This window comes from Euprymna scolopes, chromosome 16 (genome assembly GCF_053919585.1).
Source record: "Euprymna scolopes isolate OS-2025 chromosome 16, ASM5391958v1, whole genome shotgun sequence".
Classification (NCBI taxonomy): domain Eukaryota; kingdom Metazoa; phylum Mollusca; class Cephalopoda; order Sepiida; family Sepiolidae; genus Euprymna; species Euprymna scolopes.
In genome coordinates, this window is record NC_136497.1 from 53,032,786 (window position 1) to 53,104,004 (window position 71,219).

The following is a 71,219-nucleotide window of genomic DNA, read 5'->3' on the forward strand; positions in this document are numbered from 1 at the left end:
TTTGCGGAGAGTGGCAACAAGAAATTCTCACAATCTGTTGCTTATAAGCAAACTAAGCACTTACATAATAAAGCGCTCCATTAATAAATCAATGGAAAATATTTTTATGTAAGTATTTTTAAGTTTATCTTCTTATCGTCTTTGGTTGAAAAAAACGAAAGTAGTTTGGATTAGCAAAAAAGAAAAAAAAAAGCTGATTCCGAATACTGGTAATAATCAATTGCAGGAAACGTCTTAAATGAATCGTATAATTCCTCAAGTCTCAAGAACAAGTTCCGTTGTAAATATATGTGCGATTCATATTTCATACTGAAAATACCTTTTGGTGAACAAAGCTTATTAGTTGGTATTTTCTTTATTTTCTCTTAAGACTATTGTTATATTATACTTACCTCCCTTTGCGCTCCAATTTTTTATGTAACAGTCCCGCACTAAATATCAATTTCTGTAATTATTGTTCAAATTTAAATTTATTTATTATTGAATAAAAATTATGTTATTAATTAATTAATTAAGTAATTAATGTATTATTTTTTTATCATTTTAGAATTATTTGGAGGGGGGTAGGGGTTGATAGATAAATAAAACAAGTCAACCAAACCAAACATAATAGAAAAAAAAGACACGTTACAATTACGGTATATAATAATTAGAGTATAAAAAATAGTATAATAAAAAGAGGCAATACCTTGGAGGATGGTCTCGTAAGAATTGCTGCTAGCATATATAATAGTAGTATATAAAAAAAATTGTAAGGGTTTTAGTGAAACCGTAAACCTAAGTTCGAAAATAGTTGACAATCGAATTATAGTAAGCTTTTATTGTTATTGTTACCTTTTAAGGCTGTAATTCGCGACTGAGTCTTCCTAAAATTGGCAGCCATGATAGAAATCACGCTGGCTTGGCTAAGTAAAAGTAATGATAACAAATGCATAAATCTTAAATCTTACAACCAGTAAACATGCATAAAAATTATACAGGTAAGTAGAAAAGTAATTCTTGCATTTGGTAACAGTTATTTGTGGTATTTGCTTTATATTCTTATTTGTTATATTGACTATACAGCATAATCGCTGCAGTTTCATTATGAATGCAATTGTGACGTTCTTAACTAAACGTTTTTACTTTACTTTACTTTACTTAATGACATAACGAGTAACAATTGTCGCTAATAAACATCACGTGATCACTTGCGTGGTAAGCAGGAGGTGATGACGTGACAGGCGAGAAGTGATGATGTCACACGCATTACTTATATGATTCAGATTTCTTGATTTCGACCAGCTTCATGTCGGGTTGAACTTTGGTCTGAAGGCGATGTGAAACTTTTTTTTTTTTTCAAGCATCTACCAGTGAAGCCTATTTTTGAAAGAAAGGAAATGACTAAACATACCAGAAACCCACAACACCCCAACCTCAACGATCATATCTACAAAGCATTACCATATCAGCATCTAACCACAAACGTGTTTAAGATAGTCTTGGACAACTGTTTTAAAGATGTATATACTTGTACATAAACTTTTGTTTTCTCTATGCAACTCCTTTTTGCATAGCATTACCCATTTTATCCATATTTTTACTAATGAGATGAATCTGAAGGCCAAAAGCCACTGGAGGCCAAAAGCCACTGGTTAATGAGATGAACGGATTGTTGGCTTAATGATGAATAGTATTATGAGAAGATTGAAAATGATTGATAGAAGGAACTAAAAAATATTACTTTAAAATATTTTTTTAAAAAAAACTAGTCAAATATAAGCGTTATGTGGATAATTTTCAACCCAGAAAACAACGATTCTTCCCCCTTTGTCAGAAACATCGCTCATGGAATATGAGGACTAAAGGACAAAATAAGGAAAGCAAGAGTTACGAAGCTGACAAAAGTAAACTCGGGGTTCACTTTCTACTCTCTTTCTTATGGAGGCGATTTATGACAAGTATTCGTTAACGTTGGATTTGAAGACGACCATGTTGTATTCTGCAGGGAAATAGTTCGGTGTAAATGTGTTCGACAGAAGAGAAGTTCTTGGTAAGAAACAGTGTCAACAAATACTTGCCATAAACCATCCCGATAAGTAATAAAATGTTGTTCACCATTTTCAAACCTCTCATAATATTCTTTGTTATTTAGCCAACAACTCATCCATCTTATAAACCCTTATCCTTAAGTGGGTTTTCACCTTTATAAGTGATTACTTATTAGTAAGAACAAAAAGGTGATCTTACTAATTTTTATAGAACTGATCTGAGTACACTGCGTACTCTTCACTGACTGTGCCCCCCAATCACCTCTGATATCCTCATCCATACAACTTTGTGTCCTTAATCAACCGTTTATTAAAAGAAAACACTACGAGAGGAAGTTGGCGTTGTCCAAGAATAGAAAGGGTTCTTATACATTAGATGAAGCAATCAAAATCACAAATACAAAATATTAATCGGCTCCTTTTGAGGGGAGTAAAAAAAGGGTCTTTTTAACCAAGTAGGTCACACAGTGTCAACTAAGCTCCAACCTCTGTCACATCGCTGTAGTGTTGCGTCCATGCGATTGTTTTACAAATGTGTCCACGGAATGTGCTCCAATTAACTTCCTTCTCTTGTAGTCCCTCAACGTAAATACTCCAGAACCACATGACTAGCAGCAACATCACAGATTTTTTTCTTTCATCTGCCTTTGGAATCCCCTTCCCACTCCCTGTTTCTGTGGCGGTATCAACATGCAGAAATTTAAATGTAACGTGAACAAACATTTTTCTGCCTTATTTCTTACCCGGTCCCCCCCCCCTATAACTTTGGCCTTTTCCCCAGCAGCTACTTATGATTCAGTGGCAATATGCCTTGTTTGGAGAGAATAAAAGTTTTTAAAACGTACTTTTAGTTTTTTTTTTAAGTTGATCCTATTAACTTGGAAAGAACTGGTCAGAATACACTGCATGCTTTCCTCAGAGTGCATCCAGGTCACTGCTAACATCTTCACCAACATCATTTTATAGGGTGGAATAATAAAATCGTCGCCATAATGAAGCCGACATGATTCAATTTTTGTTTGTTGAAAACCGGTTTTCTTTTCCTTTTTGTTGTTGTTGTTCCTGCTGCTGCTGGGCAGCAGCAGCTGCAGACCATCTACTAATTGGTCAGAGCGATACGAGCCTTCTATCACGTCTAGAAGTGACAGAATATTCAATGAGAGAGACCGGAGATGCGCTGCTGTACAACTCATGCTCTCTACCAATCCAAATTATGACAACAGGACCATTGCCAGCATCCTCAAAATGCAAATCCGGACGGTCCAACACTTGAGGGCACAGCTCAACAATGTTTGTGGCCACAGTTATGGCCTTTGGTGTATTTTCAAGTGAGAACGAACATCATGCCACCTCACATCTTCAAAGTCGGCTTGAAAGTCAACACCAGAGTGTATGCTGAAGAGTGTGGTGATCCTTTGGCGCAATTAGGTGGCCACTGCGAGACCCTGGGTGTGGCAGCAGGATTCTGCGCTGGCTCACAAGTTCAAAGAGACTCAATCTTGGCTTCAGAAGGAGTTTACGATTTTGTATCCTTCTCTCACTGTCTCTCCTCCTCCCTCGACCTGAACCCGTTTGACTACTTTGTTTGGTCATACATCGAGAATATCACCAAAATGACCCCCCCCCAACACCAAAGCCAGCCTGATCGCCGCTATCTGCCGAGTATTCACCGAGCTCCCGCCAGCGCTTGTGGAAAAAGTATGCTCCCTATTTCCGGACCCGTATCGAAGCGAGGTTGTCAGCTCTACTACGTAATACCTGAATTGAATTTTTTTTTCAATAAAAGTTTTAAAATAAAATTGTAGTGTTGTTTTTTAGGGAGACAAATCTATCGTTCTATCCTGTGTATTCAAATGTAAGGAGATTTTTTTAAAAGCTGGATAGTAAATAGGAATAGTATAACAGCAATCTCAAGGATTGTCACTTCCGGTTAAGAATATGTTCAGAAAAAAGCGGTAAAGTTCGAATATCAGACCCTTGTGTATTTCAAACATATGGAAATCAAGGTCCATACATGAGAAATTGTGAAATGTGAAAATTTTGAGTTTTATTTTTAACACAAATGTATCTGTTATAATTAGAATGCTATCTTTTTCACAAATATTCAAAGGAAATATTTTAAGTCCAATCCTCATCTTAAGAATATATTTCAAAGTAATGATGTTATTATTTAGAAAACCATTCTTAACATGAAGAGGGGGCTTTGTTATATATTCTGTACTTTCACGTAAAATTTCAACAGCGAAAAAAAGAATGTTTTTGTCCAAAAATAGTTAACGAAGACCCTGACAAGAATAAAATATAGTGAGGATTGATTTTCGCACTTCGCCGTTTTCTGCTAAACACATTATTAACCGGAAGTGGCAATCCTCGGACGTTATTCCGTTATGGCATAGAAATTATAACCTCTATGGTAACGAGATATAAATCAAGAGTGTGGAGTAAACGTCGTGTTTGGAATTCGCCTGTGATTGCTGTGATAATTTCAAGGTTGACACAAAAATTAAAATATAGCCATTTCATTTTTAGTGGTTTGGGGTATGCTGCTTTGAGGAATTTGTCAAAACAATTTTCAGAGGTACGTGATCAATCTGGAGAAAATTGAAGGGGAAAAAACATAAAAAACAAGACCTCATATTATTTGGATTCATCGATCTACTGTTCTCATCTTTTGTGATTTTTCACAACGTGTCCGTCGATGTAACTCCGACATTCTTCAGGTGTATCTTGCCGAACTCGGGGATGTTTCTGTCGAAAGGGAGTTTGGACAGAATTTCGAGCGGGACCTTTTATTTACTTCATGAGAGTAGCATGTCCTTGTTCCGTCAGCCATGACTGGGCAGAGGTCCTAAGTAATTCGCAATTGTATTTTTCGGTTGCCTACACTGAGGATAGAACCTTCAACTTTCAGGAGAATGCCACTTTTAAAATTGCCTTTCGAAGTACTCTAAACACTGCACCGTGAGTCCTTGCGGACAATTCTAGTACGAATTTTAAGAGCCTTAAACCTATTTTTATTTCTAGTTGTAAATATCCCTACTTATTACTAACTAGCCTGAGTGCCTGGCGTTGCCCGGGTGTTTGGAGGTGTGTGTTGAGCAAAAATAAAAAGTTGTAGTAGACAGGCTTGAACCCATGACGCGAAGGCGGAAAAGAAAGTGGGGGGGGGTGAAAGAGTGTTGGTTGAGCAAAAACAAAAAGTGGTAGTAGGCAGGCAAGCTCGAACCCGTACCGCGAAAAAGAAAAAGAAAGTGAAATAAAAAAAATGTGACGCGTTAGTTGTTGCGTCCATCACATAACCGGAAGTGGCGTACGTTTAAATTAAGGCTAGACAATCGAAAAGAGGCAATGTCTTTCGAAAATATCGGCGTAAAAAGCGACCCGTCCCTGTAGAAAATCGCCCATTTGAAGGTGAAGAAATAATATTTTTGACTAATTTTTCGATATTTGTCGTCCGAAGGGAAGAGCTTCAAAATGATACCGATCTCATGAAAATCCGTCTTCTCTGTCGAAAGTTTTTGCGAGACATACACGCATACATGATGATTGCAACGTCTTGTCAGACGAGTGCCACTCCCTCAGACATTTAAAATAAAATCCATGAGCCCAAATGCCTGAGGGAGTATCTATACAAATATGATGTTACAGAGTCTTAGCTTTGTACGACAGCTAAGTCTCTCTCTCGGTTCAAGATGTTCAGATCCAGCAACAAGCAAGAGCAAGACAGCCAGCAACAAATTAAACTGCAGACCAGCTTAATGCGGGTAATGGTCTTCCGCTTTATGTTTTTTTTTTTAATCAGAGATGCATACATACATACATACATACATACATACATATATACATCCGGTCATACATAAACTGGCAAGTGAGATTTATATTATAGAAGATGGTGGACCCGGAGTCTTACATCATTAGCTCTAAGATTTTCTAATTTCTTTATTTAGCGAGATTTAACCTCCTTAAATTCTTTCTTATAGGATATGTTCAGGTATTCTTGGATGCGGGTTTTGTCGTCAGTCCGAGATATACTCTCCAGGAATGGGGCAAGGTCGTTTGAAATTTCAGTCTGCAATTGATGTTTCTTTCATCGACTGTTGTGGATTCTGCCTCATGCCCTACTCGCTTTGCGATCCTTTGTGTCTGCCTGGAGCTGACGTAGTTTCAACGTTAAATCTAGTGGCACTAGCTTAAGATCGCGGCATCGGCATAAGAATGTGAAGTGGTTAGTCATCCTTCCCAGTTTTTGGTAGAGTTTTTCGATATGTTTCCATTTTTGTATTATACCGAACTGATATGACGTTTCTGAATTTTTGAGATGAGGATCGGTTATTTGTATTATTTGGATTCATCAGACTACTGTTCTCATCTTAAGTGTGATTTTCACAATGTTTCAGTCGATGTAACCTCCGACCTTCTTCAGGTGTATCTTTTCGAACTCGGAAATGTTTCTGTCGAACTCATGAAATAAATAAAGGGTTCCGCTCGAAATTCCGTCCAAATTCCCGAATTTGACAGAAACATTCCTGAGTCCGACAAGGTACACTTGAAAAAGGTTGGAGGTTACATCGACCGAAACGTTGTGAAAATAACACTCAAGATGAGAACAGTAGTCTGATGAATCCAAATAATACGAATAACCAATCTTCGTCTCAAAAATTCAGAAACGTCAAAATGAGACTTATGATCACAGTGAGCGGACATTCTGCCTTTTGTCCATTATATTATGAGCAGATCAAAATCGAAAACACAAGATAAACACAATAGAGGACAAACATACACAAACAGACATACGAGGCGCCTTAAATAAGTTTCCAGATTTTTTTCGTATGGGCACTTGCAGTGATATTACATACATGAAACTCTAATCCCTTTCGAAGTAATCTCTTCCGGCTGCAATGCACTTGTTGTACTGTTCTAATAACTTCTGGAAGGCCCCATAGAATCCTCTTGTCTGAGCGTGTCAAAGACCCTCGTTACAGCCTCTTTCATCTCCTCAATTGTCTCATAACAACAGCCCTCTAAGGTTTTTCTTGAGCTTAAGGAATAACCAAAAGTCACAGTGAGCAAGGTCTGGACTATAAGGGGGGGGGGACTGTCTTCATGCCCATCTTGTGACAAGGATCGAAGTTTGTGCAAACCTTCCGCATCTTCAGTTCCTCGTGAATAATTTATGTACAGTTTCTATACTGACATCAAAATGTGAATTTATTGTCTCTATAGACATACGATGGTCCTTATCCATAAAATTCTTTATTTGGCTAATCAACTGGTATTCTGACTTCCTTCCTCGTATAATCCCTCACAGATCCTCTGCCCTCCTTGAATCTCCTATGTCACTCAAAAACTAATGTTGGGTTTGTGCAAGATGATCTAAAAGCAGTCTAAAGCATTCCATACGTTTCTGTGGCATTTTTTCCAAGTTTATAACAGAATTTTATTGCATATCGTTCTTCTAAAGTGTCCTTACGTCCAGATTGCAGTTTTGAAATTAACCAAATCAGGCTTTAGTAGGATGCATTCCAATTCCTGATCTAGTTGCTCATTTGAACCTGAAATAAAATTCAGTCAGTCATCCCATAAGATGTATACCAATAACATACTAAATTTTCAAGAGTCTACGACAATTTTAAATGCCTGTACAAAAAAGTCTGGAAACTTATTGAAGGCACCTCGTACATGTAAATTGTGTAACAGTTATTGGTGTGGACTATGGACTAAGAATTTACGTAGTCACTTTCGTTAATACCTTTGGAAAGGATGTACATTAATTACCATCATCCCAACTTTGGTTGAAATAGTAGGGTACACTCGACTCTCGGAAAACTCCAAAATTACATAATTATTCTCCGTAGATGCTAACTTTTCTTGCGGTGGTCTTGGATTTCTCCCTCCTGGCACTGAACTTAAGCAATGCCGGATTAAGAGAAACATGTTTGGTGATTTCACAACCCGTACTTCATCGTGAACTATGTTCAAAAGGTTTTCCCTGTCTCTCAAGACAGAAGTAAGCTACCACAGACAGACAGACGGACAAACAACAAACACTACATTATATATATACATATATATATATATATATATATATATATATATATATGTATATATATATATATATATATATATATATATCGTTGTTCAAAACATTTTATTATGAATGATAATGACATTTTCACTGTAATAAAAAGGCGATGTTAACAATTTTTTTTATTTCTTCAATCGTTTTCCTGTGTAGAACTAGGTTTTTCATATTGGCTTGATGAAGATTCAGGAATTCGAAATCGGGATAGAACTAGCAAAAGGTGGTGTGCCTCTATTTTAAATCATTTTTTCAATCTTTCTATAAATTTTTAAGTCAAATTTTTTTTTAAATCTAAACGTAAATTCCATGAACAAAGTTTTTTCTTATAACTGCCCGCCCGTGAAATTCCAGGTTATTTCAACATGGTCGCCTTTAAGTCCAGTATAAACAAATTCTTGTTGAACCCCACTCTTAAATAATCAAATTCTATCCAATTTGTACCACTAATGATCAATACGTTGTTGTCTCAGTGATCACCGTACTCTCATTAAGCCTTATCCTCGAGTGGCCTTCGGACCACGATAAGCGGTGACTACTTTGTAAAGAAATAAAACTTCCAATTAAAAAATGTGAATCAGAAATTGACAAGAAAGATGAAGTTTAATTCCTTTTAATTGCCTTCTTTCATTAAGTTTGATATTCCTTTAGTTCTTATTAAAGATAGATCAATCACAATCGTAAAGATGTAATCGTAAAAATGTTAAGTAGTAACAAACGAAGTTACAAAAAAGAAACTTCTTTCTAAATTGTTTTAAAAGCCGAATAACTTATTGGTTGGTCAAGCTGTTTTATTTTTGTTTGTTTGTTTTTTTTTGTTTTGTTTTTTCGTTTTTTAATCTGTTTGGAGAGAGGTAAGTTTAACCTTATGTTAATTCCATCCACAGGCGAATAGTTTTATAATTAGAAATTCTAATTTTATATTTGAAAATTTTTTTTTCTAATTAGAGATTAAGTTTTATTTGAAGTTCAGTTTTTTTTTTCTAATTCGTAATTTAAGTTCAAAAATGTTTAATTTTAAGTTAAACTTTTCTTTCAACTTAATTGATTTTTAAAATTCTTAAATTTCAAATTGAACCACTTTTCTAATATGTAGTTGATATTTAAAAGATTAAAATTTCAAGTTGAACATTTTTCTAATTAGAAATTGAGCTTTATTTAAAACTGATGGTAAAAAAGACGTTGATTGAGATGAACACTTCACCAAATCCTGCATTCTTCCATTTATTAATATGATTAATATGATTCTTATTTGAGCAAGTTTTGATCTTAAAACACAGAATAAGAAAGTGTATAAACATTAACCAAAAACTAATAACATATTCAATAAAAAAGTTAATTCTATGTAATATAAACGAACTATATCATTGATCCGGTTGAAACATACCTATTAAGTTAGGTTCACTTAAAAAAAACATTAGCAGTTTTCTAACTGTGGCATCTCATTTCTAATACGTTCATGCGGTCACGTACGAGTTCGAATACAACCAATTTCATAACTTCCCAATCTTAAAACCCATCATATTATGGTACATGTATTTTATTTACCTCCTCTCCTGGTGTGATTTTGAAAGGCTAGTGGACGAGGATCAACGCACTCTGACCTACAAAAACTCCCTGAGCAGCTCCGTTAGTATATTCCGGTAGGGGAACCCCGGGGGTTCATAATAATTTAACTTTTCAGAGAAAAATAAATTCTAAGAAGGTGGATCTTCTAGAACGAAACTGAACCATATTTTAGCCCAACAACAACAAAACCACTGTCAGACTGATTGGCAAGGACGTATTCCTAACTGGTACGAACCGGGAACTCCGCAACCTTATTTTTTTTCTCATGTTAAGAAATGTAAATAAATATAGAAAAAGCCTCTATTTGAAGTTATCAGTTTGCAGTCTGGTTTGACAACGTTTTTTTTTTTTTCAGGAAGGTGTCGTCTTTTTTCTACATACAGCACCTGATAATCCCAAATGGTCACCCATCTGGTATTAATCAGGATCAGCATCGCTTAACTTTGGTGATCTAATGAGAACTAGTGTGTCAACGTGATTATGCTGTGTAAATTTTATATTGCGTTTTCGTCTTTACGGCTGATCCTCCCTGTTTAATTTTCTCCCGATCGATATTTGCTAATATATATATATTTTTTTAATTTCTAATTCTGACTTAATGTCATCAAACATTTGTTTCATCAAACATTTGTTTCACCAAACAAAATCGACAATTTTTGCCTATTGATCTGTTTATTTAAATTTTCAACTTTTCTAATACGTCTCCATAATATCAAGTTTAAAATCATTAACGAAGAAACATACATTATTTATACGCTAATTACTTTCAATTATCTTTACGGTATTGAACTGATAAATCCCATATTCTATTATATAAATGGCAGTTGTATATCTGTATGTTCATATAAAAGTCAGAAACCACGCAAAACGCTCTCACAAGGCTGGTATATGCTTTTTTAGCATTGCCACGGATAGCATATGGTAATATTCATTCTTTTAAGGGGCAAAAGGGATTAAATTAGTCGAGGGGGGGGGCATATTTAGATCGATTTTTTTTTTTATCGACCTTTGGTGTTAAATGGAACCTGTGATATAGAGAGAGCAGAGGAGTGGAAAAGAGAGGACACGGATATAGGGAAGGGAGAGAGAGGGGAGACTACGAGAGGAGGAAAAAGTGAGAGGAGGAGAGGATGATAGAGAGAAACTGAGAGGATGATAGAGAGAAACTGAGAGGATGACGGAGAGAGTAAGAGCGAGAGTGAGAGAGAGAGAAAACTCTTAAAAGAAATATATTACACAGAAGTTTTAACTCTTCTAATGTTCTATCCATGCTACCCAAGCAACGCTGGATAGCCATTCTAGTATGTCATAGAATCAAAATTGTCGACTTGTTTAATTAAAATGATGCTGTCTGTACGTGTATCCACATGTATCCGTAATATAGTTTCCCCCTACAATATGTGTCCTCTTTTAGACGTTCCCATGTATGGATTACAGCAACGATATCATAACATTCGAGATGAATGCTTCCTTAGATAAGTTAATCTTGTCTTTATCATTAAAAAAATAGCAACAAAGGTAAAATATTAACGTACATGCATCCATAAGCGATAACATTATCAAGTATTTTGTTGAAAATCTCAGTAATAAGCCACGTTGATAAGCTGTCCGTAAATATTTCCATTATATATATATATATATATATATATATATATATATATATATATATATATTATTAGTTTTTTTAATCAATAATATATTTATATATATATATATATATTATTGATTAAAAAAAACTAATAATATACCTATTGGGCTTATCATATATCTACAGTATTATAAGCAATGTTCTTTTAAAAGTATTAATACATTTATTAATACATAAAAATAGACTCTGCTCTTTAGACTCCAGGCCCAATTCCCTGTATAATATATATATATATATATATATATATATATATATATATATATATATAGTTTTTTTTGGGGAAAAAGAATTCCAGCAGAGTGCTCAATTAAAAGGAAAATCCAAATTGTAAGAGCGTATTTATATTTTGTGTACAGAAAGTTGTTAGTTGAGACAGATCATTGGTACCGTCGGTTTCAAGCCCGATAATAAGGCCCGTTTAAGGTATCCTTATCAAGCTCTCTTCAGCCAATATTCGTCTCGAGACGAATATTGGCTGAAGAGAGCTTGATAAGTATACCTTAAACGGGCCTTATTATCGGGCTTGAAACCGACGGTACCAATGATCTGTCTCAACTAACAACTTTCTGTACACAATATATATATATATATATATATATATATATATATATATATATATATATATATATATATAAGGAAAGTCCTGACCATAACTTTTGACCTTGACTTTGAAAAATGTGCACCATCCCTAGGTCGGAGGCCATCATCATGTCAAGTTTGGTCATGATCGGTCCAGTGATGCGGGCTGTAAAGAGAATACATATATATATATATATATATATATATATATATATATATATATATATATATATATATATATATATATATATATATATAGGTTATGTATGACTGACCTTGATCTATACCTTGGAAAATGGTGTGCACCATCCCTACGTGGGGGACCATTATAATGCCAGGTTTGGGCATGATCCGTCCACTGGTGTGGGCGTGGGCTGTAAGAAAGTTGTACACTCGCACACACACGAACGCTACTACTTATATATATATATATCTATATATATATATATATATATATATATATATATATATATATATATATATTGCCTCTTAGGAGTAAGGTTTTAATATTATTATCATTTGCTTTTATAGGTATATATATATATATATATATATATATATATATATATATATATATATTAGTTGTACCCTGCCACGCGTTGCAGTGGCTCAATTTGGTGTAATGGAAAAATTTAATAAAAAGAGAAAATGCATGTTTCTTATATTAGTACTGCAATCCACTGCAAAAAGTGAAAAAGAAGGCGAAAATGAAAAAAAATGGTACTCTTGCAGAATTTGATCTGGATCCTCGGGAGTTTCTGTCAATCATTCATGGTTTGAACTTGACCAACAATCAGTGGATGAAGCCGAACGTAGCAAAAATGTTGAAACGCTAAATGTTTTTTTTTTTTTTTTTTTTTACAAAAATGTGAGTTAGTAATTAATATTTGGTTGATGGTGGGGGACGGGGGTTACTATACACAGATTCGAAAAAGTCGTCCAAAAACAAATAAATGAAAGCAAAGGTAAGGTAAGTTACGTTTCTATCTAATTGGATAATCATTTAGTGTTTTTATGTAATATAAAATGTTTAATCGGTTCAAAAAACAGAAATGGTCGCGGACTCTGTTGAATACGTTAAGTTTGGGAAAGTAAGTTGAAAACTAAAAACTATACAAAACAGTGTCTGAAACTCACCGAATATATGTTACCATGACATAGGCTGGCATAATCGGTGGGTTTCTGACAGTATTTTGTATAGTTTTTTAGTTTTAACTCACTTTCTCTAACTTAAAGTAATCAACAGTGTCCACCACCATTTGTAGCTTTCAAATACCCCGATAAACACTGTTTTTCGAGCCGACTAAACGTTACATTAAATGAAAAGGGTTTGTATTACTAAACACAGATACAAAGGAGTTGTCAAAAAATAAATATATAACAAATAAATGTTATCAAAGGCAAGAAAAGTAAATGTTCTACCTAACTGGATAAGATTTTAGTGTTTTTATGTAATGTATAATCGGTTCAAAAACATTCAATGTTTATCGGTATATCTGAAAAATACAAATGGCGGCAGACTGTATCGAACACGTTAAGTTTGGGGAAATTTTGGGAAAATGAGTTTAAACTAAAAAAACTATACAAAATACTGTTAGGAACTCACTCAATATATGTTACCATGACGTAGGCTGGCATATAATCGGTGGTTTTAAACTTTTGCTCAATACAGGTGACGACTTTTAAAAGTCCCTTTTAGCGATTACCTGGTTTGAGGATATTTGTACAACTAAACGGCAAATCTGCTCAAAAAAATCCGGTATTATTTTACTTTGAGGCCCGTTTCACGTTCATATATAACGAAATATTTTATTGTAGATTTTGGTGTGCTAAAAACGAATCTGCAAACCGTTTCCGTAGCAAAAACAAAGTTTTCATGATATTCATGAAATTACTTTTTCGAAAAGTGGGTGATCACTTTTCAATGTAAATTTAACTTAGAATGAGCACCCACTTTCTGGCCACCTGAGAGAGGGGCATTTTTCTGTGTTTCTTGGCTAAAAAGTTTTTTGTTTGATTTCTTTTGCATGGTAATAACCCCTGAACTCTGGGACTATTTTCCATTTCACAGCCGTAGCCTTCGTTTACGCTATGCGTGAGCATAAACGAAAGCTGTTTAGCCAATAAACATGGGAAAAAATCCCCCCTTTCTCAGGTGGCTAGAAAGTGGGTGCTCATTTTAAGTTAAATTTACATGGAAAAGTGATCGCCACTTTTCGAAAAAGTAATTTCTTCATATCATAAAAACTATTGTTTTGCCACGGAAACGGTTTGCAGATTCGTTTTTAGCACACCAAAATCTACAAAAAAAAATTTGTTATTTACGAATGTGAGACGCGCGGCCCTAAATGGAAAATTATATCAAAAAATCCGGGGGAAAATAGTTTTCAATAAAAACAGCAAATGAATTCGATAGAAAAAAAATGGATGCTATTTTTTTTTTCTTTTTTCTGTGTGTTTCTAGGCTAAAAAGTTTTTTGTTTGATTTCTTTTGCATGGTATTAACCCCTGAACTCTGGGACTATTTTCCATTTCACAGACGTAGTCTTTGTTTATGCTATGCGTGAGCATAAATGACAACTGTTAAATATGCATTCGCGTACCAAACTGCCTTGTCAAAAAACCTTTAAGCCAATAAACACGAAAATAAATGCCCCTTCCTCATGTGGCCAGAAAGTGGGTGCTCATTTTAAGTTAAATTTAGATGGAAAAGTGATCACCCACTTTTCGAAAAAAAAAAATTTCTTCAGATCATGAAAACTATTTTGGTACTCCTTGGGCGTTGAGTTCCATGGCGACCCGCAGAATTATTTAATGGTCGTTCCCTTAGTACCCCCCCTAGTCAAGGCTAACGCATGCGCACGTAACATTTTTTATTTATTTACTTACGTGGTGGAGTTTCTATACTGATAGGTTTTTTGACATTTTTTCACTGGATTATCATTGATTGAACACTAACCAGATTATGAAAAAAAATTGAAAAAAAAAAATCATTTCAACATTTGAAAGGGGTACTCACTTTTTAGTTACCACGTTCTGGTAAATCGGTCACTCATTTTTTTTTTTTTTTTCTAAATACGGAAGTGTTTTCGGGAGATATAAAATGGTCGCATGTTGACGAAGCAATGTATCGGGAGGCGTACGGGATGAAAAATTATTGGTAAATTTTTAGATTAGGTCCACCTCCTCAATTTTCTTTTAAATGACGACTTGAAATGGTTTTCGACTATGCTGAATACGAAAATCGCATTGAAATTTTGCAGAAATAAGTAGTTATCAAGATATAAAAAGTTGTATTATGAATTGTAATCTTTGGCGGCCATCTTTTTTACGTGCGTGTATTTGTTTATGGCGCGTGTGCACGTAAAAAGATGGCCGCCGAAGAATACAATGCATAATACAACTATTTATTTCCGCAAAATTTCAATGCGATTTGCGTGTTCAGCATACTCGGAAACCTACAAATGTCGTCATTGAAAGGAAAATTGTGGAGGTGGACCTAATCTAAAAAAAATACCAAATTATTAAATATTTCTCCAGCATGTTAGTGAAATTTATAATACTTTAAAAAAAAATTTTTTTAAAACAAAAGTTTTGAAAAAGAACCCAAAAAACTCACCTTTCATAAAAACAATTAAAAATAAACACTCACAAACTGACTTTTAACTAAATAAGTAAAAAAAAAAATTTTTTTAAACTCGAAACTTTATTTTAATAAAAACAATAAAAAAAAAGTCATGTTCAATCTATTTTTTTTTTCTTTGAGAAACAAATATATTTCTGACTTAAAAATGCGGTAGAGGCTCATATTATTTTTTACTTTCTATGGTTTTGATATACCGCGTTTTTATTGCTTACAAAATGGGTGACTGATTTATCAGAACGTTGTAATTAAAAAGTGAGCACCACTTTCAAATGTCGAAATAATGACTTCGTTTTAATTTTTTTTTTTAATAATCTGTTTAATTAATGTCCAATCAATAATAATCCAGTGAAAAAAAATTCCAAAAACCTATAAGTATAGAAATTAAGCATGGGAGTGATGGTTGTACAACGTCGCCTTTCGCACTTTTACAAACATTATTTACGTTAACTCTTTTCATAAATAATTTTTTAAAAAAAGTAACTAAACCATTTATTGATAATTTGTCACTGTACAAACATTTATTTATTTACGTAGGTTTAACTCTTTTCATGAATAAGAAAAGTTTTAATCTTTAAGAATAATAAAAGGGAAAAGTTACTGAACATTTATATAAGGAAAAAATAATTTCTCACATACTTCTTTTCATGAAGGCCAGAGGAATAGTTGGCCGAAAAGTCGTGAAACAACAACTAATAAAGATGAGAATAATAGTCCGCAATAAATAAAAATGGTGCTAATACAGAGAGCGATCCGCGCTATTTTTTAAATCATATTTCCACGTTTAATTAAAGTTTTACGATATGTTTTTTTTATTCAATTGTAAGGTTAAAGTACAGAATAGGTACAAAACATTCTCCCCTCCCCATATTAAGAATGACTTTTTAAATAATAACATTATTTCAGCACGGATCACTCTCTGCATGAGTATCATAAAAATTAATACAAATAATACTTATCTCAATAAGTGAAAGGCTAATTTCTACCGGAAATAAAATGGCGATAATCTCGCAGTTGCGAAAAATATTTTTTATTTAATTTAATATTTTTATAATTCGCAATGTTAAATTATTTTTATAACATGCAAACATTCGTTGACTTTAAAAATAGAATTTCTGAAAATTTCAATTAAATTGGTAACGTAGAAATATGGTTTTATTCGCTTATAACGAACCAAGAATTACATTTATATATATATATATATATATATATATATATATATATATATATATATATATATATATATATATATATATTACAATATATATATATATAAAATATAATATAAAGCTGAACGTCTGTGTGTGTGTGTGTGTGTGTGTGTGTGTGTGTGTGTGTGTGTGTGTGTGTGTGTGTGTGTGTGTGTGTGTGTGTGTGTGGTCACGAATAGGCTCCTATATGGTTGGCTATTTTAAAAAAACTGATTACATATAATGATAGATGTATCGAGGATTCCTGTACTCCATGGAATTCTGGCACAAACTTTAACAAAGACTTTTCATACCTATTTGCGTAAGTATACTTTGATAATTATGTTTCAGTTTGAAGAAATATGATATAATAAAATTATTGGGTGTTCGTTCGCGCATGACTTCCATAGAATGTAGATATGTCACAAAATTTAACAAGGTTTTTTAAAAGGGGTGAGTGTCCACAATAACACCTTAACTTTAATCTTAATTCACGTTAGCTTTTATTTATCTTTTTCAGTTGAATCATATTGTGTCGAATAAATTCACCTCATAAATTCACGTTCTTATTAAAGTGAAAGCAAAAAAAAAGTCAGAACTTTAGACAATTCTCGACACAAATTTTGCATAACTCTGTTTTTTTTCCTTCTCCACTTGCACGTGGCACTCTTTCAAACATAGATAAATAGATAAATAATAAAAAAAATAAGAACGTTACTTTTTATCGTGTCAAAAGAAGGAAAAATCCTGCTTACGTGATTACGTGTCTTTTTAAAAACTTTTACATAACCTTTTTATTTTTATTTATATATCTGTTTAAGCTTTTTTGTCAGTGTACTAGAAGGAATTCGGTTGATTACAGCCCTTTCTATGTGTTCTTTACATTACAATAGTAGAAGCCTGAATCCGACTGCGCAATACTACACCGTTCAATACTGTAAAATTGAAACGAAGCTATCAATTAATTTTATTTCGGATTACTAGTCTCATCTTTATTAGTTGCAGTTTTTCATCTTTTATTGGATTGTTTATTCACAACGTTTCGGCCAACTAATTCTTCTGGCCTTTGTCAGGTGGTAATCGCGACGGATAGGAACTTCGAATCTCCTAACTGCATTCTCAGCCATCACTGCCATCCATAGTTGTTGTCGTCTCACCACATTTTTGGCCAATTAACCTCTGGCACGCTTTGGGTGGGATTGAAACCGCTATCTTCAGACAATGTTCATCTGGAACTGTAGAGATTCAACGTCTCTATCAACTGCGCCACAGGCCCCGAAGGGCGATCAAGGTTGGATTCTTTGATCTTATAAATCCACGTTTATTTATTATCTGATCTTCCATAGTCGGGTCCGTACAGATTGGTATATATATACATATTATTCCTTAATTGGAATTCATTTTTGAGATAAGCATTATATATATCAACAACTAATAAAGATGAGACTAGTAGTCCGAAATAAAAATAAATTGATATATATAATGCTCATCTCAAAAAAAAAAAAATGAATTCCAATTAAGGAATAATATATATATATATATATATATATATATATATATATATATATATATATATATATATATATATATATATATATATATATATATATATATATATATATATATATATATATATATACCAATCGGTACGGACCCGACTATGGAAGATGATAATAAATAAACGTGGATTTATAAGATCAAAGAATCCAACCTTGATCGCCCTTCGGGGCCCGTAGCGCAGTTGATAGAGACGTTGAATCTCTACAGTTTCAGATGAACATTGTCTGAAGATAGCGGTTTCAATCCCACCCAAAGCGTGCCAGAGGTTAATTGGCCAAAAATGTGGTGAGACGACAACAACTATGGATGGCAGTGATGGCTGAGAATGCAGTTAGGAGTTTCGAAGTTCCTATCCATCGCGGTTACCACCTGACGAAGGCCAGAAGAATTAGTTGGCCGAAACGTTGTGAATAAACAATCCAATAAAAGATGAAAAACTACAACTAATAAAGATGAGACTAGTAGTCCGAAATAAAAATAAATTGATATATATAATGCTCATCTAAAAAAAAATGAATTCCAATTAAGGAATAGTATATATATGAAACGAAGCTGTTCTGTTGAAAAAGGCGTTATTTTCTTCTTATTCATATTTATATCGATTCTTTGCTTTAAAAAACTAAAGTAATTACGTGTTTACTTTTTTAATATCCCATTTTGCTGTTTTTAATTATTTTACTAAAGTAAGCAAAGCTTCATTATTTTTCAAAACTGTTTTTGTTTCTTAGTTTTTCGATATTTCGTCGATATTATTTAGTAAGAGTGTTTAGCAGAAAAGCCAACAAACGACTACCCGAAAAGATAAATATACAAGAAATAAATGTTACCATAGTCAATAAAAGTTCAGTTCATGTTTTTTTTTGTTTTGAAATAGTTTTTAATACTCTTTACTTGAAATAATTTCAGCGAACCGAAATTGAAAAGAAATTTGAGGCGATAACTACTTAAATGAATTTTTATATAAACTACACATGCCATAATCGAATATTCCTCAAGCACAAAATAATGGAAAACATTAAAATATATTTATAAATATTCCTTACGTTGACAGAACTCTCTTAAATTGTTAACTGAGAACGCTCAGGTGCCCCTCCTTCAAATTGAAAACAGGGTTCTCCATTTCAAAGTCGCTGCCATTTTGATTTTTTTTAAACCATTAAGTTTGTAAAAAATTTTTTACAAACTACTTAAAAATACAAACCAATGAACTTTTTTACCATAAAAGTTACTTTTATTGACTATGGTAACATTTATTTCTTGTATATATATATATATATATATATATATATATATATATATATATATATATATATATATATATATATATATATATATATATATATAACATTTTCTCTTTGTAAGGAAACATCATTTTATTGGTCACTCTTGGCTACGAAAGTTAATATAAAAAAGTATATTTTCGCGAAAATTATCTTTACTTTCATCATATTTTGCTTAGGGTAAAAATTTTGAATATCAAAACCTATCTCTTTACAACCCCCCTCCTTTTCATAAATTACAGTCCATTTTCTGCAGGCTGTTTTTGAGCCCAGTCAACGACGGGTACTTCTGCTAGTATTATAATAAATTAAAATACAAGTATAAATAAATAATGTTTGTTTGTTCACAGTAATTAATATGTATAAAAGCACACTGTTTCACAACTTAATTTTCATTTCAGTGTGATTTCTATATATACTATTTATTCAAAGGAAATCTACACTCAAGAAGTAAGCTCATTTGCATATTACGTTAATGAAAATTTATTTTAATAATTAACTCGATGTTATTAAATGTTTATTTTAAATGAATTTTGTAATTGTTTTATTTAGAAATATTATTTAAAGTTTATTTAATTTATTTTGAATATAATTCATATTTAATTTCATATATTTTAAATTACTATTAGCCGACAACAGTTGCCTTTAAAAACGGAAGTAAGTTTATCTATTTAAGACGTGGGGGTTACTTCCCCTTAAATCTATGAAAGTTATTTCCCATCTAATTTTTATAGGCGAAAATCGTAACAAGTTAAGATATTCGATGTATCTTCAATAGTATGTGACTAAACACTCCGCCCGCCAATATTTCAACTTATATTAGTGGAATAGTAACTGGATCATGTCTCTATTTTGTTACTGAAGATAATACTATTTTTCATGAATTGGGATGAATTTAAAAGCTGTCCTGTTTTTAAATCTCCGGAACAGGTACATGATAAACAGCTGATTATTCTCGATTTCTATTTGCCAATTTAAGTTAAGAACTCTTATTCTTGTTCTTTTTCCCCCACTATTATATAGTTGAATTCACTTTTGTAATCGTGAATTTTCCAGTCCGCTTATGCAATTCTGCAGTATGTTGAACTTAGTATTCCTAGGAATTTAAACTGCATTTTTATTTTATTATATGCATTTTTTTTCTAAAAAAACTTAAGAACTTCTTTATACTGAATGTGTATTTGCGCGCGTAATTAAATTTATTTCTGAGATGAAAATATTTTTCAAAATTCTAATTTAACTAAGAATACATACGCTGTGATAACCTTAGTATATAAAGAAGTAAGAAATGTGGAAAATAAGGCTTTGTTATATTGAAATCGAAGACTTACGTTTATAAAGAAATTAAAAATCGAAATTTAAAATAAGAGGTTTACGACCAACAGTAAATGTGTTTGTTTTATTTAATGGGAGGGGGGTAGGTAAAAACAACTAATAAAACCGGGTTGATTCATAATAAATTGTCTCTTAAGAACATCTTCTTTCAACTAAAATTTATTAGATGAGTAATGTTCAACTTAACAGTAAAATTATACATTCAATCAAATACAATTGCCGCAAAAGATTCGGAGATTAAACAAATTCACGTGGTTCTTGACGTCAGATTTCTCGCAAAAAGATTTCTGTCATGCAAAGTTGTTATTGTGGAGACGAGTGTCATTCTAAGTTTTACTGAAAATAAAACAAGTCGTTTGTTTTCTGTTCAAGATTTTTAAATAGTCTCAAATTTCTGAAACGAGTTTGTAAACCGCTACCATTTCACCTTTTTTTCTTTTTAAAATTTTCTTATCATTTTCATCTAGCTGGGGATGGGGCATTCTACCGGATGCCAGACATTCACCCGCTATCTCATACATTCCAACCTAGAGATCCTTTTGATGATTCTAACTGTCTCTTTATTTGCAATTGTGTGTATCTCTCTTGCACTTGGTTCACTGGCTATCTTTACCAGGCGGTTTTTGAAATTCTTTCTCATGAGTCCGGTTGCTCCTATAATAACTGGAATGATCTTGACTGCCTTACGATCTGTATTTGAATGTAGGATTTCGACCACCACCTGAATTATGAAGCGAAGACAAATTTAGGGCATGATTACTGTTGACGATGCTGGGAATGAAAACACTCATTTCTTTAGTCAAGGAATGTTTTCGTGCAAATCATGGTCAAATAAATTTATGAGTAATCGTAAAAAATCATAATTTGTTGCATAACGAGTTATCTTCTCTTGTCGATCGAAGGTTAAATACATATATCTTCGCTTCGGAAGTTAAAAACAACGAATTATATAAAGGAAGATCGTAATCTGATGTGTGTATGTTCGGCTAAAGTCAGAAACTACACAAGATATACTTAAAAATCTTATATCAGCTGATTCAGTTTGATCCCGAAAAGTTAAAGTTAAAAAATAAAATATTATTTAATTATTGGAATACTTTTGAGATGAGTAATTTGTATATTCTATTTATTTATTTATTTATTTATTTATTTATTTTCGGACTATTATCTTCATCTTTCACAGCTGTTGTTTCACGACGTTTCTTTATTTGCAATTGTGTGTATCTCTCTTGCACTTGGTTCACTGGCTATCTTTACCAGGCGGTTTTTGAAATTCTTTCTCATGAGTCCGGTTGCTCCTATAATAACTGGAATGATCTTGACTGCCTTACGATCTGTATTTGAATGTAGGATTTCGACCACCACCTGAATTATGAAGCGAAGACAAATTTAGGGCATGATTACTGTTGACGATGCTGGGAATGAAAACACTCATTTCTTTAGTCAAGGAATGTTTTCGTGCAAATCATGGTCAAATAAATTTATGAGTAATCGTAAAAAATCATAATTTGTTGCATAACGAGTTATCTTCTCTTGTCGATTAATAATCGAAATCGATGAAAGTTAAATACATATATCTGCGCTTCGGAAGTTAAAAACAACGAATTATATAAAGGAAGATCGTAATCTGATGTGTGTATGTTCGGCTAAAGTCAGAAACTACACAAGATATACTTGAAAATCTTATATCAGCTGATTCAGTTTGACCCCGAAAAGTTAAAGTTAAAAAATAAAATATTATTTAATTATTGGAATACTTTTGAGATGAGTAATTTGTATATTCTATTTATTTATTTATTTTCGGACTATTATCTTCATCTTTCACAGCTGTTGTTTCACGACGTTTCGGCCAACTATTCCTCTGGCCTTCGTCAGGTTGTTAACCGCGACGGGATAGGAATTCTGAAGATACAGTTAAAAGATTCAGCCTTCCTATCCCGTCGCGGTTAACAGCCTGCCGAAGACCAGAGGAGTAGTTGACTTGAAACGTCGTGAAACAACAACTATAAAGATGAGGCTACTAGTCTGCAAATAAATAAATAAGAAGAAAACACTTTAATATTTATTTCATTGACGTCATCAAAGAGTAAATTAATGCATAAAGGTAAAAAAAAAATACTTTTGTTTTCATTCTTACTAAAAAAAATTAAACGATACTGAAACTAGGATCAAAGGATAGTTTTTTGTTCTCTTTCTATTTTATTTATGTGTGTGTATGTGTGTGTGTGTGTGCGTGCGTGCGTGTGTGTGTTCTATTGAACCAGTTTCCAGAGAGAATAAAATAGAATGGGGAACTACAAGGAAGACGTACAGAGAGAGAAAGAGAGAATTGGAGAGAGACAGTAGAGGGGAATATAGATAGGAGACAGTCGAAGAGATAGGTTGAGAGAGAAGGGGAGGTAATAGAAACCTGTGACACATACTGCTTCTTGAATCTTCCATTGTGTGCTATCCATGCTCCCGGCAACGCCGAGTAACCTCGTTCGTCTTAAATAAAATGCAAATTAAAACAAATATTTGTTTTTTACTAAAACTTGGAATAATACCTTCTACACAATAACAAGTTCCCATTTCCTTGCCTCTCCGTGAGTGCAGAGTTAAACACGGGCTCGGTTTTTAATGTAGAGGAAATCTAGCTCCCCTAAAAGGGGACATTCTAGATTGGAATAAAAGTATAAATTGTCTCGGTCTAAAATGATATCCCATTCGCTGGCAGAGAACAGAACGAATACTATATCTTGACCCGAGCCCGAAGATCGAGAACAATTCTGCATGACATAAAATTTGAATTTTATTTGTTTTTTTTTTGTTTTTTTTTTTGTGTGTGTTTTTTTTTGGGGGGGGGGGCTTGTTTTTGTTTTGGGGTTTTTTTTTGGGGGGGGGTTGTTTAGGCTTTTTGTTTTTTTCAGCGGCAATTGCCAATTCAGGAAGCATCCGAATTCGTTCTGTTTACGCATTTCCGTTGAAAGTTCTTAGACAACAATGAACTCAAATGAACCCGTTGAAATTAGCTAGTTTGAAAGGTTGTGTCCATGAACATGCATTCGAATAGTTTTATGCATTAGGGTAGAATGGGATGGGTGGCAGTAAGGTGATTCCGGTTGCTGATTCGATTCACTGCAGTTTCCACGCCGATCGCATCATTAAATCAAAATAAGCATCCGAGTCTATAGAGGCGCTCACGCCGCTGTAGTAATTCAAGAACTCTTCTTTTGTAACCTAAAAATAAACAAACAAAACAAAGCCTTAGTGAAATTCAATGAGTTTTCTTCGTTTGTAATAGTTGGTGTACCCGTCCTAGAACGGGTTCATACTACTGGGTGTCTCAAAAAAATGTAAAATGTACTCACACTTCAAATGACGCTAAAAACATTTATTTATGAAAATCGAATAAAATGGAATAGCTTCGAATACAGAAGCCAAATGTAATTGAAGAATCATGTTGACAAATGTTCAAATTGATGACCGTTATTGTCCAGACAATTCTGAGGACAGTTAAAGTGTGAGTACATTTTAAGGACACTCTGTACAACCAGAACAGAGGATAACAAATCTATTTCAATGCTCTCTCTCTCTCTCTCTCTCTCTCTCTCTCTCTCTCTATATATATATATATATATATATATATATATATATATATATATATATATATATATATATAACTTGAGTGAAAAAACTTACACGCAATGCCTGTATGTTGTATATAACGGCGCTGCAGACTGGATTTCCAGTGTTTCCATGAGACGGAAGGTATCGATGGACGATCGAACTAATGTGCAATGTTATTGAAATATAAAATATGTCAATAGTACAAATAATGTTAGAAGATAATCATTTGAAACAATAGCAGATTTAGAATTTTGGAATTTGCGATGGGTCAAATATTTTAAAGCCAGTTAAAATATTTATAATAAGCAAAGGGCTTTGGGATTTAGTTTAAAGCCAGTTAGAATATTTACATAAAACAAATGTTAGCAATAACAAAAGGGGTGACCTTTTGATGTAAGGGGTACATAAACAGAAACGAGGTTATGATATATTCACGTAAACGGTCGGTCAACACTTTTGCGTCCATTATTTTGATCTAATGATGCGATCGGCGTGGCATTTTAGAAAGATGTAGAAACAAAGAGAGATGTTTGCAAACTTTGGGACGAGAAACATCAAAAAAATAAAGACGTATAAAGTATAAACCAAGTTTCATGATGTTTAATTTGAATAGAAATATCTTCGTTACAGAACCAGAACTCAGAGGAAACAGTACAAGAAAGGTATGTCTACTTTTCTCTAGTGTGCGACGCAAACGATGATGTTTAAAGAACTGTCTCTAAAATATTTATTTATTATTTGTCTCGTTACGTAAACTGTCCAGTTGACGAGAGTTTGTTATTGAACAGCCATTTGTGAACTGTGTATGTGTATACAGCCGCACACATACACGCACCCACTCATTGAACATTATATGTTTGTATTTTGGTTGGAACTCGTTATTATATATATGCAAGATTTACTGCAACACGTTTTTGATATACATGTTATTTATATGAACACCGTATATACACACAAAGACGACGGCGGTATATTGTATATGCATTGTAAACACCGTATACATATACTAGACGATACTGTCGTAACTTGCAGACGTGCTGCATATGCATTTAAAGAGACCAGTGGCGTCTCGAATAGATGCACGCTATATACACACACCAGTATATAATATGTATATACTAATATGTAAAAAAAATAGATTTTCGTAAAAACAAAGGATCCAAATGATTCAAACGATAAATTGACTCAATTGCAAAGAAAGAAAGAAAGAAAGAAAGAAAGAAAGAAAGAAAGAAAGAAAGAAAGAATGGCATGTCTTCAGATGCATCCGCAAGTAAAAATCATTTTTGTGTACTGAAAATCAAACTTCGTTTCTGCAAGCCGACGGCCGACCCATAAAATAAGCATTTCAACGCTCTTTCCCCCACCACCACACACAGTAAAATAATCGACCCAGCACTCAATCACTGAATGCCCGACGACGCTTCTGTCTCTCGCAGAGGAGATAATGAAACTACTAACATCCCCCCATTACTTTGACACTACACATACTCACACATTGACAAATGTAAGTATATTCATAAACAAGAAAATAGGCAGCATATACCTACGCTGTTCACTGCATATAAACACATGCTACAAACATGTCATCTTATTTAAATATGAATGTAGGGGTGGGCGACGTTCCTTTTCCCGGATTACTTCATATAACCTTGATCTTTACATTATACTATGGAATGTTTAGTGTGTGGACATCATGTTCCATTTTTAATAATTACATATTATATGAACATAAGTATAGTATTCAGTATATTTCAATCTTTAATCTTAGGAATATAATAGAATTGTAATCCGATAGAGGAACCTCAGCTCACTATAGAATATGTTCAGTATCCGTATAGTACTTGTCAATGTGATTAAAGTGGCCAACGATACATCAAGTTTTTTTTTTTGGGGGGGGGGTCGAAAGACAACTTTTACTTTTACAGCTTTGTATTCGTGATTTTATTGAACAATGGGTAAGCTAAAAATATAACAATAATAATGACAGCAAGCAGCTCAAACTTCGTAAATCCAAAAAGCAAATTATCTTCAATAACCAGGGTCGCAAATCCACGTTCCAATAGCGCACTCTTGCCTTCTAAATAAAGAAAAAGGTACCGTCTAGAATTCCCCTATAATAAAAAAAAATATGATATATGTACGATGTATGATGTATTTACCGGTGATTAAACGAAAATATTATATCCCAAAGATCACGGAAATTTATCAAGTCTTATTTTTATAACGAAAATCATTTTTAAGAGATTCATGGGAATTCGTAGATATTACAACATAAATCTTGCAAATTTGAATTATTGAGTTATCGCCTTTTGTTTTGTTTTTTGTTGTTTTTTGTTTTTTTTTAGGTTATTTTCAAAATGGCACGCAGGGCAGCCGCTCTTCGGTTACTCCTAAAATTTGATCTGCTTATTAAATAAATAAAACTACTCGATCAATTTACGTGATGTTTGGGATATGATATTTTCGTTTCGTTACGGCTACGTACATCATACAGATTTTTCCTTGATTTTGTTTTTAATATAGGTAGAATTCTGGATAAGAACCAAAAAAACGCAACCTTTGTTATTCATGACGAGATTTCCCATTGCTTATTACAGCTAACTGATGGGTAGGGGTACTAAAAAAATAACATATCAACTGATATTTAAGTATCTTGAACATATTTTCTTTATTGACATCATTTATCGGCGACAATTTATTTCTCCTTCCGCCATGAGGTAAGCGGCATCTTCTTTCTTTTTATTTTCAAACTACAGCATTGTGTTTATTCTGAACTAGCATTTCAGCCCGGGTGTTTGGAGGTGTATGTTGAGGAAAGAAAAGTCAAATTTTGTAACTTTGACCCCTACTATGACCTCTTAACATTTATTGTTTTGGGCTCAAATCAAGTTATAAAATTACAAGAGGCGTGCAATAAGTAATGCCCCTGACTCACTTCCCGTAGCAGTAGAGCAACGAAGCTTGGCACAGTTATTAGTCTTTCTCTACATATGAACCACCCAGAGTTATGCATTTCTCCCATCATTTGATGTAGCTCTGGAGATCGTTTTTGTAGAACACCCCAGGTTGGTCCTCCAACCACGACGTGACTTCAGAAATCAAGGCTGCATCATCTGGGAAACGCTTTCCTTTCAAAAACAACTTCATTGCTGGGAAGAGGTGAAAGTCACAGTGTGCAAAGTCATGAGAGTAGGGAGGATGGAGGAAGATTTCATAACCACACTCTCGTGCTTCTGATCTGGCGACAATGCGAGTTGTGTACCGGAGCGTTGTCCTGCAGGAGGAGGGTACTTTTGCTGATCTTGCCCCGTCTCTTGATTTTGATAGTTTCCCTTAATTTCCTCAAAAGTGAAGCATAATAGGCTTCTGTAATTGTGGTACCCTTTGCCAGGAAATCTGTCATCACTACTCCGTCCTGGTCCCAGAAGACTGTAAGCATGACCTTGCCAGCGGAGGGTTGCACCCTTGCCTTCTTTGGAAGTGATGAGTCCAAGTGCTTCGACTGCATTGACTGGGCTTCGGTCTCTGGATCATAGTGATGGACCCAGGTTTCATCCTGTGTAATCAGTCTTTTGAAAAACTTTAACTCATCTTCTTGGCACATCTCCAAATTCATCCTCGAGCACTCGACGCGTTCTTGCTTCTGGAATGGTGTGAGCAATCTGTGAATCCATCTGGCAGACACCTTATGCATAATAGTCATGAATGATAGTTTGCACAGACCCTGTACTAATCTTGACATCTTGGGCTATTTGGCGAATAGTAATGGCAGCCTCAACTTGACGGACAGATGCCTCATCAATGGTAGAAGGGGGGCGACCATGTGTGGGAGCTATTTCCACAGACTTCCGGCCATGTTTGAATTCACGATGCCAGCGTTTTACAAGGTCATATGATGGGGCATTATCACCATAAGTTTTTTTCATTTCATCAAAAGTCTTCTGTGACGTGCATCCTTTCAAATAGAAAAACCGGATCGCTGCTCGACATTCAACAAGCTCCATTTCACACCTGACTCAGTTCAAACACCTGTAAAACAGAAACCACGAGTTCAGAGCTGTAATTTGCCACATAACCCGTAGAGATATAAATCATTGCACATGCAAAATTTCAGCTAGATCAGACAACTGGAAGTGGGTCAGGGGCATTACTTATTGCATGCCCCTCGTAGATCCATTTCCAAGGAACCTATATCTAAAATTTCAAGTGTTTGGACCCAAAATTGGCGGAGGAGTTTGGTAGAGTTCTCAAAGGTTAAATCGTTAAACTTCGACCCCTTAACAGCCAAATTGCTGGCCGAAAACCGATCGTAAAGATTTTCCTAAATCTCAGTACCCTGTATATCAAATTTCGAGTCTGTAGATTTAAAATTGACAGAGTTATTGCGTAGGGTAATCTACAGAGACATACACCAAACACAGACACACAGACACACAGACACACAGACACAGACACACACACACACACACACACACACACACACACACACACGTTCACTTTTATAGATATATAGATAATATATGTATAGGGATCCATGATCTTTTCCCTGCTTAGGTTTCTTGCTGTCTTAACCCGGCCTTTATTCAGACTATAAAATGCAATTCAATTTTCATGGGGGGGGGTGAATCTTATGTTTAAAAAAAATATATACTATATAATTCCTGAAATATCCACGTACCACTCCATCTTTTTGGTCTGAATCAAAAGAATCCAGAAATACTCGCAAACACTGATCTTCGGTAAATTCACCATTTAGAAATTTCGGATGATGCTTTACGTTGTAGACTCCTTTCAAGTCTTCTGTTGTTATGATGCCGTCGTGGGTTTTGTCGAGTTTGTTGAAGGCTTGCATGATAAGTTTCTTTCGACATTCGGGCATGGGTGGCTGGTATGGACATAAACAAACCATGAAGAAAAAGAAAAACGAGAATTATTAGATAAATACGAGAAGGCAATAACATTTAGAAAAAGAAGCCATTTTGGGAATGTAATGACTGTAATGTTGTAATAATAGGTTATTTTACCTCACATCTCTGTACTTAGTAAAGGTTATTTTACCTCACATCTCTGTACTTAGTAAAGGATATTTTACCTCACATCTCTGTACTTAGTAAAGGTTATTTTACCTCACATCTCTGTACTTAGTAAAGGTTATTTTACCTCACATCTCTGTACTTAGTAAAGGTTATTTTACCTCACATCTCTGTACTTAGTAAAGGTTATTTTACCTCACATCTCTGTACTTAGTAAAGGTTATTTTACCTCACATCTCTGTACTTAGTAAAAATGAATAATTACGGTCAAGTACAATTACGCAGTTATTTTTAGTTAAAAGCATATAAAAAACATAAATGTAGCATTATACAAAATATTAATGACGTATGGATAGTTATCTTCCTTTTAAAATAGAATATAGATATCTGTGTTATCCTATCACTTTCGTGATCGTGCTACGATAAAAAAACACAAGACGAGTACTTGTTACAATCACTTAAGCTTGGTGTGTGTGTGTGTGTGTGTGTGTGTGTGTGTGTGTGTGTGTGTGTGTGTGTGTGTGTGTGTGTGTGTGTGTGTGTGTGACGTAGCGTAGAAAAAGGAACTCCAAACATTGTCCGTTGCTAGCTGCCTGGTCGCGACAGTCCCCAGTGATTTTCTTCTCGACCCGATCTACTCTAGTCCAGCTTCGACTCCAATCTCTCGGATCTCTCTCGGGACACCTTCCAGTCGCCAACTGTCCCAAGCTGGACACTGTCCTCAACTGTCGCAAACCCAAGACTGTCCGTAAATTGTTTCTAAATGTCGTAAAATTTCACAAAACCTATTGCCACTCCTCAAAGTGCCCATAAAATAACTCTAAATATATTTACATTTAATGCCCGGGTTTTTTTCCGCTCCACCATAATGAATAATCTTATTAAGTTTCATGTGTGTACTCTGGTGAACAACTTTATCTGTATTGTTCTGCTGATAAACTTAAACAAGTTTATCAGCAGAACAATACAGGTATAAACAAAACATGAATCAAAAAGAAAAACGAGAATCATAAAATAAATACGAGAAGGCAATAACATTTAGAAAAAGAAGCCATTTTGTTTTTTGTTGGGTTTTTTTCCTCTTTTTTTTTACTTCCTTATACTTGGGATGGGGGTGTCGATAGTATCACATTTGGACAACCAGCTCAGATATTATTCATTCTGCAGAATCTCGGGTACGAGATAGCAGGCGCCGATTAATTTCCTTTACTCTATAAACTTTATAGGATCAACTTATAACTTAGCGATGCCATGGTACTGCTAAGTTGTATCCGAGGATTCCTTTTCACTTTATAATTTGAGGATTCCTTTTCACTACAAGATGTTTTTAATCTAAAAATGTTTTTTTAAACAGCCATTTCTTGCTATTGCGATATAGAAATCAGATCCTGAAGTTAAAGTTAATAATTTACACATTTTTAACCACAAATTAAAAAATTTCATTTCAAATCAAAAAAGCTTAATATTTAATTTTATAAAAATTGACTAACTAAAAAAAAAGGGTGAACTAAACTTTGACAAAAATTAAAATTCGTTTACATAGTTGAAATATCTACTCAGAGTTGATCACCTTGGAGTTTTGCTGTTAATTACCATAAATGCAGGAACACGGATGTGATCCTTGGCTTTGGTAGAAAACATTTTGGAGTGTCTTTGTGCATAGCCACACCGACATTTATATGATTTTGGGGTATAAAGTTATCGATTTACCTACATAAATAAAATTAATATATATATATATATATATATATATATATATATATATATATATATATATATATATATATACAGTGATGATCATATTTATTGGCACGGTAAAATAAAAGTTAAATTTTGTCTAATAAATTCTAAAAAAGGGATTAAATTAAAGAAAATAACAAAGTATATTATGTATTTTTAACTGGCCTTTCCGATGCAGCAATCGGATTTTAGAAAAAATAAATAACAAAGGAACAACAAACATAATTGCAAAAAACCCTTGTTCAACATTATTGGCACGATTTATTTAATAATCAATTGTATAGCCTTTGGCCTTGATTACCTTCCTCAGTTGCTTTTCATAGTTTACAACCAAGTTGTTGCACTCTTCAGTAGTAATTTTAGCCCACTCTTCCTGACAATAATCCTCCAATTGAATAAGATTCTTAGGCTTCCTTTGCATTACCCTCAATTTTAATGTTCTCCATGAATTTTCAATTGGATTAAGGTCTGGGCTTTGTGATGGCCACTCCAAAACATTAATATGATTGTCCTCAAGCCATTTCTTAGTCAGTTTAGCCGAATGCTTTGGGTCATTATCTTGCATGAACCACCAACGACGACCAAGTGAGAGCTCTTTAGCAGAGTCTTTCAGGTTTTCATCCAATATTTTAACATAATCTTCCTTTTTTATGCTACCTGTGACCTTAACAAGTCGCCCTTGTCCAGAGGCAGCAAAGGATCCCCAAAACATCAAACTGCCTCCACCGTGCTTCACGGTGGGTATGGTGTTCTTAGGCAGGAAAGCTTCGCCAGATTTTCTGTAAATATAAGACACTTTATTATGGCCAAATAACTCTATTTTCGTTTCGTCAGTCCATAGAACACGTTTCCAGAATGCAACATCTTTATCAATATGACGTTTTGCAAAGGCTAGCCTTGCTTTCAGGTGCATAGGCTTCAATAAGGGAGTCTTTCTCGGACGACATGCTTTTAAACCAGCTCTCTTCAAAACTCTACCAACTGTATGTCGAGATACATTCACTCCAGAGGTGCTCTGTTCATCAACAATCTCCCCAACAGAGATCCTTGGGTTTTGTTTTACTTGTCGAACAATTTTCCGTTCATCTCTTGGGGAAAGAATCCTTTTTCTCCCTCTACGCTCTAAACTCATAACGTGGCCTTGCGATTTGAACTTGTTTATTATGGCTCTAACAGTGGATTTGGGAAGGTTTAGCTTCTTTGAAATCTTATCATAGCCCTCCCCATTGGTATGGCATGCTACAACAAGCTTCCTGACGTCTTCGCTGTGTTCCTTAGTTTTAACCATGGCGATTGAAAATTATAATTTAGTCACTTATAATAGTTTAAATAAATCGCTATCTAAAAATTATCTGAAAAAAATTATTCACTGAATTAGCGTTAAACAAGCATAATATGGCTATAAAAAAGTTCAGAAAGCACGTAAACCGGAAATTGATTGATATTATACTGATACTAAAAGAAAAACAAAGCCGTGCCAATAATTTTGAACAAGGGTTTTTTGCAATTATGTTTGTTGTTCCTTTGTTATTTATTTTTTCTAAAATCCGATTGCTGCATCGGAAAGGCCAGTTAAAAATACATAATATACTTTGTTATTTTCTTTAATTTAATCCCTTTTTTAGAATTTATTAGACAAAATTTAACTTTTATTTTACCGTGCCAATAAATATGATCATCACTGTATATATATATCAACTGTCTGGTTTGTTCCAATCGATAAACTAGAAATTTACACCCTCGTTTTCCATGAAATTTTATAAGAGTGACTGCTTATCATCTAACTGTGTTTTGAAATGTTAAAAAGTAAAAAATATTACCACATTTAAAAAAAAAACTATTATTCGACATCGTTTATTTTCGGTCGACCATTTTGAAATGACGAAAAATAACGATTCTGACTACACATGTGTATAAAAAAACTTTTTTTTAACAACCGTTAAAAGAGTAACACAGAAATTGTTAAATTTAAGAAATAAAGCATAAGTAAAAAAAAAATTATTTGTACTTATGCATTTAATGAACTAGATGTAACTCAGCTTGCAACTCGAATTTCTCCGGAACATGACATCCACAGAGGAAAGAAAGAAAGAAACAATTCGATCGGTGGATGCGTGTTCCTCCCGGGCATAACAACATAACGAAAAAAATCCTACGGGGATCGGCAATATATATATATATATATATATATATATATATATATCCCCAAAACCTCGAAAGCCGTTCTTAACATGGGGAGGTGGGGTGTATTCCTAAAGCTGTTTTTAACATGAGGAGGTTGAGGTGTTTATAATACGCAAGGGCAAGTCGTAAAAATTAACGAAGTTGCTATTATTTATTGCAAAAAATGCTAAAACTTTATTTTTGTGATAAAAAAAACATGTTATTTTCTACAAACATTTATTAAGAAATACAAATGACCTGTAGGTTTTTTTGATTTTTTTTATTTAAAATTTTACTTTACTTTTTCCTTCACATAGCGTTGTTATTATTTCATCGGTAACGCTCTACTTTATTCGGCTGTTGACGTCATGCGCCGGTGAAAGCCGAACGCTGAGAAAATAATTACACAACACTTAAAGTTTAATTCATTCTATCAGTCTTTGGAAAATAAATATTTGAAATAAAGTGGCGCTTATGTACTACGTTACCGTGCTATTTTTAAAAATTAGTATTTGCACGTTAAATTCAGGTTTTAAAATATATTTTTGTTTATTAAATTGTTAGGTGAAAGTTCAGATAACCCAGTCGGTTTCTAATTTGTGGAAAATCTAGCTCCCGGAAAAGTAACAAAAATAAAAATTGCCCCAGTCTCGAAGGATTTCTCCTCTACTGATCGAGGAAAAAAACGGCGAAGTGTACTTCACCCTCTGTTTCTCTCCCCCTCTCTTCCTCTCTTAATAACTCTCTCCATCCATCTCTCTCTCTCAATCTATCTCTCTATATCACCATCTCCATATCTCTTTGAGCTCTTTTCTCTCTCTAATTCCCTCTATCTCTCTCCTCTTCTCCCCTTTCCCCTGTCTCGCTCCCTCTCTGTTTCTCTCTCTCTCTCTCTCTCTCTCTCTCTCTCTATCTATCTATCTATCTATCTATCTATCTCTCTCTATATCTCCTTCTCTTTCTGTATTTTCCTCTCACTTTCTCTTTTCTATCTATATATCTTCCTGTCTATGTCCATCTCTAACCCCTTATCCTATTGTAGTCTCCTCAATTAATTACTTATTCTACTTTGAAACTACTATTAAACATTAAATTTTTCAAAAATCTCATGTTCAACATCTCCAAAACATCCAGTATAGGGAAAAATATTGCAGAAATGCTAACTTATTGTTTGGGATGAATGCACAATGGTATGCAAATAATCACTAGAGGCTCTTGGTCAATCTTTGCAAGATTTGCATAGCAATAGCAGACCATTTGGAAATGCAGTAATATTGCTTGCAGGAGATTTCAGACAAATGCTATCTGTAATTCTTCAATCAACACCGGCAGATAAAATAAATGCTTCCCTAAAGTACTCTACTTTTTGGTGCCATGTGAAGACATTAAACTTAACTCAAAATATGCATATCCAGTTGCAGACTGCTCGATCTGCACAGAAATGTTACATCACTTGTGGGAAATTGGGCACGGAAAAGTGCTAGCTGATCCGAGTTAAGGGCGACATTCTTTGACTTTTAACTTCTGTAATTTTACTACATCAAAAGAAGAGGTTAAAAAGGGTTTTCCAGATATTCAAATTAATTATGCGACTTCCACTTGACTGAGTAAACGAGCTATTCTTGCAGCTCAATACAAAGACGTCCATGAACTTAACGCTATTATTCAACGTAAAATTCCAAGTGAGGTAATCACATACACATTCATCGACACTGTTGTAGAAGCAGATAATGTGGTTAATTATCCAACAGCTAGATTTGCCAAGGATGCCTCCGCATATACTGCAACTGAAAATTTGTGTACTAATTATCATGTTGTGAAATATAAACCAATCCAAGCTTTGCAATTGCACATGGCTTGCAGTAAAAAAAATTAACAAACAATATCATAGAAACAACAATCTTAACAGGATCTTTCACATGTGGAGATATCTTCATTCCGCGCATTCCTTTGATTACACCGAATACACTATTACACTTTAGGAAACTGCATTTTCCAATTTTATTGTCGTTTGCAATAACCATCAACAAAGCTCAGGGAACAATCTTTACAATTGTGTGGCTTACAGCTACACACTGACTGTTTTTTCACATGGACAATTTATGTTGTGTTCAAGAGTCACCAAACCAGAAAATCTCTACATCAGCTAAGAAAATGGAAAAACAAAAACTGTGTACCCATACGAAATGTGAAATTAAACCTATAAGAAACATGCATTTTCTCATTTTGTGTGTGTGTGTGTACTAGCAAAAGTACCCATCGTTGACTGGGTTCAAAAACAGCCTACAGAAAATGGACTCTGATTTATGAAAGTATGATAGGTTATGAAAAGGATGGGTTGTAAAGAGATAGCTTCGAATTTGGGGGGGGGGTATCAAAACCAAAGCAAAATATGATGAAAGTAAAAATATAATAGATAAACCCCATAATTTATTATACCATACCTGTTCACACTGAAACACTTATCACAATATTCTGTGGATCTATATTAAAAAACCTTGTTAAACTTTGTGACATATTTACATTCTATGGAGGTCAGGCGCGAACGAACACCCCATAATTTTATTATACCATATTTCTTCAAACTGAAACATAATTATCAAAGTATACTTACGCAGATAGATATGAAAAATCTTTATTAAAGTTTGTGCCTATTTCCATTCTATGGAAAACAGGCGCGAACGCAGACCCCACAATTTTATTATACCATCCCTATTTAAATTAAAACATACTTATCAAAGTATTATTATGTACATCTACATCAAAAACACTTGTAAACGTTTTTTTTTTAATTTTTTATTTCCATATTTTGTGGACCAGGCGCGTACGTAGACCCCACAATTTCAATAAATCATCATTATGCCAGATCAAACATACCCATTCCTGTGCCTCGATACATCTTCTATTATTATATGTGATTAGTTTTCTATAATAGTCAACCATATAGGAGCCTATTCGTGACCAGACACACACACAGACGTTCAGCTTTATATTATAGATATATAGGCATGCACAATAAAATGAAATAATAGAAGGGTAATCAGATAATCAGCGGTTACCTAAAACGCAACAAAAGTTATATGAATGAATGAAAAACGAGAAATTCGAAAGTTTATGAGAAAAAAAAATTATATAAGAAATAATAATAACAGTTACTTTCGTGTTAAAAAAATGTTCATAGCTCAACACGTGTTTGTGTAAGGAAGTTGAGTGAATGGTAATTATAAATCAAAATGTTCATTGTGTGAACATGTGCGCATTTGATTATTTTAGCAGCGTAGTATTTTTTACGTGTGTGCGTTACCTTTATTTTTGTAGGGCGTGTGTAGATGTGTGCGAGTGATGAAAGGCTGGATGCGTGAGTTATTGATCCTGTTTCCGCATCTGGGAAGTTACCGCTCAGAACACAGAGTACAAAAACGACTTCGAAATCACCACAATACATTACTCACAGAAAAGACGTTGCTACTCTTTCTCTTTTCAATTGATATTTTCATGGTAGGTGCTCGACTGAGCTCCAATGTCTGGTTTCCCTTATCAAATAATCATAGCAAAAAAAAAAAAAGAAAAAGAAAAACTCGTTCAGCTAAAACCACTGCAAATAATTTTCATTTCTTTCTCGGTGTACATAAAGCTAAACGAAACCTCAAAGAACACAGATTTTTCCAAGAACTTCCCATCTCTGAAATACAATATAATGGATGTCTACAAAATGGTAGTTTTAAAGTTCAATCTTAACAAATTTGTTGTGGTGCCCACCTTACGAATAATAATGAACCTTTCTTCTTACTATAAAGACAGGGATAATATAGCTCTCAGCGCTTATGCACAAGTTATGCACACTCGGTAGTCGGACTGACGTATAACCACTCTCTTTTTTTTTTGTTTGTTTGGTGTATTTGCTTTTCTTTTCAGTGTATTTTGTTTTGTTTTCACTAAATATCGAGTTGTATCTTTCTTCTAAACCCTTATCGATCCACAACAAAATTCTTGTCGAGCTGTCCTCTACGATAATCCAATTTTGACCAGTTAACCCGTCGTCTGCGATCCCCTCGGGATGTTTCCTCGTCGTCCACTTGATAAACTCATTAACCGTTATCCTCGAGTATGAGTTTTGATCAGCGGTGACTCATTATAGTATATATAAAATGCTTATCTACCTTGTAGCTTTGGTGGGGATGTGGGAGGTACGGAGAAATAAAGGACTTACCCGAAGCGATTCTAGAAACTCGTCAAAATCAACAAATCCGTTCTTGTCCTTGTCAAACCTGGCGAATAACTCCAGCATTTGTTCCTGTTTTAAAGTGAGGCCGTAGTCTTGGATTCCCTTTTTGAATTCGGGAAGATCGATTCTTTTGTTGAAATCGTCATCGATGATCTTGAACATTCTGAAAAGATAAAACAACGATAACACTCGCTTTCCGTTTTAACGGTGCCACATATGTGTGCGTTTTTGGTGTATAGAAAATCCAGCTCTCCAAAAGGAGTTGCTCTGGATTTGGGACACAAAAAAAATTAAAATCCCTGGGTCTAGAAGTTTTTTTGTTTTTTTTTTTTGAATTGACAAGAAGATGATATGTAGTAGCCAAAACATATACTCCACTTTGTTCTTGACAATCTTTTCTCTATTTTATTATTGTATAATTGAAGATTTTTTTGTTTTTAAATTATTTTCCAAGTTAAGTTTATTTATTAATTCAAGACTTGTGAATAACTATAAAAAATAGAGACTAAATGATATAATAAACGAAATATTATTAAACTAGCAGGACCTGTGGAAATCCCATAGAATGAGAAATATATTTAATCAACAAATATTTTTCGGGATAACGGAAAAAATAGTTTTGGGACAGAAAAATAAACAAAATTACGGAATAAGTATCAGTTTATTAACATTTCTATGAAAATTGAGTATATTGTATTTTAAATATAGAGCTGCCCTAAGTGAGATAAATAAATACTCAGAAATAGTTCAATACAAATAATGAAATCACATTGTAAGAGACACTCTCTCATTTACTCTTTCAGTCTATCTCCTCTTGGCAGATAATGTTTTTTCTTTTTTGCCTTGTTTCTTTCAAATGTTCCCCTATTCTACATAACGTTTCACTGACTTCTTTCTTTGGTGAAGAAGCGCTACACGTTTAGATTACTACGAGTTCCTTTCTCACACCATTACAACAATTATCATATGTTGTTATTATTATAATGATATTCGAAAACGAGGCTACATCAAACAAAGGTCACGCTTCTATTCTTGTCTGGGGTGCAATGTTGGCCTTTTAGAAGCCAGATTTTGCGAATTTGGCCTTTTTTTTAAGGATTTGTTGCTTTCAAAAATTTTATGTGGCCTTTTTCAAGGCGTAACGTACGGAATAATTAAGAAAGTAGCAAGTAGAATATTATATAGATGATATAGAAATATATAAACATAATATGTAAATTATTTTAATCTTTTAAATATTTACACAAAGTAAAGATATAGAGCCACGAATCAAATATATTTACTGCTTCTGTGCTGTTCGCTGCCAGATTACGAGAAGAAAGGTGATAATCTGTTCAAACGCAGTATTTACTTTATGTGGCTATTGATGGGTGAACAAAGAAACGTTTGCAAACTTTAATTTCACCATTATTACATTAATATCAATGAAGAAATTTGCCGTACTCTTCCGGTCAACGGAATAGAGTAAAATCTCGCTTTCTTTTAAGATATATATAAACTCAATAAGTTCTTTGCCTGCCATAGAAATGGTGCCACTAATCAATCATACATGTAGTAAAGTACTAACCTTCGAATGGCTTAATCGGAATTTTAGTTTACAAATTACAGTTATTTAAGAGAAACTACTGTTGCAGATTTTCAACACAATGGAAAATTTCGTGGGTTGATAAAACAATAAATGGTAAAAATACTGTTCGAGCAAAGCAATGGTTTGATATTATTTTAGACTCTATTTCATCTGAAATCGCACTTAAGAGGTTGTATGATGAGTTTAAAGTGATCGTACAGACACAAATTATGCTGAACACTCAGATCTCCCGAATTCGGCAGTTGTCCCAGAACAAATTCGGTTTGGCCAATCGTAAATTGAAGTTGTGTGAGATAGCAGAGAAGTTGAAGATATCAGAAAACTGTGTGCTCAAAGTGGGTGTCGCGTTTGATCACATCACAGTCGATTAAAAACAGTAACGTCGCTTGCAACTGTTTCAACACAACAAAATTGGAATTTTTGCATAAACATGTGATAATGTGTGAACCGCGGAGCAACCACCACTTCACTCCGGAGTCGATTCAGCAACCAGCTAAATGGGCATTGGCAGGTGAAACCGTCCAATCTGACGTATATATATAATATTCACAAGTAAGGTTTTGGCCTCTTTTTCTTTTTGTTTATCAATTACATTGTGAAATGAAAAACTGTCAATAGCGGATATCATACAGCATTATTGGTGCATTTCAAGGAAGAAATCACTATCAAAATTAGCCACAAATGAAGAGAAAAGGTTGGTCTTTCAATAATACAATGCACCGTGTCACGAGTCAGTCGCATCTATGCCAAAATTACATGAACGGCGCATCAGATTGCTTCAGCACCCACCATATTCTCCAGATCTGACCACTGCAACTACTGGCTGGTTGTAGATCACAAAAGAATGCCTCAGGTAAAGAGATCATAAACTGAAACGTATTTATGCGACCTAAAACAAATCGTTTTTCAAACAAGGCATTGAATTGTTAGAGAAACGTTGGAATCAGACTGTTGATGAATAAAGTCGGATTTTGCCTAAAATTTATTGTTTTATGAGTCATATATCAGACACTTATTGAGTGATGTGTTTATATTATATATTATTATATTTATGTTACTGTTACTAACTTTATGTTCATATGTATATATTAAAAAGTGTGAATATGTATGGTAATGCCTTTCTATATAATAGGCTTTCTTAACTACCATAGACAAAAGTTGGGAGAGACAGTAGATGCCAATTTTTTTAACTTTGACCCCAATTTTGACCCCTTTACATTTATTGTTTTGGGGCTCAAATTAAATTTAAATGCTTGACCCATGTCCAAGTAACCTACATCTAAAATTTCAAGTGTTTAGACCCACAGTTGGCAGAGGAGTTTGGTATAGTCTACAAAGGTCAACTCTGTAAATGTTGACCTCTTGCCAGCCAAATTTTCGCCCCAAAACTGATTAAAAAGTTTGCTGCATGTCTGACTACCTTTCATGTAAAATTTAAAATGTTTAGACCCAAAATTGGCTTAATAGTTTGCTAGAGATCGCAAAGGTCAAATCTTTTGAACTTTCGCCCCTTGGAAGCCAAATTTTCAGCAAACAAACGATTAAAAAGCTTGCCCTATGCCTTAATACACTTTATGTAAAATTTCAAATGTTTAGACCAAAAATTGGCTGAGTAATTTGGTAGAGACCGCAGGGGTCAGTTTTTTTTAACTTCGACCCTAATTATGACCCTTTAATATTTATTGTTTTGGGTTCAAACCAAATTATAACGTTAGATCTAACCTATATCTAATATTTAAAGTGTTTAGACCCAAAATTGGCGAATGAGTTTGATAGAGTTCTTAAAGGTCAAATGGTTAAACTTTGACCCCTTAACAGCCAAATTCCTGGCCTAAAACTGATTTAAAAGATTTTCCCAAATCTCAATACCCTTTAGGTCAAATCTTGAGTCTGTAGACCGAAAATTGACAGAGTTATTTGGTAGAGAAGTGTGCACAGACAGACACACTTACACACACACACATACACACACACACACACGCACACACATTTTCAGTTTTATATCATCGATGCTTCCATTCAGTCTCCAAAGACAAAGGATACCCCTGTATGGGCAGCTGCGTGTGAAATTGTGAGGCAAGGGTGGTGCAATCACCAACCACACCTCTGCTGAATCGGCACTGTTTGAATCCAGTGGCAAGGAGAAGTCCAGGATGACTGGAAACAATGCTGAGATAAGCGGAGAGCACATACAGCACCTAGAAGTCCCAAATAGTAACCCATTTAGTACTGACCAGGTTCAACGTTGCTTAACTTTGGTGATCCAGCAGAACCGGTGTGTCAACGTGATTAGATAGATAGATAGATAGATAGATAGGTAGATAGATAGATAGATGCGTGTGATTGATTTTATGTATATATAGATACATTTATTTATATATGTTTGCATTTATATACGTGTGTGTGTGTGTGTGTGTGTGTGTGTGTGTGTGTGTGTGTGTGTGTGTGTGTGTGTGTGTGTGTGTGTACATAATGAGGCTTCCTTTCTAGGATAATCGCCCTTGACATATCGAAGGCCTTTGATAGGGTATGGCATAGCGGTCTAGTCCACAAAATTTCCAGCTATGGTATAGCTGGAAATTTTTTTTTTTTCAATTATTAAATCATTTCTCTCTGATAGGTTCATAAGAGTAGTGATCGATGGGCAGAAATCAGAAGCTCACGGTATTAATGCTGAAGTTCCTCAGGAGTCTATCCTAGGCCGAACTCTCTTCTTGATCTACATCAATGATCTCCAAAATCACATCCTAAAATCATTCGTAGACATTTATGCTGACAACACTTCAAAGGCCGTAAACGATCAAGTTCTCTGTGATTCTCTCTCCTCTGATTTTGATCACGTGGTACAATAGGAAAAGAGGTGGCTGGTTAATATTAATGCATCTAAAACCAACCTTCTATCTTTCCATCATCAACGCCCTGATCTGGCATCAATTGAAATGACTCTCGTCTTGGAAAGGCTCCATGTTTTGACAAGCTTCTAGGTCTGATCTGAGATGGACCTCGTACATCAAATCTGTTGCCAAGGCTGCTGGAAAAAATGGTGGGATCGTTATACCGTTTCAGTAGATATTTCACTGCTGATGCATTTCTCTACCTGTATAAGCGCCAAGTATGTCCAAGAATGGAGTACTGTTGCCACATCTGGGTACGAGCTCCTAGAAGCAACTTATCCTGCCTTGACAGAGTTCAAAATAGACTTCGTAGTCTAGTGGAGGATGCCCTTTTTCTCTTCCCTGCAACCTCTTTCTCACAGAAGAAACGTTGCGAGCCTGTCTTTGCTTTACCTTTATTTTCATGGCAATTGCTCGTCTGAGCCCCAATCTATGGTCTTTTCAGGCCTGACTTTCACGAAAAACACTCGTCTAATTGAAACCACTATCAATAATTTCCGCTACTCTTTATGTGAGCCTAAACTTAAATGTAAATTCCATAAACAAAGCTTCTTCCTTAGAACTGCACGCCTGTGGAACTTTATTCCGTTTTCTTGCTTTCCAACTGACTACAATAGGGTTGTCTTCAAGTCCAACGTGAACAAGTTCTTGATGGACCGTCCCCTTAAGTAATCCAATTTACCCAATTCCTATTACTAATCATTACTACGATATTTTTCCATTGACTACTGTACATTATTTAACCTTTATTCTCTAGTGGCCTCCGGGCCTTGATAAGTGGTGATTCCTTTGTAAAAAAAACTTGTATATCTACTATTATATAACAGGAATTTTGTGTGTGTGTCTGTATATGTGTGTGAGTTCGTATGAGTTCGAAAACGGCTCGGCTGATTTTTAAGAAATTTCACACAACGGTACTTTATGTGTCTGACAGTGTTCTTAGATAGGTTTTGTGTTGCAATGGTTCCGATACGTATCGATAATCGAAGTAATCCGATGAAAGAAGGAACGGGCGATTTTGACCAAAGTAAATACCTTATACAGCCTAACATCACAAGTGCATTTGAAAAATTTTATTATCACACAAGCCGAAAGGCCCGACATATAAAGTAGATTCTTTGGCTCGTTTGAAATGAACGTTTCTGTTTAAAGTTCAATTTAACCATGATACTTTACTTTTTCATTCTAAACTTAAATTCAAACTATAATCATCACACGAGCAGTAAGGCCAGGCATATAAAATCAGCACTATGTTTTCTATAAGACAGGGGCGAATTCGAAATGCATATTTTAAAGCACAATTGAAGCATGATACTTAATTTTACGTTTCAAGCTGTAATTCAAGTCATTATATATAAAAAATAATTTTATAAAATCAACAGTAGATTCTCTCTACAGTGCAATGTAAACTACAATGTATTGTGGACTAAGTCACTGCGACGAGGCATGTGAAGCTTCCTCCCGGGGCACCACGACGTGTCCCCAACTAAAGCATTCAATAAATCGATTTGATTGAAAGTTGGCGATTTCACCGATTTCAATGACAATTAAAATATTGGAGTGTGAAATATTCATTGATCATCATTCAATCTCGGGCAACGTTGGGTCTTCCTTTTTTATATTTCAAGCGGGGCCTCCGCTCTTGGTCACAAAAAAGTATCGATACTTTTTTGTGACCAAAAGCGGAGGTCCGCTTTAAATATAAAAAAATAACAATAAAAATATTAAATAAAAAAAGTAACATCGTTTTTCATGCTTCAAAAAATCCTCATAACTTTAAATCACGATATATATATATATATATATATATATATATATATATATATATATATATATATATATATAGAGAGAGAGAGAGAGAGAGAGAGAGAGAGAGAGAGAGGGAGAGAGAGAGAGATAGGGGGAGGAGAGAGGAGAGAGAGATTAAATAAGACTGAAAAGAAAAATGTTTGATATAGAAAGTACGAAACAACATAAATTTAATTAACATAATTTCTTTTAATTAGTTGAAAAGATTTATCATCTTTAAATAATGTTCCTCATTGTGTGTGAGTTCAAGACGTGTGGATGTACATTCAGCTATGTCGTTTCTAGTATTGTGACATAGATGTGTTTTGAGATGCCATTTGAAAGCTAACTATTGTTTTATTCAGTATTCCGTTAAGTTGACGCCTTGGTTTCAACTGAGAAACTATCAGTTCAACAGCTTGTTGCTTTTTATCTCAAAATAAACTAACATTTACATTGGATGAATAAACTAGCATTTACATTGGATGAATAAACTAGCATTTACATTGGATGAATAAACTAACATTTACATTAGATGAATAAACTAACATTTACATTGTATGAACTCAAAATCAAATTAGTTTCATTTGATGCGGATTAAAGTTGTAAAGCATGATTTCATTCAAGTAATTAGTTCGTGATGAGTAATTATTCGTGCGATGAAATCGTCTAATTTCCAATGAAAACAATGGCAGTTAATTAGCCTTTAAAGACGACATTTTATGCCGCCAATTGTGTTTAAGGTAGCTGGAAGAATTCGCTTCGTTAAAAATGGTTGCGATAAAAGAGTATATATATACGAGGGGCGTGCAATAAGTAATGCCCCTGACTCACTTCCCATAGCAGTAGAGCAACGAAACTTGGCACAGTTATTAGTCTTTCTCTACATAGGAACCACCCAGAGTTATGCATTTCTCCCATCGTTTGATGCAGCTCTGTAGACTGTTTTTGTAAAACACCCCAGGTTGGTCCTCCAAACACGAAATCAATCATCTGGGAAACGCTTTCCTTTCAAAAACAACTTCATGGCTGGGAAAAGGTGAAAGTCAGAGTGTGCAAGGTCATGAGAGTAGTAAGGATGGGTGAGGATTTCATAATCACACGCCCATGCTTCTGATCTGGCGACATGTGAACCGGAGCGTTGTCCTGCAGGAGGAGAGTACTTTTGCTGATTTTGCCCCACCTTTTGATTTTGATAGTTTCTCTTAATTTCCTCAAAAATGAAGCATAATAGGCTCCTGTAATTGTGATATCCTTTGCCAGAAAATCTGTCATCACTACTCCGTCCTAGTCCCAGAAGACTGTGAGCATGACCTTGCCAGCAGAGAGCTGCACCCTTGCCTTCTTTGGAGGTGGTGAGTCCAAGTGCTTCGACTGCATTGACTGGGCTTCGGTCTCTGGATCATAGTGATGGACCCAGGTTTCATCCTTTGTAATCAGTCTTTTGAAAAACTTTGACTCATCTTCTTGGCACATCTCCAAATTCATTCTCGAGCACTACCGCGTTCTCGCTTCTGGAATGGTGTGAGCAACCTGGGAATCCATCTGGCCGACACCTTATGCATGTGCAAATAGCCATGAATGATAGTTTCCACAGACCCTGTACTAATCTTGACATTGGGCTATTTGGCGCATAATAATGCGCCGATCTTCCAAAATGGCAGCCTCAACTTGAGGGACAGATGCCTCATCAATGGCAGAAGGGGGAGGGCGACCATGTCTGGAAGCTGTTTCTACAGACTTCCGGCCATGTTTGAATTCACGATGCCAGTGTTTTACAAGGTCATATGATGGGGCATTATCACCATAAGTTTCTTCTACCATAATTCTTCGAAATTCCGAATGCCAACATTCGGAATTTCGAAGAATTATGGTAAAAATACAAGAGTATTGTAGAGTGAGAGAAATGTAAATAGGCTAAGAATACTCGAAGCATTGTACATTAAAACAAAGAAGCCTCAAATAAATAATATTGATTATGAGTGCAGCCGGAACGTCTTCAGATGTTTGGGATGAATGTTTGGAAATGTATATATGTGTTTGTATATATAAATGTGTTTAATATATGTAAAAAAAAAAGTCCGCCCACCTTACTTGTAACAAATTACCACGTGACTAGGAAAAATGTATATATAAATAAATTAAAAAACAATCTCTATATTTATTTCTACAATATGCCTGAGGATGATAGAAGTACTTCTGTCAAAAGTGCTCGCGATTATGGATCCAACATATACAATTTCGAGAAGAACACAAAAAGGACTATTCGGAGATTGGAGAAGATAAAAAGGAAAATTGTAAAACAGAATAATTCCGTGCTATTCAATAATATTTGTCTAAATATATATACATATATATATATATACATATATACACATATACATATATATACATATATATACATATATATACATATATATATACATATATATACATATATACATATATATACATATATATATACATATATATGCATATATATATACATATATATACATATATATGCATATATATATACATATATATATACATATATATATACATATATATATATATATAGAGAGAGAGATATAGAGACAGAGAGACAGAGACAGAGAGAGATAGAAGTATGTTAAATAGGTTATGCGTCCGATGATCAATGTTTCAACATTTTATAGAAATTTTATATAGACTAGATATAATTTTCTGGTTAATACAAATTAAAAGCTTCAAAGTTCGAAAGATTATATAAAAAATATATTCAAACGCAAAAAAAAAAAAAGATATTCAAATTAATGTATTTATATGTAGAAAATATCAAAATCCAATAAAGCTGGTTGATAATTGGTAATCCGTAAATCCATTGCTGGTATATAGATCTTAGGGTATGAATATCCAGATCGTATAGATCTATAGATTTTTTTGTGGAGGGGGGAAAAATTAGGTTGAAAGTCCTGCTAGGAAAAACTTGGAGCATAGATATTATAGCTTGCAGAGAATTACTTGATTTTTAGAAGACTCAAGTAGATGTTTTAATTTAAAGTTTAGAGGTGAAAAGTTTGGTTTAGCGTTTATATCGCGAGGTGTATAAATGTTGTAAATCATAATTTCAAAAGCTTTAACTTCCTTATATATATATATATATATATATATATATATATATATATATATATATATATATAAGCTCCAATCTATGGTTACTCCTCGCCAAACTGTCACGAAAAACACTCATCTAGCTGAAACTACTATCAATCACTGTACGCTCATTAAACCTTATCCTCCAGTGGCCTCCGGTCCTTGATAATTTGTGACTATTTTGTAACGTATATATATATACATATATATATATATATATATATATATATATATATATATATATATATATAATTGTGAAATTTTCACGTTATTCCGGTGGCAGGATGAATCGGGAGTCAAACAGGACATATTAATATGCATTCTTGCATAAGATTCGTACATCTCTTTCATATTTTCTTTTCGCTCACATTCTATGTTCATTAGTTGTTTTTTTTTGTTTTTTTTTCAAACTATTTTTCTCACCAACGTGTCATCCAACCTTCTTCAAAGGTTTTGTTAGTTAACACGCTGACTGCCATATGTCAACAATATATGTTGACATGGCAGTTTGCAATGACACCTGGTCAACAATATCGGTTCACAGCTTCTTTTCGTTACCAAGGTTGCCAATAATCATAACATTATAGACACAAATTTTCTTAGCTAATCCTACCCCTCTTTCACCTGATTCTAACTTTTACTGTACAGCGGGACAGACTGTATGCAAACTTTTTCAGTGAACAGAGTTTGAAGAGTTTTATTCTATACTAGCGGGGGTACCCGGCGTTGGCCGGGTGTGTTGCTGTGGTGTAGTAAGAGTGGGAATTAAAAGCAGTCCAGTGGGATTAGGGGGAACAACAGGATGGAGAGAGGCGTTAAAAAAAGTGGTAGTAGGCTGGAATTCGTAACGCGATGGAGGAAATAAAAAAAAACGAAACATGTTAACCGATGTCTCCATCCCGCAAGCAGAAGTTGCGTGCGTCGAATTTAAGCAGAGTCAAATCGAATGTACGATGATTTAAATGTTTTGCCGCTTTTTCAAATAATTTCGCTTTATACAAAAATGCCAAACAAATATCCAAGACGACGCCATGGTAGGAATTTTGTTTAACTCAATCAAACAAAAAAAAAAGATAGAGACAGTGTCCGTTTGCGAATCTGAGATATTACGATCTGGGAAGTATGCGAAAACTTCTCGCAGAATCTAACGGACACGAGAATCCCGATGCAAAAAGCCTTTCGCGGACATGCACAAACGCTCACGCCCATTTTGTCTTTTATATATTAGAAGATTGTTCGGAATAAATTGCCAGAATTTTAATCTTCCTCTCCAGAAAATTAACGTTTCATCGATAACAACATCACTTTCTAGGAATATATATACGGACTTGAAGTTTCTAATGAGAAGATCCAATAAGGATTCTATCTTTCCTAGTCTATTTCCTTCTACGATTTCTTCGTTGTTGGAGATATGAAAACAGTTTAGAATTCAAACCTATTTCGACTCATTTTAGAAGAAACGGGATTCCTGTAGAGTGGACTATTTCTCGAATATGATAAAATGAAACTTTTTCGATCCAGTCGCATCCACAGTAGAATTTCTAAGAATGTTTCAATCCCTTTTTTTCTTTTCTTTTTTTTTTTTTTTTGTTGGAATCCATTTTGTTATATATACATGTAAGAGTCAGTAGTGATGCTAAAACCTTAAAATCAAGAGTAAAATATGTTTTAATATATACAGTTTCAGTATTATTAACATTTATGAAAACATTTTTAGTGGTCCTACCGTCAAATTTCTAGAAAACAGACGTGGCAGTCAACGTGTTAATCTATAGCGATGTTCTTTCCAAAACTGGAACACACTGACGAGTGGAAGTTTTTAAAGTCTAGACACCAGAAGACGCTAGTGTTGTTTATTCACTTATTTCATTGTATCACATGAGTTCAAACGAGCCTCTTGGCAGTGTAGAAACACTCCAGATGGAGATATCAAAATGTTTCCTGCAATATGGCGTACAACACGCGACTTGATATCCATACCACCCAACGATTACAGACTCCACCTCACCCGTAAAGACACCCTGACCTGCATAGGCTGAACCGCTATTTGAACATACAAAGCTACTTCTCCCTTCCTCTCTCAATCGGCGAAACAAATTGGTGTCATTCATTGAAATGAGAGATCAAGTGTCTTCATGTCTTATCTGCAATGAAAGTCAAATAATTCGACCAATATTTACTCAAGATGGATAAATAGAGGAAAGTGCAAACAAAGCAGTCTCCTTATGTACCAAGCATATCAGTTGAGGATACGTCCTTGAAAATAAGCTCGACAGAGACTGGGTCATTGTGACAACGATGACCTTTTTTCTGTCGAACTGTGTTTTTTTTTCTGTGTAGCTTTAGGAGGTCCACTCTCCTAGGCGTTACCGTCTCACTTTGAGAAAGAGTTTATAACTAACTACCTGATGCGCCCTCACCAGGTAATGTACATACATGCAAACACTCGCCTATCACACACAGACACACGTGCACGCATATACACGACTCACTCAGAAAACACGCACACATACAACATTCACTCAAAGCACCCATCACAAGCACACACATACAAACACACACATACAAACACACACAATTACAAACACACATACAGCATTCACTCAACTCACCCATCACATGCACACACATACAAACACACACACTTACAAACACACACACTTACAAATATACACGTACAAACAGACACACACACACACCTACAAACACGCACACAGGTACGAACACATACACACACACACACCACATACAACACTCGCCCACGCACCACATACAGCACTCATCTGACAGACACTTAATTTGAATACAAAAGAAAAAGTCTTCATGCATACGAAATCAGAATAACTGGTCACAAGTCGCAACGTCATAAAAAAGAACAGAATAAAAACACATCATAAACTTACATCTGCTTCGAGGATATTTTGTTTGATTGTTTGTTTGTTTGTTTGTTTGTTTGTTTGATTGATTGTTTGTTTGTTTGTTTGTTTGTTTGTCTGTTTGTTTCTTTACTTTTTTCTGAAAACTTAAAAACAAATTCTATTTACACAAGCATTTCTCGCGCCTCACTCGTATCTGGTGCGTGGTGCGATCGTGAATATCGATACTGTTGCTTTAATCCAAGAAAGACATAAAACTCTCGTTCTTGTGAACACATGTTTGTAGATGACCAATTAACAGGTACAAACATGAAATATTAGTGTCGCTTGTGATACGATCAAAAATTGAATGCGGTGTTTGCTGGTTTTACCAGTATAAATGTGTTCGAACGGAGAGAGAGGGATCAGAGTAAGGTTGAATTTAGTCAGTATTTAGATGATTGGCCGTTTTGGAATACCAGGTATCGTCAGTTTAAAAGTGACTGTAAAAATCCTCGCTTCAATATGTATATGTGGACGAGAGGGGGAATATTATTATATTTTTTGGAAAAAGAGATTTCAGCAGAATACTCTATTATTATGACAAATAAGAGCGTATTATTTATATTTTTTATTTACAGAAAGTTTATATGAGATTAATCCGACGGTATCGATAACTTATCTCATATGAACTTTCTGACGTTTTATATATATATATATATATATATATATATATATATATATATATATATATATATATATATATATATATATATAGAGAGAGAGAGAGAGAGAGAGAGAGAGAGAGAGAGAGAACGCAATTATAAAGGAGATGCATGTTTTAATACTCATGTTTTAATTTAAAAAAAAAAATGGGAGGCCAGCTGATCTGTTTCGTCCTCACTTTTCTAGAGCTGGATGGAAGGATTTATTTTATTTATAAAAGCGAGATGAGTCCAAGAGAGAAAAAATAGTTCAAAATATGCTTGAAATAAAGTGTGCTAACCTAGAGAAAAAAATTAGGGAGACACTATTTAAAATAAACCTACGTATTGTTTATGTATAATGATAGATAGAATCTCATAAAGGCTAATTACGTTCAAACGTAAGAGACCGGTCAGCTGACCTCCCATTTTTTTTTTTTTTAATCATGAATATCAAAACATGTCTTTCCTCCCTCATAATTGCAATATATAAATTTTGGACCCCAAACAATGTTATGAAGTGTATATATATATATATATATATATATATATATATATATATATATATATATATATATATATATATATATATATATATATATATATTTCATAACATTTTTGTGGGTTTGTGGGGTACAAAATTTATATATTGCAATTTTGTGTAAACAAATTGAGATTAGGTACTTTGGACAATGTCAAAACATTGTTAATGCACTGGACAATGTCAAAACATTGTTAATTCCTGGCTTGAGTTAGTTGCTTGTCTAGCCGCACTGGTAAGCTGTGAAACAGCGAAACAGTACTGTATGTGGATAACTATAACGCTCCCTATCTTAGTGTGAGCATTTGGGAAGGTGATATACAAATTACCATTAGCGTATGAAACGATGCTCTTTGTGTAAACAAATTGAGATTAGGTACTTTGGACAATGTCAAAACATTTTTAATTCACCGTCCGCATTGCAGCCACCATATAGCGCAACAATTAGAAGCTCCGACTGTCGTTTGGGCGATCGGGTTTCGATCCTGACTTGAGGTAGTTGTTTGCCTAGCCATACTAATGAGCTGTGAAACAGCGAAACAATACTGTATGTGGATGACTATATATATATATATATATATATATATATATATATATATATGAAATAAAATGCGCGTGTGTATGTATATATATATAGACTTGTATGTAATATACTGAGTTCGTGTAATTCATTAAATTTTCATATACCAATGAGTTTTAAGCCAAAGATGGTTGACTTAAAGAGTAAGCTACAAAATTATCATATTTCATAATTGAGCATTAATATACTGTGAAAGCAAAATATATATATATATATATATATATATATATATATATATATATAATGACTTATTTTTTTAACATGACGAATTAAAAAAGGATTAGTTAACCAGCTTCAAACCTTGGTTAATAGAGCCAAATTAAGGTTAGGATTACGATTAAGAGAAAAAAAATATGGAAATTATAATGAGGGCAAATGAAAAAAAAATCGGATGGCAAATGGAAAGTACATTTTTTCTTTTTTTTTTTTTTTTTACACAGTGATCACCACTTATCAAGGCCCGGAAGCCACTCAGGGATAAGGGTTATTGCAAGTACATTACGTTAGTGAGGAGATTTGCTGAAGTGTTTACTTAAGGGGGCGGTTCATTAGGAATTTGTTAACATTGAACTTGAAGACATCCAAGTTGTAGTCCGGAGGGAAGCAGGCAGACGGAACAGAATTCCACAGGCGTGCAGTTCTAAGAAAGAAGCTTTGTTCATGGAATCCGCGTTTTGATTTAGGCACAGATATAGAGTGGGGGAAATTTTTCACAGTGGATTCAGCTAGACGGGTGTTTTTCGTGAAAGATTGGCGAAGGGGGGCCAGAGATTGGAGTTCAGACGAGCATCTGCCATGGAAATAACGATAAAACAAGGACAGGCTCGCAACGTCTCTTCTGTGGGAGAGAGGTTGCAGGGTAGAGAAAAGGACATCCCCCACTAAGCCACAAAGTCTATTTTGTACTCTGTCAAGGCAGGATAGGCTGTTTTTAGCAGCTCCTGCCCAGATATGGCAACAGTATTCCATCCTTGGACGTACTTGGCTTTTATATAGATAGAGAATTGCATCAGTAGTGAGATATCTTCTGGAGCGGTAGAAGGATCCCACCATCATTAAGTCTGAGAAGATTTTCTCTTTGCTTAAAAAGAGAAGTTCGCAAAGATGTAATGTAAATATTAACATACATATATATGTGTGTGTGTGTGCGCGCGTGTGTATATGTGTGTACCACAAGAATATCCTCAAACAGAACAGCTTTGCATTAATTTTATTGTGCCTTCTTACAAAGATTTAAATCAAGATATAAAACCTTATGTCTAGAATCCTTATTTCAATGTTTTCAAAGTCCATACTCTGCATTTCCTAGTAATTGCACCCCAGGCGATTAGCAATAAAAAACATTTCTCAAATAGAGTAGGAGGGTAGAAAGTAGATCATCGGTTTACTTTCTGTAGCTTCATAATTCTCGCCTCATTTATTTGTCCTTTAGTTCTCACATTCCATGGACGATGTTTTTGACAAAGAAGGAATAATTGCTGTTTTCTGGGTTGGAATCTATCCGTCTAACACTTATCATTGTCTGGATTTTACCTTAAAGTATTGTTTTTTACCTCCTTAAATAAAATGGTTTCATGCCTTCTCTGTGGCATTTTTCATAGAAAAAAGGATGTAAAGCCTGGGAGTCCAACAAAAGAATGATGCCAAGGACATATTCTCAATTGATATGAATAGTAGATGGTGAACCAAGCATTTTGAAAAAATGTTTATAAACTGGTAGAGTATGTGACTGGTTCAGGTAAAGAATGCGAGTTTCAAGCCTACTGGAATTTGACTCGATTTTAGAAAAAATAAACCTGGCCATCATGAAATATATCTTGAGAATGAATCCCCGGCTGCCAATCGTCAATTCAGTTGTTATTTAATAAAATTGACACAACTGACGGATACACTTTTTATGTTATTGTTGTTCATTGATTATCAGGTATTTGTGCATTTGTTTATAAATAATTGGAAATCAATATGGTTGCCATAGCAATAATCTGTTGTGCTTTGCAGATCAGAAAAGTATGCATCACTAATACCAGCCTCTTTTAGTTGAATATATGGTTAGGAGACGAAAATAAAAATGAAATATTAAGTTACAAAGTTCATATAAAGTTCTGTTATTGTATGCTGCAGAGGGCCGAAAAGTGTAAAAGTATCAACAAATGATACCTCGGATGTGATATTTAGATACAGGCAAAATGGTTGACGGAGAAGATGACTGGAAAGGCAGACATCGCCTTTGGACGCAGGCCACAGCTGAAGAAGACATTCTACCCCTCCTCCACATGACCAACCATGGCTATCAAACATCTCAACAATCTCAGCCCAGAACCAACACCAAGCCTTTGACTTCATACTGAATGGAAAAGGTCAAGCTAAGCAAGCCTCAACAACACTCTTCAAGGCCTACCGTTTCTCTCCAACAGCATAAACAGCAACCAAACTCTTACAGGCATTCATCAAGCACTATAAAACTCCACAAACATCACCAACAATGGAAGAAGTCGCACCAGTTAAAGACGAGTTAAGCTGCAACACACACACACTGAAAAAACTCAACAACTGGACGTTCAATTATTCACTCAGTGGACCCAATGACTTCAAACGACGTGCTCCGGCACCAGTACAGACTAATTGTAACTGGTTCTGCAGACTCAGTTGCAAACCTTGTGCAACTGAATTCGACCAGAGAGTACCAACAATCTCGAGAATTCACCTCGCAATATCTACCCTATTTTGAGTGTAAATGGACTCTTCCAGAGAGTATGAATAGATTAAGTGTTGTTGCAGTCATTGGTTATTGAGTTATTTTTTATCTGTTTTTGTTCTGACCTTAAAGGGTCGATAATAATTAAGGCAACATAGTGAATGTTTTTAAAAGAGTGTATTTACAGAAATACATATATAGTATGTTACAGATGATCTGCGTCTGATACTGTAGCTATGACTGCCACTGATGACTCTCATGACATGTAGTCATAAGTTTATACATAGTCTCTGGAAGATTCCATTTATATCTGAAATAAAGTAACAAGTCCTAATTGCTTTTAGAACCAGCTTTAAGATAATGCAACCAAAGCAGTTGAATCAGGAAATGTGCAGCACTTTGATATAGAGTACATTAAAAAAATACTAGCAGTTTAAAAAATTGTTTATCTATAAACTATACTATAAGTATCTATGTTGGCTTTTGGGCTGGGATTGAAGTGTAGTAGCTGTTCTGATAGTGTATTATGGTGTGCATGGTGTGCAGATGTAAATTCATGCAAAATGACATAACCGATAAAAGAAAAAGGACTATAAAAAAGATAAAGAGAACGATCACATGAGAAACGTGGAGCAAGATAATGTTCAAGATCTCGTGAGAGGCTTGGAGAACGTTCTAGATCACATGTGTGACATAATGGCTGTGACAATGAGGAAAGAAATGTTATTGTTACAAAGAAAAAGCGAATTGGAGTTATTTCCTATTCTTTGTCTTGGTCTCCTTTGCGACTGAAACTGCACACAACATGTGTTGGCCCACCGACAACGTTACAATACTACACTTCATCTTTTCTGTCTTCAGTCAATGAAGGAGAACTTCTTCAAAAATAAATAAATTTTTATTTTTGTTCCAATCCAAAGTGCCCCTTTTAGTGAGAGCTGGATTTTCCTTTCATTATAAATCTATCATGTGTCTAATTCTTCCCTCGTGGGGAGAGTACTGGAAATCTGGGGAGATTGCTGTCACTCAGACTCCAGAGAATATCACAAGTTGTTCTCAAAGAGAGATCTTTGATGATGGCCTGTGTGACTACTTTTAGTAAGTTGTTGTTGTTGTTGTTAACAACAACAATAATAATAATAATAATAACAATAATAATAATAATAATAATAATAACAATAATAATAATAATAACAACAACAATAATAACAATAATAATAATAATAACAACAACAATAATAACAACAATAATAATAATAATAATAATAATAATAATAATAATAATAATAATAAACTTTGAAAAAAGAATTGGAGAGAATCGAATCAGAGGAATGGCTGAGAAGATAACAATAATGAAAACGGCTGAAAAATTATGGAAAACCCTTGAATGCAGAAACTAACACATATGGCTACAAACGATAACTGGCCATATAGAAATTGCAACAAAGCTGAAACAAAAAGATAGAAGAATATTACATGGATTCAAGAAAATCGAAACCTGATAAATTGTAAGCTACTCACTCCCACCACCACCACCACAAAAAATATATAATGTTGGCATCAACTGGCATGACACCAAATAGTATTGAAAGGTCAAGGAGGATGGAAAGACCGAGGAGAGAAAGCACTAACTAGACTTCTACTGAATGAGTGCAAAGAGGACTGGAACCTTGGGGATGCTTATTGACACCCAAATTCCAGTGCTAGCCAATGGTCGGTGCCAGCGATTAATCAATGGTAAACGGCTGTTGCGATAATGCAAATTCATCTGCAAATGTTATTGGAAGAGCTGGAGAGTACTGGATATCTGGGGAGACCTGTTGTCACTCAGACTGCAAGGAACACTACAGATTGTTGTCAGTGATAAATTTCTGATGATGACCTGTGTAAGAACTCTTAGTAAGTAACAATAATGAATATATTATTTGGCTTATCTGAAAACTGTACTGCAGTTGTAAGTTACACTCTTCAGGAGGTTATAGTTCAATTCTCAGGGGATACTCAAAATACAATCACGAATTACTTGGGATTTCTACCCAGTCATGACTGATTGAACAAGAACGTGCTACCCCCGTAGATTAAATAAAGGTTCTGTTCAAAATTCCATGCAGACTCCCGAGTTCGACAGAAACATTTCTGAGTTCAACAAGATACACCGGAAGAAGGTCGGAGTTGACATCAAATTAAACATTGTGAGAATAACATTCCAGATGAGAACACTAGTTTGAATAATATGAATAATCAATCCTCATCTCAAAAAATTCAGAAACAGGAGTCAAAGATGTTCTACATTTTTATTTCGATGGACAACATCTGTTAAGGAACCCCATATAACCTGTACTCTGTGAAGGCAAGAAAGCGTGCTCTATCGTATGGCATAACTGACTCTTATACAGGTAGAGAATTGCGTCAGGCATCTGGCACTCTCTGAAATGGTAGATTGATCTAACCATTTTTTTCTGTGACCTAAGCAACAGATTTAATTTGAAAGAATTTTTAAACCTATGTATATAGTTCAGTTAAATAGGAAAGGATCAAATATAAGTTAACCGAAAATGAAAAGAAAATGAAAGAAACATTCGATTGAACACAAGTAATTATTTTACCCATAGTTATTGAGGACGTTGCAGGTTCATACCGTTCCCAGTAATAATAGAGCATAAGTAATTCATTCGACTATTGTCGAGGGTGACCTAAAGGCCCCCTTTTCAATGGCTACTTAACTGAGATATAAGGGAAGGTGCTACTTTTATCACTCGATTTCTCCACTTACCCTTGATCTACACTTTATAATGCTGAGAAAAGAGACCATTTCTTTTTTAGTCTTTTTGTAGGACTGAATAAACTTAGATTTTTTTTTTTACTATATTATTAATTTCTGCAACACTTATTACTAGCGGGATGTTCTGAATATTCCATACTGCTTTCTATATTAGTCTGTATAATTTATTTTTAATAATAATATTCCTTTCAGAATCAAGGTCAATACTTATTAAGAAAAAAAAGCTGATTTTATTTTTTCCGTAAATACATAAATGTATCTTCTTTATTTATTTTTATTTATTTTTTGTGTATTTGAAATTGTAGCAATCGACAGGATGATAGAATTTGATTTCAGAACAATTCATTTCCATATGAGTATAATCGGATGTATTATCCTCTAGCGATATCAGATTAATCACCATTTTTTAGTCCTTTATATGGTTGCATTAAATTAATTCATTACAATATATTATTACTCACTGTATCATAAATATAATAATGTTTACATACATTTTAAAGTCTAAAATATTCCACCCCACCCCCCCGTTTTTCTTTTTAATTTTAACAAGGTATTTTTTTTTAATTTTAACCAGGTATTTTCCAGAAAATTGTAATTGCATTAAAATAGAATTTAATTATGCTAGTCAGACGATCTCTTTTGCCCGTGTGTGTATGTGATAGGTGATAAAATACATATGAACATTGACATGCCTTATTATATAGATTACTAGCATTTCAACCCGGCGTTGCCCGGGTGTTTGGAGGTGTATGTTGAGAAAAAAAAAAGTGACGTAGGAAGGTAGGCTCGAACCTGTACCGCGAAGAAGGAAAAGAACGGGAAAAAAACGTGACGTCTTTGCTGTTACGACCACTGCCAAACCGGAAGTGACGTAGGTTTAAATTAAGGCTAGACAATCGAAAAGAGGGGATGACTTTCGAAAATATCGGTGAAAAAAAGCGACCCCCCCCTGTAGAAAAGTGCCCAGTTGAGGGTGAAGAAATTGATGTTTTTAGCCAATTTTTCGGTATTTGTCGTCTGAAGGGTCGAGCTTCAGAACAATACTGATCTTGTGAAAATCCGTCGCCTCTGTCGACAGTTTTAGGTACATATGCAAACATACATACATACATTTATATATTGGTAGCTCACATTTTCGACCCAAACCAATTAAAAAGCTTGCCCTATCTCTGAATGCCCTTTATGTAAAATTTCAAATGTTTAGACCAGAAATTGTTTGAGTAATTTGGTAGAGACCGCAGAGGTTAATTTTTTTTTAATTTGACCCCTATTATGACCCCTTAACATTTGTTTTGGGCTCAAATCAAGTTATTAAGTTAGATCCATGTCCAAGTAACCTATATCTAAAATTTTAAGTGTTTAGACCCAAAACTGGCGGAGGAGTTTGGTAGAGTTCTCGAAGGTCAAATCGTTGAACTTTGACCCCTTAACAGCCAAATTTCTGACCGAAAACGGATTACAAAGATTTTCCCAAATCTCCATACCATGTATATCAAATTTCGAGTCTGTAGACTGAAAATTGACAGAGTTATTGTATAGGGAAATGTACACACACACACACACACACACACACACACACACTTTTATATATATATATATACTAGCATTTCCGCCCGGCGTTGCCTGGGTGTTTGGAGGTGTATGTTGAGCAAAAAAAAAAAAAATGGTCAATTTATTTTTAATTTTACCCCTATTATAACCCCTTAACATTTATTGTTTTGGGTTCAAATCAAGTTATTAAGTTAGATCCATGTCCAAGGAACCTATATCTAAAATTTCAAGTGTTTAGACCCCAAATTGTCGGAGGAGATTGGTAGAGTTCTCAAAGGTCAAATCGTTGAACTTTGACCCCTTAACAGCCAAATTTCTGGCCGAAAACCGATCATATCGATTTTCCCAAATCTCAGTACCCTGTATATCAAATTTCGAGTCTGTAGACTAAAAATTGACAGAGTTATTGCGTAGGGAAATGTAAACAGACACACAGCCAGACAGACAGACACGTTAACTTTTATAGATATATAGATAGATTTGTTTATTATATTTAATCGTCTTACCTGGCCAAACCCTTAATTCCACTTGCTCCTCGACTCAAGCATTGTAACCGAAGTCGTTCCAGTGGATCCTTTGTTTCTAGTAATTTCTGTGCCGCTTTCGACATCATTTCTCGCTCGCCTCGAGCTGTCGCTGCCATTTTAGGAAAAACGGAGGAAAATTGCTCAATTTGATGGAAAGATATATAGATACATATGTCAATAAGCCAATTCGCGATGTTTAGTTGATAAGATGAAGTTTCTGCTGGTAAAAAGATAGAGGATATTTTTATATACGAGAATAAAAAGTGATAAGAACAGAGTTTTTCGAACGAAAAGGTAACGCTTCAGAAAAAAAGCACCTGTCTCTCCCGTATTTGTTTTGCAGTTGTCCATAGCAACAGCCAAGAAAGATAATTACCAACATAAGGAAGAGTTATTGCCCTTGGTAGTAATTTTAGCGTAATTTTGTTTTGTCTAAATATTTGGGATAATATTTCATCGGACTATTGTTTTCATGAACTTTAATATTATTATTGTTGTTACAGCTATTTTCAGTAAATAACTTGGATGAGTGATCTCGGAGTGAAGAGCGAGGGCTGTCTTTGGTTGTTGTAGTATTTATGAGGTTATATTGAAACTGGTGGCTTCCAAATAGCTGTTAAATTCTAACAACTAATTCTGTGTAATTTTCTCAACGATAAATGGGCAAACTAATCCAATTCCACCGTATTAATTTGATTTTTTTTTCTTTACAAATATTTATTTGTGTGCTAATTTCTGCGGATTAAATTTTATTTTTATGCGTTGTTTTGCAAATGATAGTTTTTTTTTTCTGATAGTGCAACTTTCTTTCTTTTCTTTTTTTTTACAACTATTTTTCATTTTTATTTTATAAATATTCCAAATTATGATTTCAGCAACTTCAATAAAAAGCTTTATTAAAAAAAAAATTCCCTAACCTCAACACTGAGGCTAAATCGGGCGTCAATTACTCTTTTTCTTTGCTGGTTGGTGTGGAGAGTTTTATTTTTGGAAGGTGTTGTTACCACCCGGACTTAGGGTTAGTGATAAAGTTAAGAAGAATATGATTTATTTTGCAAGAAATAAATAATAAATTTGAACAGTATCTTATGAAAAGTGAAATTGCAATATATCACACATTAAGCGTCATGATAATGACGTATCCAATTTCAAATATTATCAAAGAAATTGTCTTTTTTATGCGACTGAAAATTTAGCGCTCTTTTTTACGATTTCTTTTTCTTTAAAAATGTTTGAAATTTAGTGAAAATCGCTCCAGACAAGATATGAAGCCACTTAATGTAAGGAACTATTACTTCAAAGCCAGGCACTAGCCAACGATAAGTATTAGATGGATAGATTTCAACCAACTAAGAAAACAGCAATTTTTCGCCCTTTATCACAAACACTGCTTATGGAATGTGGTGACTAAAGGACAAAATAAAAGAAGCGTGAATTTAATGTCTCTCATCACGTTTAGAGCACGAATATCAGGGGATTTTTTTTTTCATACACTAAGGAAAGAAGGATAATGGACATTTATTTATAGACAATCTAAATTAAATAGTTATTCGTCCTATCCAGTTTCTTATCGCACAGTTCACTGTGCGATAAGAAACTGGATGACGATTTTTTTATTTGTAATATTTTCTTTTATTTATAATAAAAAAATTTTTAAGTCTTTAATTACAGAACGCCATAAGAATTTATATTCTTGCTTTTTTCAGACCACTAGCATAATCTAATACTAAATCTACAGTTACAATGGGAAGTATCGTTCTGTACTCTCAATGGCCTATCCCATCATGTTTTTACTGGGTTCTTCTTAACACTCACTTTTGTTTTTTAATTGTTTTATTTTGTTTATTTGTTGTTTTTATTGTATTTTTTTTTTTTTTAATTTAAGTGACTGTTATTTCAAAATTCTCTTCCATCTGAACTCTGACAAGATTTTGGTATCGTAACCAAAATTCGTCTCCAGGTAATAATAAATAAAAATAAAAAAGTGAAACAACAGAATCAAATAAAGTAAACCTGGAAAGTAATTAAGTCCTATTTTATTTCAAACAAATAAAACTCGTTGCTTTTGCTTCCAAACGTACAGTTTACAAGGTTAACCAAAGTAATAATTTAAAAAAATTAATTAATTAATTAAATTAAAAACGAATACATAAATAAGGAATTCTCGGGTTTGTATTACTGTACACACAGATTCAAAACAGTTGTCAAAAAACAAATATATAACAAATAAATGTTATCAAAGGCAAGATAAGTTACTTTTCAACCTAACTGGATAGTGTTTTAGTGTTTTTATTCAATGTAACATGTTTATTCAGCTCGAAAAACAGTGTTTACCGATGTATTGGAAAATTAAAAATGGCGCCCAACTCTCTCTTTGACACGGTAAGTTTGAGAAAAGGAGTTAAAAATAAAAAATGTACAAAATACTGTTAAAAACCCATCGAATATGTCAGCCTATGTCACGGTAACATATAGTGAGCGAGTTTCTAACAGTATTTTGTATAGGTTTTTTATTTATAACTCCTATTCTATAACTTACCGTGTCAACAAGAGAGTCGGGCGCCATTTTTAATTTTCCAATACATTGGCAAACACTGTGTTTTTCGAGCTGAATAAACATTAAATAAAAACACTAGAAAATTATCCAGTTAGGTAGAAAAGTAACTGATCTTGCCTTTGATAACATTTATTTGTTATGTATTTGTTTTTTGACAACTTTTTCGAATCTATGTTTACAGTAATACAAACTCGAATTCGCTATATGAGAGACAATTCTTTAAATGAATTATCGCCCTGAGCGATACAAACGAAATGCAGAAAATCGGAACTAATCTCATTTTTCTACCCCCAAAACAAGGGGAAAACAATATTGGTCTCATTTGAACAAAGAAATGACTGTTGTAAGTAAAACAAATACTGTACACCCTTTGAATAAGGTTTTTATTAGCACAAAAGAACGATACATCGGGTCCGACGTCAACACTATGAAGTAACATGGCGGACACTACTGGAGTAGTATACAGAGCTAGCGTTTCATCAGGGAGAGTGCTATTGGGAAGTTTCATATCCATACAAAACACAATACAACATTCTCCCCTACATTAAATTAGAAAGTTCCTGTCGTGGGTGGAAAGTTCATTCAAGTATTAGTGTATGAAGGTGGGTTGATCACAACCAATGCACCGAATGTAGTTTAATAGTTCAGGTTCACAATGTTAAAACTCACTAATTCGGCCAGCACAAGGAGTGCAATTTAATAGTTCTGATGCACAAAATAAATTTAATCAAGATTCACTAAACTCTAGAATCACAAATTCAACTTATCTGGTGGTCTTCTACTACATTCTGACCGTCGCAAAACAGGTGGTTCTACTGGTGGGGGTGAATTTTCCTCTTGCTGATCTGCTTGTGTATCATTCCAGTTTTCCGAGTCAAGTGGGTGATCGGTGAATTGGAAGTCTTTTAACAGGACCAAGTCACATGTAGATAAAGTCATCTGCCTACCCTCGTTAGATCGAACAAAGGCATAATGGGGGTTAGCATCTAGAAGTTCAACCTTATCAACCAGAGGTTCATATATTTAGTTAACCGGTTGTGTCTCCACATTAAAACAAAACCAGATTCGGTCATCCAAGATATCCGCTGTCCCGAACACTGATCTTCTTGGGTTTTTAAACAGGCGCTCATGAGGTGTCTCATTTGTGGCTGTGGATATTAAAGACCGAATGGAATGGAGAGAGTCTGCTAAAACCTTTTCCCAGTGCTCAGTTGGCAAATCTTTGTCTTTCAATGATAATGAAATAATTTTCCACACTGTTCCATTCATTTGCTCCACTTGACCATTCCCCTGCGGGTGATATGGAGTGCTGTAGCTGGTGGAGATCCCTTTGCCGTGCATATAATTCTTGTACTCAGCACTCTTGAAACAAATCCCGTTATCTGAATGAACTTGGCTGGGCATGCCAAATATAGAAAACAGGTGGGAGCAAGATTGCAGTACACTCTGGGTACTTGTGCCTTTGCAAGGGTATACAAATGAGAAGTGGTTGTATTCATTAACTAATTAATCGATTCGAGTTTGACTTTCTCGTCTTTACGATAAACTACTTTTTTTTTTTTTTTTTTTCTTGAAAAGGAACTTCTTTTCTTTCCTTCAACAGGAAAGTTTCAGTCGGAGATTTTTTCGTAAGGACAGTCGAAATTTTTGAACATCTGTATTCTTACAGATGGAGAACAGAGAAAACATACCTTTTGGGGTCGGAGGTAGTTTTGTTTTTGATTCAAAAATAGGCGCCAGAAAAGATTGCAAAGGAATTCCATTCTCACATACCCAATCAGCGCTCATCTTGCCAAACTTTCACAAAAAAACACTCTACTAGCTACAACCACAATCAACAACCCACTCTCTATCTGTACCTAAATCTAAACGCAGACTCCATGAACAAAGTTTCTTTCCTAGAACTGCCTGTCTGTGGAACACTGTCCTATAAAGGTTTACTTCACAAGATCTCTAGCTATGGTATAGCTGGAAATGTCTTCTCAATTATTAAATCATTTCTTTCTGATAGGTTCATAAGAGTAGTAGTTGAGGGGCGAAAATCAGAAGCTCACAGTATTAATGCTGGTGTCCCTTAGGGCTCCATCCTGGGCCCAACTCTTTTCCTGATCTACATTAATGATCTTCCAAATCACATCCTTACATCATTTGTAGACATTTATGCTGATTACACTACCATTTATGATAGCACATCTAAGACAGTAAACGACCAAGTTCTCTCTGATTCTCTCTCCTCTGATCTTGAGCACGTGGTACAATGGGGAAAGGAGTGGATGGTTACTTTTAATGCATCTAAAACCAAGCTTCTCTCTTTACATCATCAACATTCTGATCCACATCTGGCATCAATTGAAATGAATGGCTCTCGTCTTCAGGAGGCCTCAAGTTTTGACAAGCTTCTTGGCTTGACAATTACTCCTGATTTTAAATGGAACACGTACATCAAATTTGTTGCCAGGGCCGCTGGAAAAATGGTGGGATCTTTCTATCGATTCAGTAGATATCTCACTGCTGGTGCAATTCTCTATCTATATAAGAGCCACGCACGTCCAAGGATGGAATATTGTTGCCACATCTGGGTAGCAGCTGCTAGAAAGAACTCGTCCTGCCTTGATAGAGTTCAAAATAGACTTTGTAGCCTCGTAGGAGATGTCCTTTTCTCTTCGCTGCAACATCTATCTCACAGAAGAGACGTTGCGACCTTGTCTCTGATGTATCGTTATTTTCATGGAAAGTGTTCCACTGAGCTTCAGTCTATGGTCCCCCCTCGCCAAACTTTCACAAGAAACACTCGTCTAGCTGTACACACTATCAATAATTCCCCACACTCTTTATCTGTGCCTAAACCTAAACGTAGATTCCATGAACAAAGTTTCTTTCTTAGAACTGCACGCCTGTGGAATTGTCTTCCATTTTCCTGCTGAGTACAATATGGTTGTCTTCAAGTCTAACATAAATAAGTTCTTGATGAGCCGTTCCATATAAGTTAACAAATTTACCGAATTTTCATTACTAATGATTACTATATTTTCCAATTTCTACTGTACACTCTTTAACCCTTATCCTTGAGTGGCCTCTTGGCCTTGATAATGTGGCGATGCCTGTGTAAAAAAAAAAAAAATTATCATTAGACAAACTGCCAGCAGTTCCGTCAGCAGAATCAGGATGTGACGGTGGCTAAGTAGTTAACAACACTGGTAACCTGAGCGTGCCAAGTTCAAATCCAATTCTTTCCACAGAAACACTTTCTCTTAAGAATGTTGATAAACACGGACCTTTTCATAAGTACCCGATGTCTTTCTGGAAAGAATTATAACTAGAAAGATATCAAAAAAACGAATGCCAACAATAATCGTCTGATGGATACAAAATGAATGAATGCTGCCCCACAACAGCAGCAGCAGAATCAAAGCTGTTGTCCCTTGTCAATCTTGACTGTTTTTTCATTATTCAACATACGCACAACACTCGCATATTTATACTGGCGATTTGACGATTCCAAAATTTTTCCCGATAACATGAATAAATCTTTCTAAATATTTTTCTCAAATATTTTCCTTGTAATTGATTGAAAATAGTGAGGCGACTAAAGATTTACTTTTCGTTTAAAACAAAGCCGATTTGCATTAGTTCTTCATGCCATTTGAATTTTTTTTATAAACTATTGAAAATAGTCATCGATTGGTATGCAAAATAAGTCTGCCCCACGTTAAGAATGAGTTTCTAAATAATGTTACTATTTAGTAAACCATTTTTAATCTGTTTATTCATTGTTAACATATGCACAACATCTGCAGATTTATGAATAACCCTTTTGCATTGACATGGCTATCATATGTGATGAAGACCTGAAAACAACCAAACTTGCAGTCAAAATAAAGCTGCTGTTACCATACTCAACCTTGACTTTTATCATCATTAACTTGTATACGTTTTTATACAGGGTTTCTTTTCCCCATTCATATCCACACATAAAAATGCCACTCAAGGAATCCTTGATAAAATTCACCATCTTTTTTGCATGTCAACCATATTTAGTACAAATAAACTTCAGTATACGCCTCACTTGCCCATCAACTTTCAGTTATGAATGTCCAACAGTCTTTGTTTTATCGCTGTTTCATGATATATGGGGACAATTTGGTGATCGTCTCATAAGTAGAAGTTTTATACTCACCGAACCTCCCCCCCCCCTGCACAATTTTTTTACTTTTTTTAAAAGTTTTTTTTAACATTATGTTTTTAGTCACTTTGTACCTGGAATTCATTTTGAACCTATTTTTTGTAATAAAAACAAATGAAAATATCAAATACAGACAAAGAAAAGACATTTTTTGTATATTTTATTGTTTGCAATGAATATCACGAGTTATTTTCTTTTCTTTTTTTTTTAAATAATTCTGCAGAAAGACGAGAAAAAAGAATAGAACTCCTTTTTAGTTTGGTTACCGTTTTCCTGATTTTTTCAAACCACCACCAGCTGTAGAACAAAAAAAAGAACAAATAGCATATAGATAAAATAGTTTTGCATTAATTATAGTTCGAGTCGTTAGTTTTATGACTTATAAACCCTTTTAAAGTTAGTTATTTCCATGTAAATGAGGCACCAAGCCACAGGTGACAAATCCGCAATGTAAAAATATTTTATACTGTGGTTCGATTTTGTTTTATTTTATGGCATATCAATCCTTTTGGAAGTTACTTCATGCCAAATCCAGACATTGTGGAAAATGTTCTTATGCTTAAAACTCTTTATACAGTATAACCCCGGGATACGTCATTAAAAATTAGTAACAAAATACAGTACAGTATATAATACACATGTATATAATCAAATACCATTATAAATAACACAGTAAGGCGGGGCAAATACCGCAACCAGGGTCCAGGAAAATATTGTATTCAACATCATAACCTGAGAAAAAAACATATCCTAAGGCAACCGTATCCCGGGGTTCTACTTTATCTTCAAATATTTATTCATGGAGTTTAGTTTGGTTATTTTGTTTTATGGCATATCAAACCTGATTTGCCACCTGTGTTACTTATGACTAGGAGTTAAAAAAAAAAAAAGAAAAAAGTTAAATAAACAAATAAAAAGATTTCCAGACAATGCCAGGTAAGTCCAGTTTGTGAGTCCTGTTATGACAAATTTAGCAAAATATTGGTATTTTGAGACAAATCTACGTTGTTATTATTATTATTATTATTATTATTATTATTATTGGTACTTCTGCAGTTTGCGAACTGTGCTAAAATAATAACATTATTATTTAAAAAGCCATGTTTAATATCGGGTGAGATGACTTTGTTAACTATTCTATACTTTTACATAAACAAAAAATAATCTATCTATATAATTGTAAAACTCAAATGACTTGTAACGAGTGATGTAACCCACTTTCCGGTTTACGATATCTGGTTGCGCATGCACGCATAAACATTAACCCATAACAACGTAAACAAATAAACACAAATCACTTCTTTTGCAGATTTTGACCTGTGCACTGAAATATTAACGTTATTATTTCGAAATTATTATTTAACATGGGAAGAGTAGGGATGTTTTGCAACTATTCTTTATTACAACTATACTGTCGCTATTTTTTTTACAACTAAACAAATTTAACCCGTTGACAACCATAAGAACAATTGTAGTAAAGCCAAGACTACTACTACTACTACTACTCTCTACCCGTCCCTTTTCATTCCTTCCTTCTTTTTTATTTTTTTGTTTACATTTCTAGATACAAAATAGTTGTGTGAGAACGGTGAATTTGTTGACACATTTACTAATCTGTTTCCATATTAGTTTTATTTTATTTTATTTATTTAGATTTTATTTTTTTGCTTCAGGTTTTATTAATTATTTTTTTTAGATTTTAAGTTTCTATAACTTGGTTGAAGGATTTCAATATGGGTTTTTCATTCTTATATTTCTCATCGGTAGGTTCATGTGCATTTTTGCTGCTAAATGACTTTCGTCGGCGTTCGATTCATAGGAAAATAATGTTTAATTTTCGATTTTTGAGCCATTATTCGGAAAAATAGGTAACTTTACACAAATAGGGAGGATTTGTTTTTCATGTTTGAATGATCCGTCCGAATGCCATTAACCCGGAATAATCAATGCAACCATAAAACGTATTGTTTTACTGTGTACGTTTTCAGCGTCCCAATTGTTCTTTTTTTCACGTTTAAATTATCCAAATAAACAATTGTATATACTGTCTGTTTTTTGGGGTTTTTTTTACATCGTTCATTTCTGTATTACGTTTAAATTATTTTAACACAATTTTTTTTTTTTAGAAATAATCTACTTTAACCCGTTGACAGCCATAAAATAAGTTATGTTCTCCTTGTAAAAAAGATATATCAAAATTTGAATTTAACTATAATAAGTATTATGGTATCTGTTCAGTGCACATTTACTTATGAGTATGGCCAACCACTTATAATTCAGTAACTGTAATTTGTTTTCAAAAATAATCAATTATAAATAACAGAACGACTCATAGAAATCTATCTATGTTCTTTTTTCATTTAAATATACGTTCATAGAAATGTTTATGTCAAAAAAAAGATATTTTCTTTACGTCACAAGTGTCACGCTCATACATGAATTCCATAGCTAATATAACATACTGACTCAACGGGTCCCGAGTAGTCTAGTATATATATAAAAGTGAGAATGTGTGTGTGTGTGTGTGTGTGCGTGTGCGTGTGTGAGGACACTTCTCAACCTATACACTCAACGAATTTTTAATCTACAGACTTGAAATTGTATATATAGGTTACTCAGAAATATGGAAAACTTTTTAATCGGTTTTCATCCGGAAAAAGGGGCTGCTAAGGGGGTCAAAATTGAAAAAATTGGCACGTGGAGGCCATCGGATTTTTATCTGTTTGTTACCTGTTTCACGACTGCACATGCACTAATCGTTCACATTATGTTAAGAATAAGGAGGCTTGAAAACACCTTTTGGAGATCGTGTTCAGTTGTGCTAATGGTTATCGTACTTGACTCATTGTCTTTATGTTTTGGTTTTGATCTCAGCTCGAGTAACTGCTTAGAAAAAACATAATACTCGTATGCACTATTAATAACTTCGAAAAAAACATACTTGCATCCACCATCAATAATTTTCCCCACTCTTTATCTGTGCCATAAACCTAAATGTAGATTCCATGAACAAAGCTTCTTTCTTAGAACTGCACGCCTGTGGAACTTTCTTCCATTTGCTTGCTTTCCAGCTGACTACAATTTGGTCATCTTCAAGTCCATCTAAACAAATTCTTGATGAGCTCTTCCTCTTAGGTAATCCAATTTACCAAATTTCTACTAACGATTACTACGATATTGTCCCATTGACTACTATACACTCATTAATCCTTATCCTCGAATGGCCTCCGAACCTTGATAAGTGGTGACTTCTTTGTAAAATAAATAACAAAAATTTTTTTTAAAATGCACGTCTCAGTTTTTTTTTTTCATTTTTTATACGTCATTTTTTTAAAGGAAGTTAACGGTTTGTTTGTTTGTTGTTGTTTTTTTTTTGTTGTTGTTGTTTTTTTTACAAAGGAATCAGCACTCATCAAAGACAAAACTCATGGATAAAGGTTAAAGACTGTACAGTAGTCAAAGGAACAATATCAAAGTTATCGTTAGAAACGTAAATTTGGTAAATTGAGTTACTTAAAGGGAACCGCTCATCAAGAACTTGTTTATATTGGACTTGAAGACGACCATATTATAGTCAGCTGGAAAGCAGACAAGCAGAAGAGAGTTCCACATGTGTGCAGTTCTAAGAATAAGATAAAGAGTAGAGGAAATTATTGATAGTGTTTTCAGCTAGACCAGTGTTTCTACGAGTACATCTAGTAAGTAATAATTGAATTTGACTTGAAAATTCTATATAAAAATAGCATCGTCCGTAAACTGCAGAAGTACTCTATTATTGCTGTTGTTCTTGTAAAATAAGATTTTTCCGTTTTAAAGAATTCATCAAATTGACAAACTTACACATCGATCCTTTTTGTGAAGCCTTTGATTTTGCTTCTTTCATCGCTTTTTCTTTTTCTTTCTCCTTCTGTTTAAAAGCAACATCCTCCTAAAGGAAAGAAACGAGATATTAAAAAAAAAAAATTGGTCAGGTCATTTCAGTTTCAATTTAATAAACATAAAAATACGATTAAAGTTTCTGATACATTTATAAATTAAAAAATAAAATCGGTTTTTAGTTCTCTCCCATTGCAAGACCGAAGACACCAAAGTCAGAAAGTGGGATTGAAAAGTCAGCGCCCCCGAGGAGGGGAACTCTGACCTGCAAAACGTGCCTGGGTAGCTCTGTCGGCATTCCCCGTAAGGACGCCTTAGGCGATTAGCAATAAACTGTCCCTTTTTCAAAGAGAGCAGACAAGGCCTGAGAGAGTGGACTTCCTAGAACTGCACAGAAGTAAACTGCAACCACAAAATCAACAGGGAGTAGATCATTACAGGAATGGTCTAATCTTTGTTGATTTTGGGGTTCGAGGGTCTTCAACTCCGAAAACTAATGTGAACTTGTCTCGTGTGCAATGGACAGGCTGTGATGGTGCTCTCTTGTATTTGTCATCGTTTGAATTGACGCTGTCTATGGTGTTGATCATGTCATCTCGATGAACAGTGCAGCAAAAAGATTATCTTTCCAAACAAAATCACAACTCACGTTCAAAACAAGTAACAATGTTTTATTTTGAGAAGTTACAATGATGCTTGGTTTCTCCACCAAATTACAGATTTGAAATCAGAACATAAAAAATAATAGCCTATCAATTAAAATTCTGACTCTACTTTGAATTCTGAACAATCATCATCATCATTACCAATCATCACAATGTTGTTTCACCGTCCACCTGACACTCATTTAACTCTTATCCTCGAGTGGCCTTTATGCCTTAATAAGTAGTGACACCCTAGTAAAAAAAAAAAAAAAAAAAAGTACCACCACAAAATCAATTCTCTCATGAGTTGAGCCTACAGCCAGCTGGGTTCAAATGCCAAATTTCACTTCTGCTTGTTTTACTTTGAATATATATATATATATATATATATATATATATATATATATATATACACACACACATGTCAGCCCTTTAAGAACTTGGCTCTTCTTGTTGAGCACTAAGTTAAGTCGGTTAATTAAACTTGCATACGCAAATCATGGTGTTATCATCAGAAGATCACTCTAGCCGTCTAGACATTTGATATAAATGTTACTTTTAACTGTATTTCTCGTGATTAACGTTGTCCGTGTGGTTTGTTCCTTGCTAATAGAGCCAGAGATGATTTCGTGGCCAGGTTTGCATCTTATTACT

General features: G+C 34.3%; 2 protein-coding genes across 2 annotated transcripts in view; both read right to left on the reverse strand.

The window, feature by feature from the left end:
* Positions 1-23,792: 23,792 nt before the first annotated feature.
* LOC145295959 (calcyphosin-like protein) lies at positions 23,793-59,650 on the reverse strand. The gene is made up of 4 exons (XM_080141866.1): positions 59,285-59,650; positions 37,672-37,849; positions 29,204-29,410; positions 23,793-24,132 (listed from the first exon to the last, which is right to left on the reverse strand). Exons 1-4 carry the CDS (start codon positions 59,419-59,421, stop codon positions 24,028-24,030), a joined length of 627 nt encoding a protein of 208 aa, XP_079997992.1. The 5' UTR covers positions 59,422-59,650; the 3' UTR covers positions 23,793-24,027.
* A 6,538-nt stretch (positions 59,651-66,188) lies between these two features.
* Positions 66,189-71,219, reverse strand: part of LOC145296262 (translation machinery-associated protein 7-like) — a 21,901-nt gene continuing 16,870 nt past the window's right edge. Inside the window, exons 3-4 of the mRNA XM_080142468.1 lie at positions 69,886-69,973; positions 66,189-66,342 (exon numbers count right to left, since the gene is read on the reverse strand). Coding sequence (XP_079998594.1) covers positions 66,308-66,342; positions 69,886-69,973 — 123 coding nt within the window. The 3' untranslated portion in view covers positions 66,189-66,307. The remainder of the gene's footprint in view (positions 66,343-69,885; positions 69,974-71,219) is intronic.

Coding starts and splice junctions, on each gene's coding strand:
- LOC145295959 (XM_080141866.1), bottom strand. CDS start 59,421: ATGGCAGCGACAGCTCGAGGCGAGCGAGAAATGATGTCGAAAGCGGCA. Junction 37,850..59,284: donor GGAATTAAGGGTTTGGCCAG/GTAAGACGATTA, acceptor TTATCTTTTCAG/AATGTTCAAGATCATCGATG. Junction 24,133..29,203: donor CAGACCAAAAAGATGGAGTG/GTACGTGGATAT, acceptor GTTTATTTTTAG/GTTACAAAAGAAGAGTTCTT.